This window comes from Sarcophilus harrisii, chromosome 4 (genome assembly GCF_902635505.1).
Source record: "Sarcophilus harrisii chromosome 4, mSarHar1.11, whole genome shotgun sequence".
Lineage (NCBI taxonomy): Eukaryota > Metazoa > Chordata > Mammalia > Dasyuromorphia > Dasyuridae > Sarcophilus > Sarcophilus harrisii.
Window position 1 is genome coordinate 385,740,714 of NC_045429.1, and position 72,089 is coordinate 385,812,802.

The 72,089-nt window shown below is 38.3% G+C and overlaps 1 protein-coding gene across 3 annotated transcripts; it reads right to left on the reverse strand.

Moving 5' to 3' along the window:
- Positions 1–9,675: 9,675 nt before the first annotated feature.
- On the reverse strand, positions 9,676–45,944 carry PSEN2 (presenilin 2). Of its 3 annotated transcripts, none has more exons than XM_003767759.4 (11): positions 45,836–45,944; positions 33,550–33,708; positions 26,383–26,612; positions 25,427–25,568; positions 21,682–21,749; positions 19,204–19,424; positions 18,420–18,518; positions 16,959–17,036; positions 13,715–13,834; positions 11,899–12,017; positions 9,676–10,537 (listed from the first exon to the last, which is right to left on the reverse strand). In XM_003767759.4, exons 2-11 carry the CDS (start codon positions 33,685–33,687, stop codon positions 10,382–10,384), a joined length of 1,371 nt encoding a protein of 456 aa, XP_003767807.1. In that variant the 5' UTR covers positions 33,688–33,708; positions 45,836–45,944; the 3' UTR covers positions 9,676–10,381. The 3 variants fall into 3 exon arrangements, with proteins under 3 accessions (XP_003767807.1, XP_031822877.1, XP_023357792.1); XM_031967017.1 differs by lacking the exon at positions 45,836–45,944 and adding an exon at positions 45,320–45,441; XM_023502024.2 differs by lacking the exon at positions 9,676–10,537 and having other exon boundaries at positions 11,903–12,017; positions 13,710–13,834.
- Between the last annotated feature and the right edge of the window lie 26,145 nt (positions 45,945–72,089).

Genomic DNA, 72,089 nt, shown 5'->3' on the forward strand with positions numbered 1-72,089 from the left:
GGAAATCCACTTCTGCAATGACTCTTACTGAAGAGAATTCACAAAATCCTGTTCTACTGCCTCATTAAAACAAGGGCAGTGACTTTGGGTTCTTGAAGGCTATGGCACTGGACATTAGTTCTGATCAGTTCTTCCATGCTGGAAGGACATCAAGTAAGATCCCAGCAACGAACAATACCTACTTTCTGAGCATCAGCATAGCTAAGTAGGGAGAGGCTCATGACCACAGGCTGGTCACTTGGCAGTGAATGTTTTTGGCCATGGCAGCCCACGGAGTGAACAAAAGCACAAAATGCCTACTGTTTCTGTAGTGATGGGGTCAGAAAAGCAGGAAGGAGAGTACAGGGTACATAATATTTAAGACCACCTATACACATCCACTTGACTGTTAATATACCTCTGTGAAGCATGGAGAGAGAAACATTTCCCAGTGTTTTCTCACAGTCTAAGCTTAATAATTGTTCAGTTTTTGTTTTTGTTGTTGATGTTGCTTTCATTCACATTATTCTTGTCATTGCGTGTGTTCACTTTAATGTTTTTGCTTATTCCTCTTTGCCTCACTTCAAATAAGCCTTGCTATACTTTCCTGTATTCTTCATATTTATCATTTCTTACAATGCAATAGTACTCCATAACATTCATGCACTACTTTTTTGTTTAGCCATTTCCCAATTGATTGCAAGATGATATATTTGTCCAATGAGTAACAAGTAACTATACAATTGGAGGAACTGAATATTCATGCCACTTTTTACTTTCTTATTATAGAATCTATGAAAAAAAGGAAGGAAATAAGCATTTATCAAGTGCTTACTATGTGCTAGGTAGTGAGCTAAATACTTTAAAAATATCTCATTTAATCTTCATAATAGCTCAGGGAGGTCTCATTCTGCAGTTGTGGAAAATGAGGCAGACAGATTTAAATGACTTGCTCAGGGTCACACATTTAATAAGCTAGGTCACATTTGAACTCAGGACTTCCAAACTCCAGTCCGAATCCTCTATCTACTGTGCTATCTACCTAAATGAAATGGCTTCTAAATTAAATGAGAAAATCCAGAGAATTTGCAAGTGGAAGGCTCACAAAGATTTTCATGGGCAGGCAAATAAAAAATGGATGTAATTCATTTTATTATGCACCCAAGACACAATAAGAAACATAATTCCTGAATATGTGATCATCTCATATTGCCGTGCTTTGAAGTATTTGCAACAAGACCACAAAGGGAATAATTAATTTGTCAACAATTTGTTGCTGAAGATAGGGCAGCTATGTTGTGCAAATGATTGAGTCCTTGGCAGGAATCAGGAATCATCTCCATGTGTTTAAATCTTACTAGCTATGCGACCCTGAGAAGCCACTTAATCCTGTTTACCTGTTTTCCTCATCTGTAAAATGGACTAGAAAAGGAAATGGCAAACCATTCCAGTATCTTTGCCAAGAAAACTCCAAATGGAGTCATGACGACTTGGACATGACTGAAAAATGACCGAACAACAAAATGCTGAAGATGAAGAGAAATTCTACTGAGACCTTGATAAGCTCTTCCAAATTAAGTAAATATATACTCTGATATTTGGTGATTTCAAAAGAATGGTGGTCATAGGGAAGGATGGTGAAAATGTGCTGGGAAATACGGTTCAGAAGCAAGAACTGAGAAAGGCCGAAGGCTTGTAGACTGGAAAGAAACTCCCCCTTACATCATGAAGACTGTTCAAGAATTAGGAGGAGCTGAATAGCAGGTAGGAAATAACCCTTTTAAACTGGGACTCATTCCAGTATCAACTCTTTGTCCCAATTTATGCTTATGTTATCACTTCCATTAGTATGTAAATTCCCTGAGTGCAAGGACTCAATGTTTCTTTTTTGTATCCTCAGTGCTTAGAACAATACTGAACATATCATAGGTTCTAAATAAATGCACGTTGATTGGTTGATTATAGAGACCTCTGACTCATCTAATAAATATCAAAATTAATACAAAGCTAGGTGTAATAAAATGATAAAAAGATTGTGTGAAATGAAAATAATTCCAGTGTGATATAAACAATAATATAATGGAAAATGGATGAAAGAACAGAATATTTAATACAGAAATTTAATGTAAATCAGTTGTCAAAATGAAGATCTCCTCCCATAAAAAAAAACTCATTTCAGTCATCAAACACTTGTTTTTATAGAAAGTCTCTGAGATTTCTACTAAATCTGAGATTCTGTTTATCTATGAGATCTTATGGTGGTGCTTTGCCCTTAGAAGACTTTTTTTCCCCTGAGGCAATTGGGGTTAAATGACTTACACAGGGTTATACAGCTAGAAAGTGTTAAGTGTCTGAGGTCGAATTTGAACTCAGGGGCTCCTGGCTTCAAGGCTGACACTCTATCTATCTAGCTGTCTTCCTCCCCACTCTTTCCTCCCCACCCTTAAATAACTTTTGAGGACATGAGGTCATAATTGTTCAGGGGAGAAATGAATCCATCTTCTACATTCATAAGTCTTCTCTCTTGCCCTTGTTAAATTGTTTAGACCAATTTTTTAGGGCTCTCTTCCATAGTCTTGACTATTTGTTTATTACTAATATGGGCCAATGATAATATTATTATTTCCTAACTCTTGCCCCTTTTCAACAACTGAGTAGAGGTATGGGTAAGCATGTGGGAGATTTTTGCTACCTTTGATAGAGTAGGATATTTGGAATAGTGGGAATTTTGCCTTTTTAATAATTGAAGACTATTAACAAATTTTATTCTTCAAGAATAAAGTCTTAAGAGTTAAAAGCAAACTTAGCAACTTACTAGTCCAATTTCCCAATGCAGGAGTTCCTTCTATAACATCAATACTATTTTTTTAATAACATTCCAAATAGATGGTCATCTAATTTTCTTTTCCATAGTTGTGAAATCCCTATCTCTTGGTTTAGAGAATACATTTTATTGTGGGGAAAGCACTAGTTGTTGAGGAGTCCTTCCAACCACTGAACTGAAATCTGTCACCTAATGCTTTCCACTCTTGGGTTCTATTTCTTCCTGTTGCATTTACAGAATATGTCTAATTCCTGTCATATATTGAATCTTATTCAAGCATTTGAAGACAGTTACTTTAGCCAACTCAATCTCTCTCTCTAGTGCTCAGCTTCCTCATTTGTGAAATGATTAAATTGGACTAGATGACTTCTGACATTTCTCCCAGCTCTAAATCTATGATCCTATAATCTTATGACCCGTTTGCCAAGTGGAGAGACATGGCAGACTAAGGTAGAGCTTATAATATAAAGTCCTTTGTAAAATTTTTAATGGAAAAGGATGATGGAGACTTATAAGAAATATTGCTGCCAAATGTAGTGAGCATCAGTGGAGGGGAAATAGTTGAAAGAAAGCTTAACTAGATATACAATTAAACAAATTCAACTTGAAGGTATTTATGGATTTAACTAGAAAGAGACAACAAACAGACAAAAGATTAAAAGGATCTTTTTCTTTCTTTTTTTTAAGTAACAAATTTCTTTTACCATTGGATATTAGACCTATCACAATGAGACTCTGACAACATCAGACACAGACTTGAATATACTTATGGAAGAAATAGAAATGGCACCAAAGAATACAAAGATGGAAAATGAAACTGGGGTAAACCAATTTTACAGAGAAGGGACCAGAGCTAAAGATACTAATATTAAGGGGCATTCTATACAGGGAGAAGAATGTTTGCCAAAAATATTCACCCACTATCAGAAATCTTCAAAGCCTTCTCAGGGAGAGCCATCATCTGTCAAGAGTTTGGCCCAACCATTTCCATAAGAAAAACCAAGTGGATTAAGAATGCCTGTTGTCCAGACCATCATATGCAATTGGATGTACAACCTATGTGGCTCATCTATCAATATGTATGTATGTGTCTTATCTTGGACAGATACCGACAAGGAATTAAGGCCAGAATTGAATAGGAAGAGATGAGTGGAGTCATTAGAAACCTAAAAAGTTCTTTGAACGGTACCATAGTACTATCTGAAACAAAGGTCCATATTTTGATAGTCTTCTGGTGGTACTGTATTATTGAAAGTGATGATATAATACAGACTTCAAGGAAATAAACTTGAATGTTACCAGAAGCAATGGAGAGGCATATACCAGGCCTCAGAAAGTTACATTCCATTGCAAACAAGGAGGATGTCAATCAAGAAATGTGTAGTCAAAAATAAAAATGAACTTGTCTAGGATATCCAGTGAATACTCTGTGTTTTCTTATTGGCATCCTTGGAGAAGATGAGGAAAGCTCCCATGACACTAGATGGATCTCTCTCTGATAAACTTCTAGAAGGACATGCATATGGAGGACATACCACCCTTTGCTCTTAATCCTAGATCACAGAATTAGTCAGGCCTATTTTAGGTATTCCCTCTAAACTGGAGTTGAGTTTGATGTAATTTGGTGCACATCCACAAAGGGAAAGAAATCTATCCCCGTGGCAGTCTGCTTAAGCCTATGAACCCTTCTTCAGAATGTTTTTTAAATGCTTAAAATAAATTATAGGACCGCAAAAGAAACCAAAGCTTAGGGAAAATAAAGATATATTTTTTCCCTGAATTTATGGACCCCTACATTTTATCGAAAAAACTCCTGTGGGGCTTCCAGATGAACCCCTGGCTTAATCTAGTTTCCTCAAAGCACAGCTCAGATCATGTTTTCTAAATAGTTCTTTCCTGATCTCCTTTTCCCTTGTATATATTTAACTTATGTACAGATTATATCATGCCAGATAAACTCTTTGTAGGCAGGGGCTACTTTTATTTTTGTCTTTATAATCTCATGATCTTTTTTTTCTTTTTTAAAGTTTTTTTATTTTAAAAACATATGCACGTATAATTTTTCAACATTGACCCTTGCATAGCCTTGTGTTTCAGATTTTCCCCTTCTTCCCCCACCCCCTCCCCAGATGGCAAGTAATCTAATATATGTTATATATGTTAAAATATATGTTAAATCCAATATGTGTAAACATATTGATACAATTCTTTTGCTACACAAGAAAAATCAGATCAAATGGAAAGAAAATGAGTAAGAAAACAAAATGCAAGCGAACAAAGAGAATGCTATGTTGTGATCCACACTCAGATCCCACAGTCCTCTCTCTGGGTGTAGATGGTTTTTTTCCTCACAAGATCATTGGAACTGATTTGGTTCATCTCATTGCTGGAAAGAGTCACACTTATCAGAATTGATCATCGTCTAGTTTTGTTGTCTTGTACAATGATCTCCTAGTTCTGTTCATTTCACTCAGCATCAGTTCATGTAAGTTCAGTCATCCTGCTGGTCATTTCTTACAGAACAATAATATTCCATAACATTCATAGACCATAACTTGTTCAGCCATTCTCCAACTGATGGGCAGCCACTCAATTTCCAGTTTCTTGCCACTATGAAAAGTTTAGCCTCATGATCTAACAGAGTGACTTGTACATAACAGATGCATGAGTTGATTTGGACAATCTCAGAAACCCAAATTTGTAGTATCTGGAGGGGGGAGAGGGCATCTCCTGACAACCAATTCTGGAAACTACAACTTTGCAGCCATCTTGCCACACTTGACAAAGGTGCCACACACTTCCATTGTAGTAAGAAAATGATGCTTTCATCTGGGAACAAGTGGTCTCCTCCCAAAAGAATCCATTGGTGGTCCTCCAACTGATTTTAGATTTAGCCAGTCATATATAAATCAAAGAACTGTAGATTTAAGAGTTAGAAATTGGCTTGAGACCATCTTATCTAACCCACTCATTTTATATTTAAAAAAAAAACTGAGGCTCAAGAAGGTGAAATAAGTTGGAGCAATCTCTCATAAGGTTTATAGTTTGTGATGTGGATTACTCATTCAAATTCTTTGACCTCTTATCTATTAGGGGAATAGCACTTGGTCTTTTGTACCTGTGTTATTTTCCTCCTATATATCTTGGATAGCAGACCTTTATTTGAGATTTTTGGTGCAAAGGCTTTTCTACAAGTTCCCTTTATCTTATCTGTGTGGGGTTTTGTTCACATAAAAGTTTTCAATGTCATATAAGTTTTGTCATCTCCTCTGTCTCTTGTCTGGTAAAGAATTCTCCCCTGTAGCCATATCTGTGAGTTATCTCCATTCATTTTTTTTCCATTAAAAAAAATGTGAAAAGCAATGCAATTTCATAGCTAATCTAGTTCATGGTTTCTTTAAAAATTTTTCACTTGGGACCCCTATTCCCCTAAGAAAATTTTAAATGACTTGGGTATATAGGTATATAAAATTAAACATTTACTGATAATAAATCATAATTTTGTGACCCCCACATTCAGTTATGAGACCCCATATGGGATCATAAACTACAATTTAAGAAGCTGGTATCTAGTCTAACCCTTCATTTTACAGAGGAGAAAATAAGACCCAGAAAGGGAAATGATTTTCAAATTGTTATCAGTGTATAAATCCTTCAAGGGACAAAACTATAGAGGTAACTGAGAGCTGAAGATTTTGGTGCATTTAAGTAGAAGACCATAATCTAAACCACTAAATCATTAAAAAAACAAAAAAACAAACCTAAACTGTTTTCCAGTTTTCCCATTGGGCAAAAGGAAGACAGCCTTACTAGTTAATGAATGTTATTGAACAATATATACTATTAATTTTTTTCTAATTCTTATCTAATCTATTCCACTGATTCTTTTTCTATTTTTTACATAATACCAAATCATTTCAACAATTGGTACTTTATGGTATGATTTAAGGACTGAAAAAACTATTCTCCCTTGATTTCTACTTTTTTCCCCTCATCATTTTTAGAAAGGCAGAACACCAAATTTAATATGCTCTTCCTTACAAGAATAATAATTACAGGCTCTAGATTTATCAACCCACATGGGCACTAGCAGCTAGAGTAACCAGAGCATGGTTGGCTACATGTCTCTCTTGGGGCTCCAGGGACTTTTAAGGGTTTGAGACAGGCTTATTTTTCTCTTTTGTTTCTTCCCAGTTTCCTTCTTCTCTTCTTCTCCTTCCCCCCCCCCCTCTCTCTCACTCTCGCTCTTCCTTTCTCCATCCCCTCTCTTTTTTTCTCTCTTTCCCCCTGTCTTTTTTGTCAAATCTTTAATTTGGTAAATGGGGAAGACAGGCACACCCCAGTTTAGTGCTTGGTAACAGCCTTTCTCTAGCACCTCTTGGATCATTTCTCTCATGCATTAGTAGCAGTGTTGTAGCTTCAAAATGTTGTTGGTAACTTTATGGTTCTTGTTGAGGTCCACAGCCAGTTATCAGATGGTCATGGCTAAAGCGCTATTGTACCCCTATGGCAGTCACAGAAGAAGAGAGGAGAGAGCACTGAATCGAGGGTTTTTCTATAACTATTCTTGATCCCTTATTCCAGTGATTCTTACTATCATTGATTATTAGCCTGATATAGTTTGCTTTACTGATATTTCTTCATATCATTATTAAGCAATAAGTTTCTGCAAAAGGATATTCATTGATGTCATGAGGATCTGGACAATGGGTCCATTGGGAAGGTCTATTCTGGGAGCGTGCCCATTAGGGTCTCTGGTGGGGGTAGGGGTGGAGGTTGGTGAGCCTGCTTCTTGAGTGTGGTATTGTACAATCAGAGGGAGCTTGCTCCCCAATTCAGAGGATAAAATTTTTCTGCAATTTCCTATCTGCTGAAGAGTTAACACTGACTGCTGAGATGGAACTGAGTATTCGTACAAAAGGCACTAACCAGCCAAACTGAGCTCTTTCCTGGACACAAGGGAGGTAAAAGGGGCAGTACACTTCTGGAAGGGAAGAGAGGCCTTGAGCCTGTATTTCCTCACCCAGACCAAAACATGACCTTGAACACCCAGTACTTTTGATTTTCCAATTATGTTGTTTCATTCTTTCTTGCTCTTAGGTAAATGAATATAGGAGATGAATGGGCTAACCCACAGCTTTATCAGCTTTGAAAAGTCAGAAGGGCAAGACAATATAACTTCCTGTTCTGAGAAAAATCCTATTATATGAACCTCCATTTTATCTTGTTATTCACTGCCAAATTTCAGAAACATATAGTTGGCACCTGCTGAATCTATTTCCTTAAAACTCTTGCAAACTGGCTTGTCCTCTCATAACAGATAGGTCGGATAAAAACGTGACTGCTTTTTTAACCAACATCAGACTTAACAAAAAGATTGATTTTTAGCATTGCTTTACTGAAATTCCAGCAGCTCACCAAAACTTTTCTTGAATTTTGGACTAACAGCTTAGAGAAAAACAATCTCCTTTCAAATACAAAATTGTCTTTATTTCTTTAATAATAAATTAACTAATCAAAATATCTGTCATTTTGGTTTACAAAAAATGCTTATATTCTTTACCTCAATACCTCTATACGTATTTGGTATTATTTCAAGAAGGAAACATAAAGACAGTGACATTTAGAAATTCTCTTCCCAAGGACAGAGTCAGGTTCTCAAAAAAGGAAAAATGCACCTACCTTATAAGAACCACAAGGACCCACAGAACTGTGGTGATGCAGCCCTCAAGGGAAGGATGCTTTCCTAGAGTCCCCATGACATAGCAATCACCACTCTATTGTTTTTGAGAAAGAGGGGAATCAACTTCAGTTTTTAAAAAGCAATCATGATGGATTTTTTTTGTCATTAGCCTTGCTGTGGTTTTTAACCCCATTATGTGCATTAAAATGTGCAGTAAATGCACATTAAAAAAAAAAAAAAGAATCATAGCTATGGCCTCTATGTTTTCAGCACTTAGATGATGATACTCAACAATGAAGCACAGCTTCAGGACTAGAAGGGACTTCAGATGCCATCAAGTCTATCCTTCATTGATTTTGCAGATGAGGGAATTCAGGTGCAGAAAGGGGAAGTAGTTTGGCCAAAACCAGGCAGGTAACAAGGGGCTCTGGCCCTCTTCAGTGACTCCTCAGGTCTTTTTCCTATACTTTCTTCCTCAGGAATTTTTTTACTTGTACCATTCAAAATGTGACTTATACTTGGACAACTCCCAAAGCTCCATTTCTGACCCTGAACCTCAGCACCTCATACAGAGTCTGTCTGGCAAGGAAGGGAACAAGATGAAGATGAGTTCTGAAATCATGACAAAAGGGAACAGAAAGATTGAAAATGGGCACAGACAAGGATAACACATAGTAGCAGTCTTCAGATACTTGGAGGGTTGTCTCATAGAATTAAGAGTAGAATGGTTCTGTGTGGTTCCAGGAAACACAATTAGAACCAAAGGATAAAAGGAATGAGGGGGAAAAAGACAATTTCAGATTAGCAGAAGAAATTTAGAAAAATTAGAACCATGTAATAATGGGACAGGACAGCTTAAAAAGTAGAAAGCTCTATCCAACAGAAAGCATTCATGTAGAAGAAGTCTACCATTCTGAAAACTTTCATTTATGCTTATACCCAGCAACTCTCCAGGTGACAGACAAATTGACTACAAGTGTCAGTAGAGACAGTTTTCCTATCAGGAGTTCCTCATAGCAGTGAAAGTACAGGGCTGAACCAAAAAACAAACAAAAAATCTTCTCATTAAGAACCCATGGCTAGTTCTTGAGCTGGAATCCAAAGAACCTGGGTTCTGGAGTCAGCTCTTTCTCCATGTCGCCATACTAGAGAAGGATCATAGTTTATTTACAATGAGCATTCCACTGAGTCAATCTAAGAAAGTTTATTAGTATTAAGTCACAATGGCCAACAAGCCACTTCCCAGCATTTAGTCATCTGAAATGTTACAAGAATTGGACTTCCTTTTCAACAGGTAATAAAAATAACATCATTGATAAAACATTGTGAACATTCCTTCCTGAAAAAGGGGCCTTCCTTGATCTGAGTGTATAAGGCCAGTCCCTTGATCTAGTTTCCTGAGAACATTCATGGACTTCCAATATGTCACCCTTCCATGAAATTCCACTGAGTATAAGCAGGTGTCAATCTCCATCCCCTTCTGACTACAGCCACATTCGGTGGCCTCTTTTTTCAGTTAACTTAAGTGAACTCCTGAGTTTCCAGCAGAGGGAGAGTAGGACCATAAAGGCTGAATGCCTGAACTATGTGTGAACCAGAAAGGACTTAGAGATCGTTTAGTCCAACTGCCTCAATTTACAGATGAGGAAACTGAGACTCAAAGTCACCTGGCTAGATAGTAGTGGTGCGCCAGGACTTGAACCCAGATCCTGGACCTTGTTCTACTCTATTGAATTGATGTTCAATCTCACAAAGTAACTATATAATACTTTTTCTGTGTGTCAACTTATTTAAAAAAAAAGTTTTAAAAAATATATGGCACTAATGCGTAAAACTATATGACTTCATAGACTTGGAATTTCCTAGTTTCCAGACAGTAGCAGCTAAGCTTTGTTCTAAATATACAACTGGTGGGATGCCAGGGTATCCATGAAAGGCCTCACAAGGTTGTCAGTGGAGAAGTAGAAGATGAGACCGAAGGTGATGGAGATGGGCAGGGCAGGCAAGGCCTTCTTGAACACGGCCAGCAGCAAGAGTGTCAAACATAGACCCTGTGGGAAGGACAGAAAGTGAGGCTGGAGAAGACCAAGGTAAACTGTAGTGTGTGCCTTTGTGTGTAAGCAAAAGATCTGCTCTGGCCAGAAGACTACCCATCATGAAACTAAACTCCAAAGCATCTAGCACCCAGAGCTGTGTGCTTTCTGTGCTGTGTGCTTTCTGAGATACATTCCCATCCCCAGGTTCACTCAATCCTCTCTGTCAATTTTATGGAACAAGTGCTGCAAAACGTTATTTTATCCTCATTTCTTACAGAAGGAGAGCAAATCACAAAGAGGATCAAGAAGAGAATGTGAGTTTCCTGACTCTCTAGTCCAGTGGCTTTTCTAGTATTTGAGAGTATTTTAAGAGTTGCAAAGTGCTTTACAAATAGGACCGCCTTGTATTCTCATGAAAACTCTGGGTGAGGGGAAGGTAGGTGCTGTTATTATCCTCTTTTTACAGATGAGGAAACTGAGGCAGAAAGAGGTTAAATAACTTGCTCAGAATCACACAATCAGTAGGTGAGTGAGGCCGGATTTCCTGAGTCCAGGCCCAGCGTTCTTATCTACTATACCAGAGGACTTCCCCTCTCACTCTCCAAGGCAATGAAATAACATTAGCAGACACAGGAGGACACTGTCTCGCTAATGTAGCACACAGACCTCAAGTGAGTGGGAACTGCAAAAGGCCAATGGGGCCAGCTTGAGCTGTGACTGGATAACTATGATCCTCCAAAACTCCTCCTCCCAGCACAGCACTAGCTGCAGGTCCTTGTAAGCAAACTCTCTGGGCTAGAACCAATCTTCTTGGTTCTTATTGACAGATCCAAGAACTATGTGAGACCAAGAATTGAGAGGCTGTGCCTGGTGGTTCAGGGACTGTTTTTGTAGCTGGTTTGGTGCCATTTGACAAGCAGATGATTCATATCTGCTTCTGAATGGGGAGGGGAGCCATTCAACCCAAGCCAGACATCTGCTAGTGTAAGGCACTAGTAAGTTACATGCTAAGTGTAAGGCACCAGACTTGGAAGCCCGGAGACTTCTTGATCTCTCTCCTTTCAAGCCTTCAGGCCAGAGCTAGGCACATTACAGCAGGTGTTCCTTTGGCACAAAGGTCAGACTAGGGCACCACAGAGATTCCTTTCAACCCTCACATTCTGTGACCCCGTTAAGACCTGCTTTTAAGGCTTATGGCTGTATGGCCTCAAGTGACTCACATGACCACTGGGCCTCAGTTCCTTCATCTATAAAAATGAGGATAACATGACTAATGATTTCATGGACTGGATCAGACAGACGATAAATGATGGCTAGCTGGGGTTATGCAAATTTAAGTTATTCCCCTTACTGCCAGCATCTGTCTTACTACTTACGATGAGAATGGCGACAAAGCAGGCTAGTGTGGTGTTCCAGTCCCCACTGGCTGTGGCTGCCGCCTTGCCCACAAGAACACTGTAGAAAATGAAGTCTCCCAGGCCCAGCTTCACTCCCCCTGTTTGAGGAAAGACAAAAACCAAGCCTTGTAAGTCTTGTGGCAAGTACTGGTGAAGGTCGATGACAAAGGATGAGGGATGACACTGACTCAGTGAATGGAAAGCTGACTTATCTCCACCCTCACTGTACAGCCAGTTCTCTCCAATGTTCAGGATCACAGAAAACAGCTGATATCTGGGGTTAAAGAGCCCTAAGACCTCATTCTGGCCCACCAAGTGTGTCACTGCCTCCTTCCCCACCACACACTGAATCATGTGGAAACCCCAGCAGGAGCTCTGAAGTGGACGATGGCCTTAGATTTCCATAACCTATTCAAAATCTTCTGAAATACTGATGGAACTCTTCAAAAATGCTAGGCAGTGATAGAACGCAGACAAACAAAAGGCTGGAGAGTCCCACTGCCTGGAAAAGGCACAGCCCAACCTCATGCTTGTCCTTCAGGAGATTAGCTGCATCAGGCCTGGAAAGAGGCATTGTTCTGGGCCCAGAATAACGAGTGGGATTGGGACTGGATTGGTGACTTTACTGGCATGGGGACCTTCCCAACAGAGAACTACCTCTCCTTAGGCAGGCTGGCACTTTCTGTGCCAGTAAATCTAAAAGGGTAAACCAGGTTACGTTAAAAGTAAAGTTACATAGAAAGTAAATCTAAGCCTACTATATCAGAATGCTTGTTTGAGGAAGGGGGAGGCAAGGGAGGGATGGAGAAAAATTTAGAACATAAAATCTTATAAAAATAAATGATATAAACTTTATTTACATGTATTTGGAAAACAAAAGTACCACTGATAATAAAAAAGTAAGTCTGAATTTAAATCTATTTTAAGGAATTGTAATTCTATAACTTTAAAGAACATAGAAAATTTCAACTGTGGGACCAAATACTATGCTGGATTTGTAGTCAAAGAACTTGGGTTCAAATCCCAACTTGATGCTTCCTAACTTTGTGACAGTGGAGAGGTCATTAAAATTCTCTGGGCCTCAATTTCCTGATATATAAATTAGATGCCTGACAAGATCCCTTCTGTTCTAAATCTGTGATCCCAAGCCCTGCTTTAAAAAATCAACCAGGATGACATGGGTTGATAATTTTTGTCTGCAAGATTGTCCTTGTGACATCTAAAGTGTGCCAGCTATGGAGAGATGGTAACAGAGCTGCTCCAGCTTTTCTCATGAAAAAAGAATCAGCTATAACCAGTTTAAATGCCTTGGGGCATGCAAGATACTCCACATTTTGATACACATTGGGGTAATTTTTAGGAAGTTATCATGTCCTAGAATGACCTCTCCACATCTGTCTCCCAATCACGTTGGTCTCTTAACAAGTCAAAGAATAATCTCCTTTGTCTTTTCCTATCCCAGATCCCACAGGCTGATCACTTTAACAGTGGTGACCAGGCCACACTTATCCATGAAACTCACATGCTACTGAACATTTTTTATGTGCCAGGGATTGTGCTAAGCAATAGGAAAACAAAAACAGAGTGAACCACCAGAAGCCATAGGACTGTAGCTTGGATTCCTGGGAGTCTGTGGGATAGACTCCTTTTCTGATTTTTTCTTTTTTCCTTTTGGAAGGAGATCTTTGTATGAGTGTATAGGAATACTCTCTCAAGGAAATTGGGAATCCTCTTCCCAGTTGTCCTTCTTCCCACCCTAGTGCCCACTTGGCTAGAGAAAACTAATCCACCTTACTTTCCTCCTCTTCTTCCAGCTCCTCCACTGCATAGGAAGGCACATGGAGTGGGGTGCACCTCGGAGAGTCGTAGGTTTCAGAGTAAGAGTGGTCCCCAGAAGTGTCACTTGAGTCTTCATCTTGTTCCCAGACAGAGCAGAGCATCAGTGATGCAAAAAGAAAAAAAAAGGCTTAAGAAGCACCGTCAGAAGGAATTTTCATTGGGGAAGAAGAGGTTGATATGGGAAGAAGATAACTATTCTTCAGGGAAGAGTCCATGGTGGATCAGAACTTGGACTTAAATGAGTGCCTCTCCTTAAAATTAGTCCTTCTCTGATGCCATGTCCTTTCCTATCTTTCTCCTGTCCTCCCCACCACCATGGTCAATTACTTATCTTTGGCTCAAAGAAAATCTTGGCAATAACAAAAATAACTGAAAAGGAAATAGAGGAGGGGTCTGGGACAGCTGAAGTGTGCCCGCTATGGAGAGATGGCAACAGAGCTGCTCCAGCTTTTCTCATGAAAAAAGAATCAGCTATACCCAGTTTAAATACCTTGGGGCATGCAGGATACTCCACATTTTGATACACATTGGGGTAATTTCTAGGAAGTTATCATGTCCTAGAATGACCTCTCCACATCTGAAAATCTCTAGCCCAAACTAATGTTTACGCTTCATTAAGGTAAAAGAGCCAGATGTAGAACTAAGATTTCTGGGACTACATCAAGAACTGGACCTCGGCCTAAACCTATCATTTCATTGGTATTGGAAATTCCCTGGTAAAGATACTCCTTCTACCACTAAAGGCTGGCACCTTTTCTGCAACTTGTTGCCTTAACAGATGTCCAGATGCTGAGAGTGACTTGCCCAGTGGCACTAGTGTCAGAGATGGAGTTGACTCCAGGTCTTCCTGGCTCTGACAACACCTCTATCTGCTAACCCGTACTGCTTACAATGGCCCTGTGCACGGTCATAAGGCTTCCTGCTCCCTCGGTGTCTCCACAGCTATCCTGCTACAAGGATGACTGAGCCTGAGGTTGGCACAGTGGCTGCTGAGTCATAGTGTGGATGCCCACAGCCACATGGCTCACTTCGTTCTACCATTTCCACCCTTGGCTTTCCCACTCCCCTGTCCTTCTCTCTTAGAATGTAATCTCCCTTAAATCATTAGCATTTTTATGTTACCAAAAAATCACAACAGCAAAAGAAAGAAAAAGTAATCCCATTTAAATTAACTGTAGACAATATAAAATATTTGGGAGTCTACCTGGCAAGACAAAGCCAGGAACTCTAGGAACACCATTCCAAAATATTTTTCACCCAAATAAAGATAACTCTACACAACTGGAGGAATATCAAATGCTCATGAGTAGACCGAACTAATGTAATAAAAATGATAATTCTACCTAAATTAATCTATTCACTGTCATACCAATTAAATTGCCAAGAAATTACCTTACAGAGCTAGAAAAAATAACAAAAAAGTTGATCTGAAGAACAAAAAGTCAATATTTCAAGGAAATTAATGGAAAAAAATGCAAAGGAAGTTGGCCTAGCTGTACCAGACCCAATACTATATTATAAAGCAGTAGTCATCAAAACCATTTGGTACCAGCTAAGAAATAGAGTAGTGAATTAATGGAATAGGGTAGATACAGTAGTCAGACCCAATAGGTAGTGACTAGAGTAATTTAATGTTTGATAAACCCAAAGACTCCACCTTCTGGGATAAGAACTCACTATATGACAAAAATTGCTGGGAAAACTGGAAAACAGTATGGCAGAAACTAGGCACTGATACCAAGATAAGATTGAAATGGGTTCATGATACAGACATAAAGGATATATCATAAGCAACTTAGGAGGACAAAGGATAGTCTACCTCTCAGATCTATGGAAGAAATTTATGGCCAAATAAGAACTAGAGAAATACAAAAACTAGAAAAATACAAAACAGATAATTTTGATTACATTAAATTAAAAAGGGTTTGCAGAAATAAAATCAGTGCAGCCAAGATTAGAAAGAAAACTGGGAAAATTTTTATATCCAGTGTTTCTGATAAAGGTCTCATTTCTAAAATATATAGAGAATTGACTGAAATTGATAAGAACACAAACCATTTCCCAAATGATAAATTGTCAAAGGCTATGAATAGACAATTTTCAGATAAAGAAATTAAAGCTATTTCTAGTCATATGAAAAAATGCTCTAAATCACTGTTGATCGGAGAAATGCAAATTAAGACAACTCTAAGATACCACTACACACTCAGATTGGCTAAAATGACAGGAAAAGACAATGACGAATATTGGAGGGGATGTGGGAAAACTGGGACACTTATGCATTGTTGGTGGACTTTGAAACAGCAGTATCTCCACTAGGTCTGTATTCCAAAAACATCATTAAAAGAGAGAAAAGGACCTACATGCACAAAAATGTTTTGTAGAAGCCCTTTTTGTAGCGGGGCAAAGAACTGGAAACTATGTGGATGCTCATCAGTTGGGGAAAGGCTAAATAAGCTATAATAGATGAATATAATGCAATATTCTTATTCTGTAAGAAATAATGAGCAGAATGATTTCAGAAAAGCCTGGAAAGACTTACATGAAATGATGCTGAGTTATGCAAGCAGAACCAAGACAACACTGTACACAATAACAAGAAGATTATGTGATAATCAACTGTGATAAGACTGCTCCTTTCAACAATGAGGTGATTCAAGGCAATTCCAACAGACTTGTCATCAAAAGTGCCATCTGCATCCAGAAGGAATTATAGGGACTGAATGTGGATCAAAGCATAGTATTTTCACCTCTTTGTTGTTGTTTGCTTGCTTTTTTTTTTCTCATGTTTTTTTCCTCTTGATCTGCATGTGCAGCATGACAAATATGAAAATATATAAATATGTTTGGATGAATTGCATATGTTTAACCTATATGGAATTATTTGCTGTCTTGGGGAGAGAGAAAATTTGGAACACAAAATTTTGTAACAGTGAATGTTGAAAATTATCTTTGCATGTATTTGAAAAAATAAAATACTATTAAAATGTGAAAAAAAAAAAGAATGTAATCTCCTTGAGAGAAGGAACTAGTTCTGCTTTCTTGTACACTTGACATAATGCAGGAGACATAGTAAGCATTCAATAAATAGTCTAGTGATCTTTCTGTCTGTCTCCCATGCTCAGAAGGAGGCCCAGATTCCTATAGTGACTGTGGGACACTACATTTTAGGCCTGTGGGTCTGCTTCAGAGATACTGACCTTGCTCTTGGTCCTTGGGGAGGGCTCCCTTTGTTGGTGTATCCACTTTTGCCATGCCAACAGTCCATACCATGGCAGCTGAAAAAAAAACAACCAAAAACAGGACAAGACCATGGTCACTGTGACTGCACAGTTAGCAAATTATACTTTCTTATTCGTACTGTGCCTCAAAAGAATGATTCTGAATTACACTATATTGTATTTAATAATATACAAGGCAAATGATATAGTAGAAAGAGCCTTGAGTGTGGAGAACAAAGAACAGAGTTTGAGGTCTGGGTTTTGCTACTTAGAGGCTCAAATTTCTTCATTTCTTTGTGGATCAATTTCTTCACATGGGAAATGGAAACGATAATGATACACAATTATATTATTTGACTGAAATAATGATAATATACTACAAACCTTAACAATAACATTGCATTTTCTCTGAGCCCCTTATGATTTCTTCCCTATCCATGGGCTTATCAGTTTTATTGCCACTGTTGTTTTTTAAATAATCGTTGTCAACACCTATGTTTCTGTTTCATTAGGCTCAATCTTTACCACATTTCTTCTTTCTTTCTTTTCTTTTTCTTTTTTTTGGGGGGTGTTCTTCAGGGCTATTAGTCTTTTCTAACACATCCTCAGATTACCCCCAAAGACTGGGCAGGGCTCCTCCTCTATTACTAGGGAGTACTTAAGCAACTGCCTTGACTCTTCAAAATTCACAAGGTATTTTAGAGCTACAAGCAACCTCAGACAGACCATCACTCTCTTCCAATCCCTCATGTGACAGAATAAGAAATTGAGGCCCAGAGAAAGGAACTTAATGTGGAAAGAGCTCTAGGACCTGGCTTCACTGCTGCCTCCGAAGCTCGCTGCCTCTGTCCTGGCACAAATCTCTGAGCCAAGTGCACTTCAGTTTCCTCAGCTATACAAAGAGGCAAAGATACCTTCTGCTCTAGATCTAAAGCACCTTACTCCTGTAATCTACTGTGTGGGGATGTATCAAGCACATGGAAGTGTCTGGGGGACATGTTTCAGTTTCATCCCTAGCAATAAGAGATAGCCCACTTCCTGGTGAGGTAGGTGATTTCCCATTCCTGGAAGCACAGGCCAAAGGACCTTCCATCACAGATGCTACAGGAGGATGCACTGGGAGCTTAGGCTAGAGATTGAGGACTTTGTAACTCTAAGACTACAATTCTAGTGGATAACATGCTATTTAACAATCTTCAATAATTAAAAAAAAAAAAAGGTCAACTTCCCATTGGATATCAGAGGGAAAAGAAACCAACTCCCCTCTCTTCCCTGCCCCTGTCCCCGACCTTGGAAAAAGGTTCTTTATCATAACTGTGAAAGGAAAGAGTCAGGAAATGGTTATTGGCACTGGGAAAACCAACAGGGAAAGGGTGTGAAAAGATAAGCACCCTCACATGGTTTAAGCTGCTCAGTAGGGGTTGAAGTGGGAGGACTTACATGAATATATGAGTGCAGGAAATATAGGTTCATTTCTTTCCTGAGCAGTTTCTACAAGCATCCTCAAGGGCCCTTTAGGACACAGCACAGCCACAAGATCTGTGAAAACCAAGAAGTCCTTATCAGGGAAAAGCGACCCTCATTCTTAAGCACATTCCAGAAACTTGTTTGATTCAAATTCTTGGAAATGGATAGCTGGGCTTCCCTCACCCCTGACCAAAGAGAAGAATGGATCCCCTCATTTGTCCTTGGTTTTCATCCCTTACTTAAAGCTTACCCATTGTTGAACAAATTTCTGCCCTAAACTATGGTGTGTGCCCAAGAATTAGCAAAAAGTTGGAATCTAAAGTAGGTCTGAAAGAATCAATTTTTTTAAAAAGACAAATTAAAAATTAAATAAATTAAAAAACTACTTTTTTTGCAAGGTCACTTTCTAGTCAAAAATCCCCCATTTTTGTTTCATAAGATTCACTCCAACATGCACATATTAAATGCCTGTAATGTGCCAGGCACTGGGCATACAGTACCTGTTGATAAAAATGAAATAGTTCCTGCCCTGAAGGAGCTTACATTCTCTAGAAGGAAGACATTTAAAAGACTAACTGGAATTATTCAATTAAAAAGCATTTATTAAATACCTCATGTACCAGAGCCTGCCTTAACTTTAAAAGATACAAATGACAGTCCCTGCCCTCAAGGATCTTACATTCTAGTGGGTAAAATGATAGGATTTGACCCTTATTGTTTGGTGCAAGATAAGCACCCCTGCCCATGGCTGTCCTACCATACACAGAGATGGCTCCCAGGATGACCCAGGCTGACCATTCTGGGAGGTACTTGATGAAGACCAAGGCCATGAGAGCACTGATCATAATGAGGTAGGCCTGCTGCAGCACCAGGGGACCTTTCCAGTGGATACAGATCATTCCCACTGCCCCAAAGTTCCAGATGACCAAGAAAAGGGTTGGGTAGTCCATAGCCACATTGTAAGTCTTGAGCACTTCCCTGAAAAGCAAAACCAGCAGAGAGGAAGTCATTGGAAATGGGAGGGAAATCCTATTTGCATAGTAACTTTCAACTAATTGGACCCTGATCTAATTTAAAATCTTCTGCCTTCAAAATGGCACAGTAGATAAAGTGCTCAACTTGGAGTCAGGCAATCTTGGGTTTAAATTCTGCTTTAGGTGCTTCTTTACTATATGACTCTGGGAAGACACCCTCTCTAAGACTTAGTTTCTATGGCTATAAAATAAGAGTAAATAAGAACCTGCTCTACAGAGTTTTCATAACAATCAAAAGAGAGAATGTACATAAAATGCTTCAAGAACCTTGAAATTCTATGAAAACTACTAACAGGAGTAACCTTTTCCTCCTCCATGGAATGTTACAGAAACTTTACTGGTCCATGATCAGCCCTTTCCCCCCACTATAAACTGCTGGAGATGTTTCATTGGCCTCATAAACACACCCACAGCCTCCCTTTCCTTCTCCCTCTCCCTCTCCCTCTCTGAATATGTCACTTTCATTTCTGATAGCTGGATGTACTTTCTTCTAACTCCTATCAATATCCAGGCAGAAAGAGCAGCATTTTAGAGTTATAAAAAGCCGGGCCTATACTCCAGCTTTTCCATGTAGTTTCTGAATGACTGAAGAAAACTCTCTAATTTCCCTAGGCCTCAGCTTTCCATTCTGCAGTCAGGAAATTGTACTGTGATCTGTAAGGTTCCTTCTAGTGCTAAGATCTCTATTGTCTTAAATGTTCAAATAAGTTTTCACCTCCACTCCAAAATATATTGTCATGAAGAGAGATCTTGTTACATTCATTTCAAGTCCACTATTTGGTTTATTTTAGAATTTCATTTGAAATTTCCTTTAGACTAGGGGATTGTAAAGTTTTTGTACTATGGAGCTCTTTGATGAAGTCTGGTGAAACCTATGAACCCCTTCTCAGAATTATGATTTTAAAAATATAAGTAAAATAGAATTCCAAAGGACACCGATTATTTAGGTTATAAAATATTTAAAAAAAAAAACCAAAAAAACCAGCTCACGGATCCCTAGTTGACCTCCTGGCTTTAGATATCTGACTTTTACTCATCAATCCAGCAAGAAACATAACAGAATATTAGCTGCCCATATCCCCAAAAGCACTAGGAAACATTTGTTCTATGTCTTTCTTACATCACTTAGGAATCTCGAATAAGAAGACATCTCAAAACAGAGTATAATGTCCCAAATCAATCATTTTCTAAATTTGGAATTAACCAAGTTTTAGATTAAAGAATAAAAGTTAGAAAAGAAGAGTTTTCCATCCAACATTGGAGATGAGGAGTTTGGCCTAAATCCCTCTGCACTTATTACCTATGTGACTATGGGCAACTCACCATTTCTCTGTGCTGCCTGAATTTCCTTATCTCTAAAATAAGAAGGTTCCATTTGATGGTTTCTCTTTGAGGTCTCTACTAGCTCTCAATACATAATTTCTTAATCAAGTTTAGAGCAAAATGTAAACTTGTTTTTAAATTTTGGTCCTGGATCTGGGTTTTCACTGTTTGAGAGAAGAAGGTCCTATACCAAGACAAGTTGACACCCATTTTGTATATAGTCTTAGAGAGATTGCCTACAGCACTAAGAGCTTGACTAGCTCTGGTCATGCAACCAGGAGGTGTCAGAGAAAGGACCTGAACCCAGTCTTTTTGATTCCAAAGCCAGAACTTTGTTCACTATGCCATGCTGCCTCTCTCGCTATGGTATTTTTACAGGAGACTGAAAACACAACACACAGCCAACCAAGGTAGATCAATCTCCACAAGAAAATGGGAATAGAAGTTCCTTGGGCCTAGCTCAGTACCTGGCACATAGCATTGCTTAATAAATGTCTACTGATTGGCTAGGTGTTCTAGCACCAGAGAGAAGGCAATCCTAGTTCTGCTTGTTCCTATATTCTTCCTTTGCTAAATATCATTTTTGTCCCTTATTGAAGTGTATTTCAAAAAGCAACAGAGGCCTTAGGATCAGAGGAAGTGGATCCATGTCTTGGCTCTGACCATACCCCTCTCGAACCCTGGCCTCTTTCTGCTTCCAGCTGTATGACTGTGTGTGCCTCAGATTTCTAGTCTGTAAAGTGCAGGGCTGTGGAGAGGAAAGGCGGATGCACACCTCCATCTCTGTCCTGGGTCCCCTTTCATGCCCTTCACGTCAGGGGAGCAGTATGGATGAAAGCGTAACTGAAACAATTCCAAACCTTAGGGCAGACACTTACCCAAGATAAATGTAGGTGAAGAGGAAGAGCAGCATCAGAGAAGACAGGATCAACCAGCCATGGATAAACTGGACAACAGAAACACATACCACTGTTTACACAAGAAATGTTCTCGGCCTGCATGCTGTTTCAGAGAAAGCTAAGCTTAGCAACAGTAGCGAGGGGCAACGATGCGCGTGGCTCACCTCGGCACTGCTGCAGTGTCCCATCCAACCCGGACGAATCGGAGCAGGAAAGATGAAGGGCCCCACGACCTCCCACAGGCACCCAGTGTCTCTGTTTCAAAGTGTTTTCCCATTAGCCAATAGCTCAATAACAGCAACTACAGGTTCTACTCTATGGCTTCACAGTTCCCAACGGGATTGGGCATCTCCTGACCCACTGCACTCTCTCTAATGCCTTGTGGTTTTGCCATCCACTGCTTGGCTGCTGGGCTCTAAGGACAACGGGACCTTTCCATCTGCCCTTGTCAGAATGTGAGCTCCTGAGAGCAGGGAACGGTTGACTTTCCTCTTTGAACTCCCAGGGCTCAGCAGTCCTTTGCATGCAGTAAGCATTGAATGAGTGTGGCTGGACCAATAGTGAGCACTAGTGCGGTACAGCAGAAAAGAATGCAGAATTTGGAGTTAGAGGACCTGGGTCTGAAGCCTGCTTCTGTCACTTATAACCTGGGTGATTGTGAGCAAGTCTGCAGCTCTTCAAGTCTCAGTTTCCCCGTCTGTAAGGAATAAGGATAATAATTCTTGTACTAATTATGTGGCTTTGGGAATTACATGAGATAATGTGCATAAAATACTTTGAAGATAATGAAAAAATGTTACAGACTTTAAGAAATTCAAGATTTCCTTAGCACAGATACTAATCTCTTAATCACAAACAAGGATTTAGACCCTTGAATAACAGGAACTGCTTTGCCCTTTCATGTCCTATCTATGTTATTAGCATAAATTAGGGTCACTGAGGAGCTAGCAAGTTTTAAAGGATCATCAAATAAGGAACACTCCCCAATCTCAGAACAGAAGCCAAGTGGGAAGACAGGCAGTTTCTTTAAGGGAAGAGGGAAGGGATTTCTCTCTAAGACTAGTCCTTTCACCTACAGAGGCAGCAGTGATGATCATGGCAGCAACTCCCACAGTAAAGTACATCCCTAGGAAATAGTGACCCATTCTTCCCTCCTAAGAAGCATCCACTTCAGACATAATGTGTAATTCCTCCAAAAGAAAACAGCAATCAGGAAAGAATCCTTTGGACTTAATATACTAGCAATAAATTTGAATTCTGACAATAAGTAATAAATATGAATTAATTTTACCTTTACAGAATTGGCAATACTTATTTTAGTTGATGATTTAGGAACACAGCTCTCTGGCAACCCTAGCAAGCTAATTCTTGGGTATCTGTCACTAGACTGGGAGTCAGGGACCAAGGTTGCTCAGCCATTAAATCATCGTGTGACCTGAGCCCCAGTTTTCTCATCCATATGATAAAAACCTTAAACAGGATGATTTCTAAGGCCCCTTTTAGCTTTAAAAATTCTAGGATTCCTGTATATTCCATAACAAGGAAAAGGACTGTAGGGCCATTGTCCCAAAGGCACCAACTCTCTGGAAAGAGCCAGCAGAGGTAAGGAGATACCTTGGTGCAGCCACATTGCCTGGAACCGCCCAGACAACAGGACAGTCTCCAGATGAAATGGCTCTTGGAGACAGGGGCTGAAAGCCTCTCAGACCACAGAGTGGAATCTGCACAGAGCCAGTTCCAGAGGGAAACGGGAAAAGAAAACAAAACAAAAACCAGTTGTGGCAGTCACAGCCTTCAAATAAAGCCTTATTTTTTCATAAGGAGAATCAATGTGGAAATTAATTTCTAACATAGGGAAGTGATGCTCTGAACAATCTAAATAAAAAAGGAACTCTGATAGCACATTTTAAGAAATAAATCATAGCACAATACAACTGCACAGCATGTCCAGAATGGATATGAGGAGGAAAGGGGGAAAGATGCAAACACCTTAACTTGTCTGGCATTAAATACGAACTAGTGGGTAAGCAGCTAGACTGGCCTTTTTCAGGGTACACTCATCTATGCAGACAATGCCTATACGAGGAAGACTGACAGAGCAGACAGAGGGCCTGCTTCAAATTAGGAAACTTTGCATCAAATCCCTGTATATCTATTTATCTATCTACACACAAAAAGTTGTCAGTCATCATTGCTAAAAGGACTTTCTTTACAGAGTTCCTTATACCAAAGGAATTATCAATCTAGACCCCGCCAAAAGACACACACAAACATACAATAACATGTATCGCTGACATTTTTCTAGTGCTTTAAAGTTTATAAAATGCTTTATCTCCATTACTTCATTTAAGCCTCACAATTCTGTGAAGTAGATATCACAATCCTATAAAGAAGGAAGTGGAGGATGCAGTAATAAGTGGCTTATCTAAAGTATATATGTAATAATGTCAGAGTCTGGATTTATACCCAGCTCTCTCCCAATTTCAAGTTTGACACTCTTTTCATTCTATCACTTCCTCTTCTAACAAAACAGATTGCTAGCTACAGAGACAGACAGACATACACATGCATATATGTATACATAGAAGATGTTATTTCAAAACATACATATGCAAATCGTGATGATTATAATAAGATTAGTAACTGACACATGGTCCTACTATGTCAGGTACTGTGCCAAGTGCTTTACATATGCAAATATGTGATAATTATAATAAGATTAGTAACTGACACATGCTGCTACTATGTCAGGTACTGTGCCAAGTACTGTGCCATGTCCTGACTCCTAGCCCAGTGCTTTATCTACTGCACCATCTACACAAATATATATACGTTATGTATAAAACACTATATATACATGTATATATTTTTATATTAGAGGGAGTAATAGAGTGGAAGAGCACTAAACTCAGAATTGGGACAGCCTCAGGTTCAAACTTTCTCTCTCACCTTTACGGGCAGCCTGTCCTTACCTTGAGCAAGTTACTTAACCTGGGATAGTATCCAAAGACAAATGAAACTATGGTATAGCAGAAAAAGGACAGGCTCTGAAAATGGAGGCGCTTTGTAAACCTTAAAAGCACTGGAAAACGTCACAGATATACATACACATTGGGTACAGAAATCTTTTTTTGGACTAGACCTATATTTTATTGTAACAAACTTGCAGAAAGAAAATTTCTTTTAATCAAAGCAAAATGGCAACTGTCCTGTAAGTCATGGTCTTAGAAAGTTGCCTAGAGCACTAAGTGACTTGCCAGGGTCACTGACACATGAGACATGAAGGCTGCCTCTAGGTATGTCAGTCTATGCAAGTATCCATGATATATCCCAATAGTGAGGGAGACAGCAGGCATGGTGAGAATCCTCACACCAAACTTTCCAAAGAACATAGACAAGAACTGCACAGGATGGGCAGATATGGATGGAATTCCCAAATGATGAGTTCTCAGATTGATGAGGACATCTGAGTGTACATACACACAATTATAAAAAGCTATATTATATGTCACAAGTATACATATATACACCAGGCAAATACACATGTTCACACATACATGCAAAATACGTGTATACCAATCACACAGCCTGAAAGGACAGAGATAGTCAGACAGTGATACTGACTCCCAGAGCTTCACATGCTTCAGTGCTGATTCAGAACAAGCCCAAAGCAAGGTCCTTACGGAGCTCCCGACCTGCAAGAGGTTGCTCCACCAGCACTCACCTTGTAGCAACGATGCTTGTACAGCACAACCAGGAATATCGTCATGACCACAATGACACTGATCATGATGAGGGTGTTTAGCACCGAGTTGAGCAAGCGCTGACCAATAGAAGGGGTATCTTCTGTAAAGGGTGTGTAGATGCTGAAGGAAAAGAGAAAGGATAACTAGTCTCCTAACTTAGTCTCCCTCTCAGACCTATCTACACCTAACCTTTTCTCCTCTTTATTTGAACTCTCTCACCCATTTTCTCCCTTTACTTCTCCAGGTCCTTGGCTGGCCCACCATTTTGGGTCAGGCTTTGTCATTCTGCCAATAGGCCCAGATTTTCCAAGAATTCACCCAACTCCTCAGGTTAGGCAACTTCAAATTTCAGTCTGTTGACTAGTGTTAGTCTAGCAGGAAGTAGGGAAAGATGGGAGGCCTTCTCAAAAGTCTTTTTCTTAGCTAAGATTAAAATTCAGACATTAGTTTCTTGAAAATAATTGTGTTTTAGAGGTAAAGTCCTGGGCTCTCATCTCTGCCCTACAGTGACTTTTCTCTTGACACAGAGAAAATTATTTAACCCCCAAGCCCCAGTTTCCATACATGTAAAACAGGAATTGGGTTAGCTCAGAGGTCATCAAACTGTTGGGAACAGATTAAAATGTAATTAGGAATATTTAATAAAATAAATACAAAAACAATAGAGCCTTATTTATATATGGTCAATATGCCACCTGCAGGTATAATTTAGTGACCCAGATTCTATTTTGAGTAGGACACCATTAGGCTAGAGGCTCTCTGAGGCCTTTTCCAGTTCTAATTGTTTTCTCTCTTTCCACATTGAGGACTACAAATCTATCAGGTCCCTTTGTTCTCTCTCTGGCCCCACTCCCAACCCACCACATGCACATATGTACACCTGCACATACACACGCACATATCCTGCAAGCCTGAGTACACAGGACTGACTCACAGCTGTCCATTCTTCTCTGTATAGAAGCGGACTGACTTAATGGTTGCCACGACGACCACCATGCAGAGAGTAACCGGCACAAAGAGCATGATCACGTGCTTTGCCCCATATTTGAGCGTTAGCTCTTCTTCCTCTTCATCCTCCTCCAAGCTGCTGCTTCTCGATGAGCCCCTGCTGTCGGGGGTACACTGGTCGGCATTGCCATGGTTACACAAGCTACCTTGGCGTTTCTGCAGGAGAGTGACAGACATCATCAAAGGCAGCCTCTCCTTCTACAGGCACTCAAGAACGGGGCCCAAGGAGGATGAGGACAATCCCTCCTTCTTTTTGTTAACAACAACAACACACATGTTCTCATTCCATTCTCATCCCTGATGGGGAGATGCTGAGAATACAAGATCCCTGAGCACACTGTCAATTCACAAGCACAACTGACATTGTCTTATGGGATAGAGATGAAAGAGAAAAGCAAAGAACATAATCCCTTCTGTCAAGGAGCACATATTCTAATTATGGAGACAATATGTCAATAACAATGACATACAAGATTGTAGCCAATGTACTATGTGGTTTATTGATTATTTTTAAAAAGGCACTAATTTGGCAGAGTAAAAAAATCACCTCAATGGTTCTCTTCCAAGAAGGAATCTCGTAAGTTTAAAACCATACAAGATTCCTTCAAATTTTTAACAAAGCTAACTTTGTTTGATGACTCTTTGATCATTAATGTTAAGGGGGCATAAAATCTGGAGACCTCTGCTGGCCACACAGCAGATCTCTGTCATGGAGACTATCTGGCACGGTCCAGATGGATTAAGGAGTCCTTAGAGAGAGTAAAACTTCCAAGATGCAATCTATTCTGACTTCTCAGAGACATTTTTTAAAAAACTTGGTTCTATATAATTTAACATATTTAACATGTATTGGTCTATCTGCCATCTGGGGGAGGGGGTGGGGGGAAAGAGGGGAAAAGTTGGAACAGAAGGTTTTGCAAGGGTCAATATTGAAAAATTACCCATGCATATATCTTGTAAATAAAAAGATATTAAAAAAAAAAGAAATTAAAAAAATAAATAAATAACTTGGTTCTTGGTCATATTCCACCAAAGTTCTAGTTAAGTGAGACATTAATGTGAGTGTCAAGAGTTTTTAACCTTTAACCTATTCAAATATCATAGATTTATGGAACTGGAAGAAAGGTCACCCTGTCTTGTGGTTCTTAACTTGGGGTATATGAGCACACAGACCAAAAGGACAGGTGCTTCAAAGCAAGTTAAGTCAATTTGCTCAGTAGGCAGATTTCCCAAGGGAAAAATTTCTATTTTTTTCTCCTTTTTCTTAATTTAGTGTTTTATTTTTCTCTAGTTATATGTAAAAACAATTTTTAACATTCATCTCTAAAACTGAGTTCCAGATTCTTTCCCTTCCTTCCTACACCTCCTCATTAAGAAGACAAGCAATTCAATACAAGTAATACATGTGTAATCATGCAAAACATTTCTATATTAGTCATGTTATGAAAAAAAAAACAGAGGCTCCCCCCAAAAAAAACCTCAAAAAAATAAAGTAAAAACAATATGCTTCGATCTGTATTCAGACACCCTCAGTTCTTTCACTGGATATGGATAGTATTTTTCATCATAAGTCCTTCAGAGTTGTCTTGGATCACTTATTGCTGAGAATAGTTATGCCACTCACAGCTAATCATTTTACACTATTGCTGTTACTTTGTCCAAAGTACATTTCCCTTTGCATCAGCTCAGGGAAGTCTTCCAGGTTTTTTTTGAGAGCATCCTGCTTATCATTTCTTATAGTAAAATTTCATATTCCACCACAATTACATACTACAATTTAGTTAGTCATTTCCCAATTGGTGGGCATCCCCTCAATTTCCAATTCTTTGTCCCCATAAAAGACATGGTTATTTTTTGTATATATAGGTCCTTTTTCTTTCTGTCTTTCTTTTTAATCTCTTTTGGGATACAGAGCTAGTTGTGGGAAACTGAACTTTGAGTGGGATGGTGAAATCCCTCTTGCTCTATTTCTCCTGGCTCTAGGACCCTTCCTTCCCTACTCTTATAGCAACAGAATTTTCCTTTGTGAGATCAGGCAAAACTTATCAGTGGCGTGCAGCTCACAAGGGAAGGAACTCAATATCAAGGGAAGGCTTCCTCAATAGACACATTTAGCATCCTTACTCATGGAACTGAAGATGATATGGTTCCCTCTGGAAGATGGACAACATCAAACCAACATCAGTGGAAGATTTCATATTGTTATATAGGTGACAACCCGAACTCCAATGCTTTAAGGGAAGAAAGGAAGCACTTACTATGTGTGAAGTGTTATTGTCTCTTTTGATCCTTGCAACAACCTTGGGAGATAGGAGTATAAATATCTTTTACAGATGAAGAAAGTGAGACAGACAGAGGTAAAGTGATCTGCCCAAGATCCAAAGCCCCTAAATGTCAGAGGTTGGATGTGAACTCAGATCTTCCTGACTCTAGATTTAGGGCTCTATCTACCTTGCTACCTAACTGCCTCTCCTTCCCTTATAGCAGGGGCCATATAAGCCAAGGATTCTTGACCTTTCTGTGGATCATGGACTCCTTGGGCAGTATGGTAAAGCCTACACATCCTTTTCAGAATAATGTTTTTAAATGTATAAAATAAATAGGATTACAAAGGGAAATAATAAAACTGAAGTAAAAATGTAATTTTTCCTCCCTACAAGTTCACGGACCCCCTAAAATCTATCCACGAATAGAATATCCTGGGAGTTTGAGGATCTCTTAGTGGAATACAAATATTCTTTTTTTTTTAATAACTTTTTATTGACCGAACACATGCCAGGGTAATTTTTTACAACATTATCCCTTGCACTCACTTCTGTTCTGATTTTTCCCCTCCCTCCCTCCACCCTCTCCCCCAGATGGCAAGCAGTCCTATACATGTTAAATAGATTACAGTAGATCTTGGATACAATATATGTGTGCAGAACCAAACAGTTTTCTTGTTGCTCAGGGAGAATTGGAGGAATACAAATATTCTTTAAAATACCCCCAACAAGCCAGTCCTTGGAGGCCATTTGAAAACCTCTAGTGAAGAGGAATTCATAGGCACTTCTTTGGACTGAGTGGAAATACACCTCTCTCCATTTTTACTCATGTGCTATCCCAGGAAGCAGAGGGCCTTGTGGGCTGCAGGGAGAGGGTCTGAAGCCTAAGAGTGTGGCTCTCACTTGTTCAGAGAGTGACACCCTTTATGTGACTCCTTTCTGCCTCAGTCTCCTGATCTTCATTAAAATTGGAATGCACTGTATTTTGTTGGGGGAAGGCTGAAATAAGTGATGATTATTGCAAATTTCCTTCCCTCTTTTTAAAAGCAAGAAATAATAAACTATACATTTTATAATAATAGTAGTTCAAGTTTTACAGAATGGTTTAGGGTTGGCTAATTACCTTCCATACACTTGATTCTCACAACTCTGGAAAGAAAGTACTATAGTTGGTATTGTTCAGTTGTTTTCCTGCATGTCCAAAACTTGATGACCCCATTTGGAGTTTTCTTGACAAAGATACTGGAGTGGTTTGCCATTTCATTCTTCACTTATTTTTACTAATGAGGAAACTGAGGCAAACAGAATTAAGTGACTTGCCTGGACTTACACAGCTAATAAGTATCTGAGGCTGTATTTGAACTCAGGTCTTTCTAACTTCAGCTCTGGCACTCTTTCCACTTTGCCACTAAGCTGCCCCTGAAGTGCTATTATGATCTTCATTTTACACACAAGGAGGCTGAAAGAAGTTAAATGATTTGTCCAGAATCACATGCTATAAACTGAGTATCCATGGAGATGTTTGCATACTATCTCTCCCATTAGAATATGAACTCCTTTAAGACTGGGACAATGTAAGTAATTACCTCTTGGCACAGTACTGACTAAAGAATTCTTTTAAAACAAATAATTGTTCTACGATTGCTCCAAGAGTTGCATAACAAAACATTTCATTATTGCAGAGTCTGAAGGTGGTCTTGGTCAGAAGGTGGAATTGGAACTCAGGTTGGTTCTGACTCCAAGTCCATTGCTCGCTCCAATCAATCAATCAATCAACAATTCTTATTAAATGCCTACCCAGGGCCAGGTCCTGTGCTGTGTCCTGGACAGCCAAAAGCAGGAATGAAATCATGGTGCAGTGAAAGAAAGCCTGTCTCAAAAGCAGAGAAACTGGGTTCAAATCCCACATCTGATGCTTATTACTACCTGGTACCTCACTGACCCTTTTTAGGCCTCCCTTTCCTTATCTATAAAGTGAGAGATCTGGATCCAATGACTAATTCTTGTGGTTCTAGGCCTATGATCCTATGATTCTATTCTCAAAAAGCTTGCATTTTATGGGAAATAAACAGCACAGATACAAACAGGTAAAAACAAAATAGATACCAAGTAAAAGCTGTCTCAGTATATATAATAATAATGGGAAAAGACATGTGAAGTTGTGTGTGTGTGTGTATGTGTGTGTGTGTGTATGCATATGCATGCCTAATTAGTAGTTGCAAGACCTGAGCAAGTCTTTTTTCTGCTCTGTGCCTTCATTTCCTTATCTGGACTTGATGGCCTCTCAAATATCTTCCAGTTCTAAATCTCTGCTCAAATAACCTTTCCTCTCAAACCCACTCTCCTCTACTAAACTTTCCTATTTCTGTCCAGGATACCACCATTTCTCCGGGTTGTCTCCAATTATTCATTCTCTCTCATCTTACATATTCAATCAGTTGCACAATCTGGCAGTTTCTGTCACTACAATACATGCTAGAATTCTCTCTACTCACACAGCCACCATCTTTTACTGAGGTCCATTTCAAAAGCCCCCTGACTTGTCTCTTTTCCTCAATGTTTTTCCCTTCCCAATACATACTTTGCACAATTGCCAAACTGATATTTATAATGAACAGGTCTAACCATGTCTTTCCCTCATGAATAAAATCCCATGGTTCCTTATCACTCCTCAGATCAAACACAAATACTGATAAATCATTTAGTCTCTGGCTGCCTGGGTTTCCTCAATTGTAATGTGGGGAATGAGAATAGCACCCAGGGTTGTTATAGGAACTAAATGAGATAATACTTGTGAAGCACAATATAGTGTCTGGCACAAAGTAGGGTGTTTACTTAAATAAGATATAATTATGTAAATGAAAGATAATCACAGAGGGAAAAAGAGATCCCTAGGCATAGGAGAAGTCTGTGTTCCCTTCCCCCTCATCTCCTTTAAAATCTTTCACAACTTGGCCTCAAGCTACCTTTCCGGCCTTTTATCCATCACTTCCCCTCCTGACTTTATGATCCAATTAACAGTTCATCCTGCTTTTCCCCACATATCATATTCCATCTCCTGCCTCCCCGTATATCTGCATTAGCTGGCCAGCCTACACACCTGGAACATGGTTCTTCCTCACCTCTGCCTCACAGAATCCCCTTTTACCTTCAAGACTTTCTGCCTGAAGCCTTTTATGATCCTCCTAAGTGTTAGTGTTCTCCCTTCTGAACAATCTCATATTCATTGCGTGCGTTTTTTTTCTGTATAGGATCACAGATGTACCCACTGCTTACTCCTTTGTATAAAACATAAGCTCCTTTGAAATAGAGATTGTTCCATTTTTTGACTTTGTTGAAAAATGCACTGTTTTTGGCGTACAGTAGGCTCTTAGTAATGCTTGTTGATTGAATAAATTGTGCCATTTCCACCATAACTTTGCTTTTAGCAGTTGTGAAAGGGATTCATGGATAAGCTCAGGTCAAAAAAGATGGGACATTGTTAATAGGCAGCTAGGAAAGAGTCAAGTGAGGACCCTGATGGATCTTGGCCAAAATGGATCTGCAAGAATTTCCATTTTTCAGCTACAATCATACAAGTATGTTAGCAATCTACTTAATTATATTAATAATCTGAAACCAGAACCAGTAAAAAAAGAGGGAGAAAATCCTTTGTGATTCAAGTATCCTTCTTTTCCAGACCACATTCCAATCTAAATATTTAGAGGAAGAAGAGAAGGAAAGAGGCAGAGTTGATGAACAGGAACAGAAACAATCTAAAATCCACAGGCATTTAAAAAAATAAAGGTTAAAGAAATTGTGAAAATTTAATCTGCCAAGAGAAAGCTGAAGGGTAACTTGAGTTGTCATACAAAGTTCAATGAAGTTTTCTATGTTCGCTGAAAACAAATGGAAAAATAAAATGGAGGAGTATGGGAGGCCTGGCAATTATTTTTAATTTAATTCAATTTAACAAGCATTTGTTAGATGCCTACAACAATAAGGTGAATTGTAGGGTTAAAAATGCCAGGGAAACAACCAGTATACTGTAAATACTTTAGTAGTTCGTTGGGCAGGTGAGGGGAGTAGAATAATAACAACAACAATAAAAATCACCACAACAGCAACAATTATAATAATAAACATTTAAATAGCATTAACCTTGTTCCAGGCTCTGTGCCAAGAGCTTTACAATTATTATTTCATTTGATCCTCACCTCGGATACAAAAGCTATTCTTAATCCCATTTTAACAGATGACAAAACTGAGGCAGGCAGAGGTTTAGTGACTTACCCAGGCTTACATAGCTAGGAGATGTCTAAGGCTGGATTTTAACTTGGCTCTTTCTAACTCCAAGTCAAATATATTATCCATTGCCTCACTATAAAACATGATGTAAATATTTATTAATAGTCTCATTTGTTCTAATTTGTAGATCAGCCAACAAAAGGTTTAATCCCAGGCTGATTTCCTCTTGGCATCAATTAATTTCTGGGCTTTTCCCTTCTAATACCCATCAGCACCATCAGTGCTTTCTCTGGGAATCAAAACCATTTTAACATTACTCTGAACAAAGTGTCATCCTGAACAATTGCATAACTGGGAAGGTAATTGTATAGATCTAAAAATCATATCACACATTTCAAAGCCAAAGGTAAAGTGTATTTGAGACACTTTGGTTTGTCTGCATTTTTTTGGCTGCCTCTTCACCAGTATTGATCATCTGGAGATGATAGCAAATTTTTGGTCTGAGTATTTAAAGGCCAATCATCTCAGGAAAATTATTTAAAACCTACAAATAGCCAGTCCATCTGCATGGCTGCTCCCCTTTATCACGGGCATGGACCTACCTCTTGGATCTCCTTGTCCCGTTCTTCTGTACAGATCCCTTCATGATAAGACCGTGCTGGGGGGCTCTCTGTTGACATCAGGGATGTCCTCTCATTGCAGACTTCCTCTTCACTGTCTGAATTCATGAATGTGATCATGGTTCACCCCCTGAGAAGAGTCTGAAAGGGAAGGCACAAAGAAAATCCTTAGAGGCCAATGGGAATTGGAAGAAGATGCAAGATTACTTACAGACAGGACAAGAAGGAGCCGGAAAAATGATAACAATCTCAGATATAATAGAACAAACACATTTTAAATATCTGTAATAAAAATGTCAAATCCAAAAACTCATATAAAGGAGTACTGAAAGAGATTACCTATTGTTCTGAATGTGTTTTTATAATTGCCTATCTTAGTGTACCTCAGGCGCAAGCACAGACCTCCAGAGAAGGGATGTTCAGCTCTGTCTAGGATGATTAAATAAATTATTTCTGAGAGGCAAGGGAAAAGACACTCTAATATCTACCTTAATGAAAAGAGGAGTTGTTAGATAAACTCTTAGGCTTATCCTCAGCTGCTGACATCTAAATGAGGACAAGGAATCTTTTCTCAGATCCACAACAGAGTGATTCTCAAAGAAAGGCATCTCTTTCTGCAAACCCAGCCTACAGTCCTCAATCTAAGTGACTGGCTTGAAAACCCATGTCCTCAAAACTTCAAACTCAGCATCCTTTCCACACTGCCTCACTTTCATTTTCAAGTAGGGTTCCAAGGAAACATATTTATTAAGGACCAATTAATGTGCCAGACACTGTTCTAAGAGCCTTATAAATATTATCTCATTGGATCAGGAAGCCAAAGTTGGCTGATGGATCATAGAATAGTGGTTTCTTATACTATGAAGTTTTACATTATAAAAAAGGTTATTCTTTGGTTTCAGGAATAAGTTAATCATTAAGTTATTATCTTTCCTACTAGGGTCTAATCAAAAGCATAATTCTTTCAATTTCTTCTAAACCCCAGATCCTTAAGAAAGGTTGGTGACAACTGGCTTCATTATGAAACAAAAGTCTGTTGTTTTTACTGACAACTCTTCCAGTGATGCTCTATGGCTGTGAAATCCATGGAAATTCAGTGTCTTGAAAATTAAATTTGGAAGTCACCCTTAAACAGTGACTATTTTGAAGTGATTAGAGAAAGCACATGGAGGTAGGTGAACCACCAAAATTATGAAAGAGTCTGAAGATTAAAAAATAATACTAATAAATTGGGAACTGCTGATGTAGGTAAAAATGTGCAACCTTTCATGTGAATGTTGTTTCTTGGAAGAGCTTGACAATACCCCTCCTCTTCCATCACATTTTGAAACAGCATGTGTGAAAGGAAAGGTGGAAAAACATTAAAAAAGACTCTTGATTAAAGATAAAAATGGGAAGGGAAATGAGAGAATGAGATTCCAAAACAGGATAAACAAGGAAAGAGGCACAGGTAGAAATGAATCTCTTTTGTTCTGAATTTCTGTAGTTGGACCCTACCATTTTCAGCAAGAAGCCTTTCCTGATCCTCCCAACTACTCCTGACCTCCCTTTCAAAATGTCTGATTTATGTTTGTTTTTATTCACTTGAAATTCAAGCTATTTAAGTGTTTACATATACATCTCTTCTATTTCATTCTTTGTACTCATGTCCTCCGCATCTGGTGCATTGGTGATGTTTAATAAATACTTGTTGACTGACTGATAGTTCGCAAAACAAATTCTGGCTTGATGCCTTTGAACTTCTTTGTCTCATTATGGGGTATGTGCTCACCATGTAAGTTCTTAAAATGAGATGTTTTCTTCCCTCCCCCCCTCCCCCGTGTCTAGGAACCAAAATCAACTGTGTGCAATACACTGTGCTTTGTACACATCTGTCATCATTACTGAGTAACCTATAGGAAACTAGGAGTGGGAGAAAGGACACTTAATTTGAAAGCCTGCTCTAGACAAGTCAAATGTACCTCTCAGTCTTCAGGGGAGAAGAATTGATGACACTTAAAAGTTCTTCCTGGGTCTAAATCCTATAAGTCAAAGTATGGGGAAACCTCAAAATATGTTAGTAGTATTCTCTTTCCTGTTCTACCCTACTTTCACTCAACATAAAATATAAAATGTGTATCCCAATCTTTCCCCTGAAATGTATATATATGTATATGTATGTATATAATACATGTATTCAAACTGCAAAATGTATACATATACATGTATAGACAAATAAATTACATATTATATATGTACAACCTGGGATTCTGCTATGTTTTACATCACAGTATAAGCAAAAAAGGATTTGGAATCAGAGATACCCTTGGTTCAAATGTGACTCTGCTACTTATTATACTATATGTCCCTGGGTGAATCATTTAAATCTCTCTAGGCCATAGGAACTACACAGGATAGTGTCTCTAAGGTCCCTTCCAGATTTAAATTCTATGATCCTATCATACTATGGAATTTTTCTGGTGTCCTCTCACTTGTGACTATTACATATTACATAATAACTTGCAAAGAATTAGAGCTGTGGGTAAGCAAAAAATACTCCCGTGTTGGACAATAGGGGGGACACCTCGTGGCTGTTCTGTGCCCATATCAAACTCACTATGTCTGATGTATTTACCAGTACTCATCTTTCTCCCTCCTCCAGTCTTCTCTACTTCTGGTGAGGGTCCCAGTATGCTTCTAAAAAATCCCCATATCCAATCAGTTGCCATGTTTGGAGGAGTCTAACTCCACAATATCTATCTGTTCCCTTTTTTCCTTTCACACAGCCATCTAAATTCAAGCCCACCTTTACAACTCTCTAGACCACTCTTGGAGCCTAACTGAATCCTCTCCTCTCCTATTCTTTCTCTTGTCAAATCCATCTTCTACTTAGCTGCTAAAATGATCTTCCACAAGTACAGGTCTGACCACATCACATCAGTGTTCAAAAACATTTCATGCTACCTGACTGCCACTAGAGTAAGTGACAATTCAGCCCAGTAGTTAAGGACCTTTATAAATTGGCTCTGCCTGCCATCAAAAGATTCTGCCATCAAGGGAGCCTCAACCCCTGGTGCCCTCTGGAGAGAAAAATGTTAAAGGCTGAGTGGAAGACTCCAAGCCTGGGGAAAGGAGGCAGAGCTGGTCTCTCACTAGTTGAGTTAGCCAGGGAGAATAGTCAGCACTTTGTAGATTTCTCAGAAAAGGAAGCAAGGTAGCCCCGAGTCACTGTGGGATAGCAGCAAAAAATCTCAGTAGGTCCAAGCACTGAGTCTACCTAGCCACAGCTAAGTATTCTGAAGAATGAAAGGGAGGAAAATCCCAGCATTAAGGGCTGGAAATCTTGTCAAGGGCAGGGACAAGGCTTTGTATCCCTAGCTCCTGTCACAATGCCTGGCACACCGTAGGCAGTGAGTATCTTCCTTTCCAAGGTACAGCTAAGCTTTCCACAGGCTCAGAAGTTCTTAGAGAAAAAGTTCTTCAGAAGGTGTACAGTTTATAAACAAGTCTGCCAAGCAACACCACACAATGTTTGCCCACTTCAAGTTTGCTGATGCGCAGAAGTGATTGGGGTGGGGGTGGGGAAATTTGTGGTTCCCAAACAAGTGGGGACAAGATGTGCAACTGACACACCTGGTGAAGGTAAAGTGATATCTAAATGAGGAAATGAAGGTTTTAGCCAACTCCTCTCTCCCAAGGTCCTTCTGCAAAGCCCATTTATTTGACTAATAGACGAAGCAGGTTCTAGTTACCTGACACTTTCAAAGCTAAGGTAGGGCCAGGTGATGGAGGACTGAGTGGAGGAGGGGAAAAACAAACAAATCAAGTCTGACTAGGGCACCCAGAGTTATATGGGGAAAATCTCCTTCCCACAGTAATCCAAATTACCCAGCAAAACAAGAACATTTTTGCTGAAACTTACTCGGGCCCTGGGAACCTTTTTAAACAAATATCTATAGAAAATACCCCAGTATTGGATCTCATTATTCAGGTGTATGTGGCTGAAAAAACTGAATGAGTAGATCTGGCAGAATGTCCCTTCTGACTTGAAGATTTTTAGCAAACCTGCTTAGGCCTGCAGTTCCTTGCAGTTAGAATGAAACCAAGTGACCCACTTTCTTCTGCATTTGTTTTATTTAGACCCAAAATGAACTTCATGGAGTAACATAAAGAGGATCTGCCCTTAAATCTTAAGGCCAAAAGACAGTGGGACATGTCAAAAATACTATGGAGAAAAGCAGTGCCTTATGGGAGATGTAAATTATTGCTTTAAAAGCAAATGTAGAGCACTGGATATTAAGTACTTATATAGTCTGCAGCATGAGGAATAAGTTTGAGGCACTCTGTTTATTTAAGAAAGAAAACAAAAACAGCCCAGCTTAAGTTGGGTGGGGTGGTGTGGAGGAGGTACAAAAGGTACATAAACTTTGTATGCTCTCAAAACAGCAGCCATGGGAACCTCATTACATAAGAAATAATCACTGCCTTGCCTTTAGGAGCATTTACTTTGACCAAAGGCTGAGCACTGTCCTTAGAAACCATTGAGCATCACCTCCTTCCATAACCCTCATCAACCCAGCACCAAAGCTTGTTCTTGGCCATGTCTCCAAACACTTTGGCCACCATCTATCAAGTCACACTTGGCTGAGTATACAAAGAACCAACTTGGACAACTGAAAAGTGGCTCTGGCCAAGGGGTGGTGGTTGAACCTGGATGTCAGGGTTAGGTCCAGAGCACAACAGCTCTGTCAGCCCTTGTAATGCAACACTCCTACGGCAGCCATCTGCCCTGGTCCATCCCCCTGAGAGCGAGCTAGGCTGGGAGGCTTTGGTTGTTAGGTAGGAGCAGGCTGAGTTAACCCACAGGGGAATCACAAGGGCTCCACTGGCTTACTACAGCAGCCAAATGTCCTATAGATCCCAAACAGTCTTCATTATGATTTCTTTTCTGGGACCTCCAATTTTCTTGTCTTGTCTAAAAAAGTCTTTTGTCTATAATTTAAAAATAAAAGGTAAACACATTCCCCCCCACTCCAGTATTTTACTGCAATTTCCTAGTGCTATGAGTGGGAGAAAGTGAGGGGAGGGATATTTCCCCCAAAAAATGGTTATGAACATTCCTTAAATGTCTACTATGGTTTAACTACCATTAAATGTCTAAATAGGCCAGACACAAAAAAGAAAATAACTTTGTCTCTACCCTTAAATAGACTACTAGATTCTAAAGTCCATAAGGATAGATTCCAGAGCATTGGCTCTGAAGTCAGAAGACCTGTATTCAAATGTCACCTCCAGCACTTCCTACTTTTGACCACAGGCAAGCTTGGCTTAACCCTAGGCCCTGTTTTAGCTGCACTTTGTAACAGCCCCAGTGGCTGGGGCAGTGCTCTGCACAAAGTAATCCTTTAATAAAGGTCTGTTGTTTTTTTCCATTCTGATGAAGGGTGGAGGGAAAGGGGCTCTTGGGCCCACATGCACACACATCTAAGGACATGAAACCTCCCAGAAGCCAACATTCCAAAGTCCATCTGCTCCTCTGTGCCTCCCCCCTCCCCCCATAGGCAGTAAGGAAAGATAATGGATTTCTTTCTTTCTTTCTTTTTTTTCCCCATGACTTGAGATATTTGTAATACAAGTGACAGAAACCAATGAGGAGTGGACACACATCAGCAAGTAGAAGAAACATGCTGGGGCCCTGGAGAATTACTGTAGCCTAGAAAATTAAGGGCTCTCTGATTTACAAAATTAAAATAGCTGGTGTTGATATAATGATTTAAAGTTTTCAAGATACATTACATCCTTTCAATAGCCCTGTGAGTTGGTACTGATTTTTATCCTTATTTTGCAGATGAGGCCCCCAAAGTCCACTGAAACCGTAAAGTGATTTGCTCAGGGTCACTTCTCTAGTAAAGTATCTAAGGCAGGGTCTGACCCAAGTTCTGGGCTTGATCCGACAGGAGATAAATTTTGTATAGTTAATGATATCAGCCACTACTTCATCCCTATTAAGACTCCTCTACCCTTCCAGAAAGAAGTCAACCTCCCAGTCAGAAAGTGGGCCATTACAAATAGAGCAGTTTTCCCAATATAAGTTACCATCCCTTCACCTGTACATGGCTTCATAAGGAATGAGTGGGGGTTTTTTCAATTTACATTCTCCTCTCCCACCTACCTCAAGTCCTATTCATGACCTACCTCTCCACCTCACAGCACTTCTATAGGGACACTAAAATGCAGAGCCCCTGGAGGTGGGCAACAGGCCTTTCTTAAAGGATCCTGGAATGAAAGAACATGATTATGGATCCAATGCTCCCGTATCCTAATGATAGCAACACTGGTGAGATGGATTGCATGGGAATATCCAGGTGGCTGCTCTCATTACAATCCCATCAAGCTCCTTACTGCTATATTATCTTTGATATTCAAAGAACTATTTCCCTGTTAGAAAGTCAGACTATTTCTAACCTCACTTGTCACCTGTGAAAGACCCATTGAGGAAGATGAGACTCCCAGAAACAGTCAAGTCCCTGATTTATTTATCCAAGGCCCACAGTCATGAAATCTCCTTAAGGATAGAGACTGGTCCTGTGATTTCACTTAGTATAAAAAATTGGCCAGTTAAGGAAAGTCCCTCTTCCAATGCAGGTCATTGCCTTGTCTGCAATCTGTAGTCTTAAAGAAAGTTTCCCAGAACACTGAGAGGCTGAGTGACCTGTGCAGGGTCACAAGCCCAATCTGGGTCACAGGTGCTGCACAGCTGGTTAGCTTTCTGATTATTAGGCTCTGATGCCTCTCACTCAGTGAGCTCCCATCTTTTTTGATGGTTCTGGGTTACAAAAAGCCCAGATGCTTTGATGGTGACCTGCATTTCTGGTACATGCTAGTGGAAGATACATTGGCTTACTTTGTATATGTATGATATAATACTTAAACTGGCCTACTCCAGTAGCTTCTGCATCTGGGGTGGGGGGACCTCTTTTCTAGAGATATTTGCAGGAGATCTTTTGTTCACAGCTCTAGAGCCTGGAAGGGGCTGGAAAGATCCTTAGAGGTCACTCTACACTCCTCATTTTGCAGATAAGGAAATTGAGGCCCATACAAGTCAAGGCTATACATCCAAGGTTAATAAAAGTGTCAGTCAACATCTGAATTCAGGGTCTCTGACTCCAGATCCAACTACTTTCCATCTTTCATCTATTTGTTGCCCTCTAGAACTTCTAGTTGCATTCTTTTTAAGGCAGATTTTTCCAGGGCCTGGAGTCTGTAAAATGAAGGGACTGTCTCAGAAAAAAAAAAAAAAAGGTATCAAAGGACCTGGAGCTGGCAGGGGCCTTAGAGAGAATTTGGTCCCAAATCCTTCATTTTACAAATGAGTTAGCTAAGTTCTACAGCAGACAAAGCACTGGACCTGGAGTAAGGAAGACCTAAGTCTGGTCTCAGATACTAGCTATGTCACCTTGGACAAGTCACTTAACTTTAGTGTGCCTCAGTTTCCTTATCTATAAAATGGTGATGATAATAATAGCTACTTCTCAGGGTTGTTGAGAAGATAAATCACATATCTGTAAAGGGCTTTGCAAGCTGTAAATGCTATATGGATGCTAATTATTAGTAATAAGTGCTAACTGTTATTATGAAGAAAAGGAGGCCTCTGGGAATGATGTGAATTATCTAAAGTAAAACAGCTAATGACAGAACTAGACTCTAAACCCAGGTATCCTGAATTCCAAGCCTATGTTATTTCCATTACTACACTATCATCACCTAAATAATATCTAAATTCCCTTCCAGCATTAACAATCTATAAATCCATTAAATGTTCCCAAAAAGGATATTGTGTCATCTGCCATAATAAGGGACCTGATTTAGAGGATCCCCAAGGTCCCTTTTAGCTTTGACATTCTATGATTCTCAGATTCTAAATTCTTTCTGCTCATTGATTTTAAATGGCTGTTTGTTCCTGATGTTACCATGGATTCTGTTTCACCAGCATGGATTCCAATGAACTGACCCTTAATATTTAATAGAAAATTCTTGAATCTTAGGCCAAAATTGGCAAATCTAGAGGTATTAGGGAAACTCACTCAAGCACTTGCAAAAATATGTCCTAGACAGCTATAAAAGGAGTTGTACTAGTGCTTACCTGGGCAGGTATCTGGACTACCCAGCTGCAGAGAATACTCTTCCCCCAGACCATGAAATCTTTTGAAGAGTAAGAAAATCTTGCAGAAGCAGCTGATGTTCCACATGCCCAGAATTAACTAATATTTATAATCTGGAAACCTTCATTCTATTTCTAACTCCAATTCTGCCCATCTCCATTTCTAACCCTATTTCTATCTCTATCAGTAATCCTAGTCAATCTCAATTCAACAAGCATTTGTTAAGGTCTTACCACGTAACAGGCAGAATGTACCTTAGTACAAAGGATATCAAGACAATAAACAACAAGGGCTTCTGACCTCCAGATGTCTTGATACTGAAAGGTGCATAGAAAGACCAGGAACATCAATGGACATAAAAAAGGTACTTGGCCTTTCAAGATATTTTAACATTCCAATCCTTTTAGCATCTTAATAAACATTTTTCAATAGGAAGCCATTTTGGCTGTTAAACTGAATTAACATTAAGAATCATAGGTTAGTTACACAGCTGGAAGAGGCCTTAAAAATCATCTAGTTCAGAGATGTCAACTACCCAAAGCATGGGACCTTCAACACTCCTTGAAGAAACAAGTTACAAAATGTAACTAGGAAAATATTTATCAAAATAAACAAAAATACAGTAAGACACAATGTTATTTAAAAAAATAAGTCAACATGTGACTGCCAGGAATTCTTATGTATGGATTAGTGGTCCATTTTTATTTGAGTTTGAGGCCATTGAACATTGAAGAAGAATATTTATTAAACAGCAACTATGTGCCAGGTTCTGTGCTACACTGCGGAAAGATAAACAAAACATTTTCCATCCTGGGGAGTTACATTATACTGTAGGAAACAATATATGAAGTACAAAGTACAAAAAAGATAAATACAAAGAAACTGGGGGAAGAGAGGAAAAATCCACTTCCCTTATTTTGTAGATGAAGGGTCTGCGGACAGCTGGGAAGTAACTTGTTAAGAAAAAAGTTAATAGAAAAAAAATGGTTAATAGAAAAGTTGGGATTGGAATCAAAATTCCTAAATCCTAATACTGTGTGCTTTTCTACTTACTGGGCCACATTGGTACTCTAGTTTCTAAAAAACATTTTATTTTAGAAATACTTTGTGGCATAATCTGAGCTAGACTCTTTTGAGATCACAATGCAGAAGTGATGGCAGTAACATCTGGTGAAAGAAAGAATGAAGGAGAAAGATGACAAAACACCTGAGTTCCAGACTTGGCCATCTAGCTTTGTGATCTTGGGCAGATCTGCCCAACTAAGAGTTGTGAAACTAAGTGTTCCTCATTTGCAAAATGGTATAATGATGTCCTTGCTCTTAGATCTTGGGGTTGTTGCTTTAAATAAGATGTATATAAAAGCTCTAAGAAAAGAAATACATGATGCAATGAATTATTATTAAGAAGCAGTCAAGTTGGGATGAAGGAAATTAAGTACTGGGCAGGAATATGGAATAAAAGGTTATGCTCTCAGGAAAACATAAAAGGCAACCTCTGGATATTTTTCCAAAAACAAAGAAACAGAGGACTGACCTTTCCCAAGCAAAACATGAAATTGCCATCTCTAGGGAAATTAGTATTTCCAGTCCAAATAGCAAAAAACTTTCCTGGAGAATATAGCAACTCCCTATCAGCACCTCAAACAAAAGTCATATAACTCCTCCACTTAATTATAGATAATCAACTCCTTGAAGATCTCTCTGCAAGACAACCTGGTAGAACAAAAACACTCTGGGTTGGAAGAAAAGATGCTGAGGTTCTTTGGATTATCCATGCAATACAGAATTACCCGTGTGTTTCACCACTGGGTTCTTAGTCTGCCTTTAGAGGAGCAGAAATAATGTATTCACATGACTACAAATAACTCTATCCTCACTAACTCATGACAGGCGTTTCAGAAAGGGAACTTGAATCTCGTGTCAATGACATAATTTGTGTAGTGATTTTAAATCCTCCTTGAAATATCAAGCAGATGGAGACAGCCTGGGCACTCAAGGTCCTAGAAAAAGGATAGGCTATATATGCATGAAGGATTTTTCCAGGAGGGACAATGAATCGTACTACCTGGGCTTAGCTCTGAATCAAGTCTGCTCTCCTAGCTGGCTAGGTACAAAGAATCAGGCTGCTCAGTGTCATCTAGAAAGTTGGAATTACTGAATGGCAGAAAAAAAATCTATTAGTTTACATATAAAAACAGCAAATGTTAGCATGGTATTGAGGAGAGGGGTCCCAGAAGATCAACATTGTCTAATAGGCTGAACCAGATTAAAATGTAATTATAACAAAATAAACAAAAAGATAAAACAGATAACATTTACATTTTAAAATCTACTAAATATGTGACTTCAGAGGGATTTATTGCTGTTTAGTTATTCCCTTTCTACTTGAGTTTGACACCACTGGTAGACTGGAAAGGGTCCCAGGAGTCAAGAAAGCAATTGTTCGAATCTTGCTGTGCCTATTGGCAAGACTCTGGACAAGTATTGTAATCTCTCATTGCGCGAGCCCCGCGCCCCCCCCCGCCCCTTCTCCTTAGCAATTCTCTAAGGCAGTCAGTGGGGGGTGGGGAGGAAGAAGGGAGGGAAGCTGCTATCTGTGTGAGAGGAAGAAATTTCTCCACCAGGAGTTTTTCGAATCTCATGTCAAAACACTGTGTGTGGAGACAGTGGATTAGTAGGAGAGATTTATGGATGGTGGAGACTATGACATGGTCTATTTCCATTTCCTCATCTTATATATGAAGAACATTTTAATTAAGTGTCATGTTCTGTGTGGGATTTTACAGCATCAAAAATCTAGAGGCCATCTAATCTCCATGTTTTACAGATGAAGAAACTGAGGCTAAGGGAAGTCAAGTGACTTACCCAAAATTAGTTTTTAAAATATACAAAATTATGCAAATCATATAAAAATATACAAAGTTACAATATTTGACTATGCAAAGATACAATTTGAACGCTGATCTTTTAACTCCAGAGCCGTCTATCCACAGGTCCTCTGCCGCCAAATCTAACACCCTTTCCACTCTCTATATCTTCCTCAGAACAAATCTGGGGTGCAACACGGTCCGTAACTAAAATGCCCATGTTTACACAGCAAGACAATACACCCTATCATGGTGAAAATCAAATCTACTTCCCTTTTCTCCACCATATTTCTGGTATAACTCTAGAGATACAAAATGACACTCTCAGTTTGCAAACATAATCATTAGACGTGTTGCTAAAACTAATGTACCCGCGGGATGACCCCAGGGTAGGCGAAATAAGTATTTTAAAATAATATATATATATTTAAAAGTGTATTTTTAAAAGTTTTTTTTTTAAGAGTTACAGAAAACAATGCAAAGTGAGAAAAGCAGAACTAGTTAGTGTTCTAAGCCACGCTCTGCTGGCTCACATATATATATATATATAACTATTTATTGATAGGCACTCGTTAAGTCGGCATATCAGTGATGCTGAAGATTATTTTTCATTACAAACTGTCTTTAATAAGCGCTTCCGCGCTCCCTTTGCACACGAGTTCCCCAGGCGGCGGCAGGCCCCGCTGGGCTCGCGTTGCAGGCCACTAAGTGAAGCGGCAATACACAAGGCGTGATTGAACAAACCCAACGGGTTTCCTTGACGCCGAGGAAGAGGGGCCGCTTCGCCGAGTCTGAGGACGATCATCTGCCCGACGCTGAGGAGGCACCCAGGCAGGGGGGCAAGAGGGGGCAGCGCGGCTGCCCTCGGACCTGGGACCACGGGGGGCGGGGGGAGGGGCCCGGGCAGCCCTCCCCGCGGCGCACGGGCCCGGCCTTCACGCGCCCGCGAGCAGAGACGCCCAGGCCCCGCGCGGGGATGCAGGGCCGGACACCCTCCGCCCGGGGAGCGGCAGGTAGGAGGAAACGAGAAGTGACAGCAGCGGGAAGCGCGCGCAGCCGGCGTGTCTCGCCCCCCTCCCCGCCCCCAACCCCGGTCCCGGGCCGGGCGCGCGCGTGCGCGCCCGCGTCCGACCCCGGCTGCCCGCTCCTCCCGAGGGCGGAGAGCGCGGCTGGGGGAGGGGCGAGGGCTTTCCCGGGCCGGGGGGCCGGAGTGGGAGGGGGCTGCCGCCGTCAGTCCCCCGCGCCCCCAGCCTCACTCACCTGCTCCCCGAGAAGCGCCCCGGCGTGGTTTACCTAACTCTCCGGGTAACGTAGTCAGCCCCAGCCCAGGGCTGAGGCACCACCTCCGGCCCGGCCCGCCCCTCCCGGCACTAGGAGTCCGGCTGCGCAGCCCCCATTGGTTGAGCCTAAGGACACCGCCCAGAGACGGGGGCGGGGCCATCCCGGTTCACGGGCCAATTGCAGCCAGAGGCAGGGCGAAAGCGGGGCCAATGGACGGTAGACCTCGAGGATGTCCTCTTCCTCGGCGCGGTGGTTACGGCGGGACACGGAGCGGCCACAAGTGTCTGCGTCCTCTCAGCGGGCGCCGTTGCGAGTCCCCTCCTCGGCCTGAGTCCCAGCACAAGCGGGCCCTTAGCAGCGGACTTAGCATACAGCCGGCGCCTACTAAAGGCACAGGACAGCCGGCTGGCGCGGTGGGCGCAGAGCCCCAGCTTAAGGCTCATCTTCATGAGTTCAAATCCGACCTCGGACTCGTCCTAGCCGTGCGACCCGCGACGAGTCACTTAATCCTGATTGCCTCAGTTTCCCCATCAGAAAAAGGAGCTGGAGAAGGAAATGGCCAACCATTGCGGCATCTTTGCTAAGAAAACCCCAAAGGGGCCATGAAAAATTAGACAGCTCAATAGACAAGAAATAAAGTTGGTTAATCAATGGTCGATGAATCCAAACCCCAGCTGTTATAGATGAGCTCCGGTGAGGTTAAGGTAACACAGGATGTAAGATCTGAGGCAGGATTTGAACTCAAGACCCGCACCTCACTGCCCCCAGATGGCCATTAAAAGTAGTAGGCAAAAAGGAATGAAGCAGTTTGGGTATAACATAGATGAGACCTATTGAATCAATAAAATGGTAAAGATGCTTAATTTAGCTTTAAGGAGGGCAGTTATTCAAGGAATTCCATTTTTAGTAGTCTTAGTGTGTGACATCCTTGTGATGAAATCTTAAGATTTTGAAATGGGAAATTTTATCTTTTGAAATAAGTGGAAGAGAAAAACTAGACGAGTATTAGTGACCTGACACCTTTCATGGGACTGAAAAGCCCAGATCTGCCATAGCATGACAGCTTGATACCTTGAATGGTTTCAATGTTACCTACAAAGCCTAGACTTGCAAAGGTTAGAAATGAGCGAGCTCACCACCAGCAAGATTCTAGAACACATCTCTCCAGGCTTCTAGCATAGAGGGGAACCCACTCAATTCTGGTCTGGACATTGGCATGGAAACGGTGAAAGGGACAGGAGAGAATACTCACCTGGGGATGAGGTCATCAGAGACATGGGATTATAGATAAAATTTTGTCCACGTATAATTTCATATATAATAATATACTTTGTATATGTGTATATTTATATATACAATAAATATTTAGTATCTCCACACACACAGTTATATATAAATACCTCTCTACACATATAATAATTAACATTCATGCAGCTCTGTTATGTAAACTTCATATAGACAGAGTATTCCAAAAGTCCTAGCACAAAACAAAACAGCGTTAGCAAATATGGAACGTCCCATAATATGCCATTCCAGTCTTATATATGTATTCTTATCCCTATTATACAAATGGGGAAGCTGGGGTTAAGATAAACTAACTGATTTACTCATTATCATACAGTTGTGTGCCGGTGGTGAGATTTGAACTCAGATCTTTCCTGACTTCTAATTATACAATCTTTAATATTCCATTAAAGCTCTTCAAAATCTGATTCTTTCCTCTCATTATCTGACATTTGACGGCCTCCGCATCCTAGCCATGCTGGCTTGTTTGCTGTCACAGGTAATTCTTCCTCTCACTTTTGCAACGACTATCCCTTCTGCTTGTAATTATCTCCTCATCTCTGCCACTTGGTGTCTCTAGCTACCTTCACGATTTAGTTCAAATCTCACCTTTGGCAAGAAACCTGTTTTGTTAGTTCCTTCCTTCAGTGGTTACTTCCATCTATTCTTAATTATCTTGTAGTATATAATCATTTACATATTATTCCCCCCATTAGAATGTAAGCTAGTTGAGGGCAAGGACAGTCTTCCCCTACTTTCCATTCTTTGTATTCCCAGGGCTAAGCATAGTATCGGGCACAGAGCAAACACTTAATAAATGCTTGTTCTCTGACAATAACTGATTATATACCATATTACTCACTTTCTCTTCCCTTCATGGGACTGTTAGACTTTTTAGTTTAGCTGCCAAGTCAGAACATCTGTATAACTCAGTAGAAAGAACTAAGAACTTAAGAAAAATGGGTTTATCTCCCAAATCTGCTGCTAATTAGCTTTCCAACTTTAGGCAGATAAATTAATTTCTCTAAGTGTCAACTTCTCTATCTGTATAAACAAGGAGACTAGATTGGATAATCTCCTTTCTAGCCTTAACATCCTATGATTCAATAATAATAACTTACTTATTATTATATTAATATTATTAATTATTTATTCATTAATTAATATTAATTAATAAATTAATAAAATTTAATAAAATATTAATTAATTATTAACATTATTATATTAATAATAATCAGCTTAAGGTTTACAGAGTGCTTTCTTTACAACATTCCTGCAAGATAGGCAGTACAAATAATATAATCCCCATTTTATACTGAGGGAAATCAGGTTCATTGGGTGAAATAATTTGCCAAAGTCACAGCTAATAAGTGGCAAAGCCAGGACTTTGGTATTCTAGCTCCAAAATCAGTGCTCTTGACACTTTACCGGACTATATACATTAGGGAAATCATTCCCTTATCTTCTGCTTGTTCTTTGTAGATTGCTAGTCAATGCCTGCTTCATGGAAGAATTCATCTGGGATGTATGAACTAGATATAAGGTAAATCAAGTCAACAAACATTTATTAATGCTTACTATGTACCAGGAACTTTGCTATAATGAATGAAGATATAAAGGCAAGTAAAATAAAAGACTACTAGTAAGAATAACAATAAGTAAGGCTAGGTTGTAATAAACTAATGAGAATGGCTATGGAAACTTTCTCTGACCCACAGACAGTTTAAATACAACCGAGCAGAATTTGTATACTCAAACTAGTATCGTCTTTCATAGTTGTATCATCAGGAGTGATCTCCATATTGTAGCAATACTATATTGTGCAGAATGTTTTTAGAGCTCTGCTTTTAAAATATGCAAAACAGTTTTGAGTCTCGTGAAAATTGCATTACAACTTGAGAAAGATACCTCTTTTATTTTGCCCCCAATTAATATGACTCAGCTTAGATCCACCTTCTTCATGAACCTTGGTGCTGAATAATTTGGGGCTTTTTTTCCCTCGAATTCACATCTACTCTCAGAAAATATAAATATGTCACCTCTGAAGAGAGGTGAAAGACAGTGACATAGACTTTGAAGCCAATTCACTTTAGCCTAATTCTGGCATTAAATTTTACTGATATCTGAAAAATTACACTATTTACCTCCAGACAAAGAAGTGATATATAGTAGTATTCATACTCCATATTCACATACATATACCCATATAATTTAATCAGATGGTGACTTTCTCTAGTGTGGTTTGGGAAAGGAAGGGAAGAGAGGGAGACAATTCAGAACTTAAAATGTAATAAAAAATTGATTTCAAAAAAGAAAAAATTACTATCTTTAAAAAAGAATGCAGTCAATTTGTTAAGTGCTTACTATGTGTCAGGTACTATGCTAGGAATACAAAAAAAGGCAAAATACATTCCTTGTTTTTAAGGAGCTCACATCCTAATATAAGAGGCAACATACAAACATCTATGTATAAATAAGCCGCATTCGGAATAAAGTGGAATAACTAAACATCATCTTCTTCATTTTCTAATATATTTCCCCTCCCTTACCAAGGTAGCCTTCCTTTATTACAAGGAATAAAAAAGAAAGAGTGAAGGAAAGAGGTTCATTGAAACTAATCAACTCAACAAGTCCCTTTATATATACAAGGTTTCCAACATGTGCAGAAAAAGGAGGGCCAAGCATTTTCTTACATCTTCTATAGGGCTAATATTGGTCATTATTATTACATAGCATTTGGCTTTGGGGTTTTGTTATTTCTCTTTCCATTAACATTGTTGTAGACTCTCTATATATAATTTTCCTGATTGTTCTTGCATCAGTCTGTAGAAGTCTTCTCATCTCTCTCCATATTCTTTATAGTCATCTTTTCTTATGGCAGAGTGATATTTCATTATACATATAGTCATTACCTAATTGGTGGGCATCTACTTTATTATTCTGACACTTTTTTATTAGATTGTAGGTTTATAGTTGTCTATATGGTTCTTGAAGAGATTTTTTATCTATTTTATACCTTTTATATATTATGTGATATTTTATAGGGGCTTAATTATTATTAATTATTAAACTAAATTCTCAAGGTGTGTCAAGTGAGCATATTGTATACGGGGAAGAACTCAGTTTAACATAGTTTGAAAATACTGAGTATCCTATCACTGATTTTTAGATGGCAACATTTTATATGACATATTCCAAAACCTGAAATATCCCTTATATATAAAGATGAGAAATGAAAGTGGTCTCTAGATTAATGGAGAGACATAGTCAGCATCAATCACTCAGCAGCAGTATATTTAAGAAGATGACATATTTATGAAGAAGTAGCTCAAGAAATGTTTTTTTTGGGAGAGCTAAACTCATGATTTCATTTGGTGTTGAGAACTCCCAGCAAAAAAATCCCTCTATCAGTGCAGTTCAGTGCCTGCTCTGCAGAATAAAGACTTTAGCACATAAGGGAAATGTTTTAGGGGGAAAAAAATGACCTGAGCCGGTCATGCAGTAAGAAAGAGAGAATAGAATAGACTACCTGAATTCTCTACTGGCATTCATGGAATATATAATTCTGTAATTCTGTAAGTAATACCGAGAGGAAGACTTCCAGAGGGTCAGATGGATAGTCTCTGGATAATGGAATTGATAAGAATTGACCAGGATGAGAAAATATGGATGGCTACAATCTGCACTATTGGAGGCAGTATCCATAGTAGGGTTCAGTCAGTTAATAGGTATTTATTAATCATTAATATGTATAAACTCTAGAGATACAAAGAAAAGAATAAACATGGCTCTTAAGGAACCCATATTTAAATAGGGAAAATCACCCACATATAACTATGTAGTTTCAAGATATGTAGGGTATACTAAAAGTGTTTATTCAGTTTTAACTTTTAAAGCTTAATAGTTGAAGCTATTGTAGGGTAAAACTGAACGAAGACTTTTGGGATATGCTGATACAATATAAATGCTGCGTCACATTCATTGAAGTTTTTAAATAAATTAGAAATGAGATGAATTAGGAATATTTGACTCACTGATCATATAACTGACTTTATTGTTAAACTTTTAAAAAGAATTATCTTTTTTTTTTTTTAAATAGCCTTTTATTTACAGGATATATGCATGGGTAACTTTACAGCATTAACAATTGCCAAACCTCTTGCTCCAATTTTTCACCTCTTACCCCCCCATCCCCTCCCCCAGATGGCAGGATGACCAGTAGATGTTAAGTACATTAAAATATAAATTAGATACACAATAAGTATACATGACCAAAACGTTATTTTGCTGTACAAAAAGAATCAGACTCTGAAATATTGTACATTTAGCTTGTGAAGGAAATCAAAAATGCAGGTGGGCATAAATATAGGGATTGGGAATTCAATGTAATGGTTTTTAGTCATCTCCCAGAGTTCTTTCTCTGGGCATAGCTGGTTCAGTTCATTACTGCTCCATTGGAAATGATTTGGTTGGTCTCGTTGCTGAGGATGGCCAGGTCCATCAGAACTGGTCATCATATAGTATTGTTGTTGAAGTATATAATGATCTCCTGGCCCTGCTCATTTCACTCAGCATCAGTTCGTGTAAGTCTCTCCAGGCCTTTCTGAAATCATCCTGTTGGTCATTTCTTACAGAACAGTAATATTCATATACCACAATTTTTTCAGCCATTCTCTAACTGATGGACATCCATTCAGTTTCCAGTTTCTAGCCACTACAAAAAGGGCTGCCACAAACATTCGTGCACATACAGGTCCCTTTCCCTTCTTTATAATCTCTTTGGGATATAATCCCAGTAGTAACACTGCTGGATCAAAGGCTATGCACAGTTTGATAACTTTTTGAGCAAAGTTCCAAACTACTCTCCAAAATGGTTGGATTCGTTCACACTTCCACCAACAATGCATCAATGTCCCAGTTTTCCCACATCCCCTCCAACAATCATCATTATTTTTTCCTGTCATTTTAGCCAATCTGACAGGTGTGTAGTGGTATCTTAGAGTTGTCTTAATTTGCATTTCTCTGATTAATAATGACTTAGAGCATCTTTTCATATGACTAGAAATAGTTTCAATTTCTTCATCTGAGAATTGTCTGTTCATATCCTTTGACCATTTTTCAATTGGAGAATGGCTTGATTTTTTATAAATTAGAGTTAATTCTCTATATATTTTAGGAATGAGGCCTTTATCAGAACTTTTGACTGTAAAAATATTTTCCCAGTTTATTGCTTCCCTTCTAATCTTGTCTGCATTAGTTTTGTTTGTACAAAAACTTTTCAGTTTGGTATAATCGAAATTTTCTATTTTGTGATCAGTAATGATCTCTAGTTCTTCTTTGGTCATAAAGACCTTCCCTTCCACAGGTCTGAGAGGTAAACTATCCTGTGTTCCTCTAATTTATTAATAATTTCATTCTTTATGCCTAGGTCATGAACCCATTTTGACCTTATCTTGGTGTACGGTGTTAAGTGTGGATCAATGCCTAGTTTCTGCCATATTAGTTTCCAATTTTCCCAGCAATTTTTATCAAACAGTAAGTTCTTATCCCAAAAGCTGGGGTCGGTGGGTTTGTCAAAGACTAGGTTGCTATATTTGTTGACTGTTTTATCCCTTGAAACTAACCTATTCCACTGATCAACTAATCTATTCCTTAGCCAATACCAAATAGTTTTGGTAACTGCTGCTCTATAATATAATTTTAGATCTGGTACAGCTAAGCCACCTTCATTTGATTTTTTTTCATTAATTCCCTTGAAATTCTTGACCTTTTGTTTTTCCATATGAATTTTGTTGTTATTTTTCTAGGTCATTAAAATAGTTTTTTGGGAGTCTGATTGGTATAGCGCTAAATAAATAGATTAGTTTAGGTAATATTGTCATCTTTATTATATTTCGCTCCTATCCAAGAGCATTTAATATTTTTCCAATTGGTTAGATCAGACTTAATTTGTGTGAAAAGTGGTCTGTAATTTTGCTCATAAAGTTTCTGATTTTCCCTTGGCAGATAGATTCCTAAATATTTTATATTATCAGTAGTTACTTTAAATGTAAAAAGAATTATCTTAAAATTTTTCTCAAAAAAACATAAAATAGAAGTCCATGAAATTTGGCTCCTGGTTTACCAACAGAGATGATTCAGGGACATCTAGTGGATGCTGGTGCAAATTTCCTCTGTGGATCCTTCTATGTACACTATCATAGTACTCTACTTTCTTAGGTATGGACCTCAGGCTAAGTCAACTTGGTCTTTGTTTTGGTCCTCCTGATTGCCTCAGAGTGAATGTAAATAGCAATTATTTCTGTGCTGTCCAGAAACCCAGAAGGTCTTCTCTTTCCAAGTAGATTTTTTTTGATTAGATGAAAAAGGTCATTCTTTGCCTCATTTCTTTCTCACCTAATCTTAATCACTGAATGGGTATTGTCTCAGTCAAATTGAGACCCATTAAAAATCTTAGCTTAAAAAGGTCAATGTCTCCCATTGCATGCAAGGCCATCTCCAGTCATCTTTATCTCTCTCTCTCTCTCTCTCTCTCTCTCTCTCTCTCTATATATATATATATATATATATATATATATACACACACATATACATACACACACACGTATATATCTTGCCACTGGACCCAGATGGCTCTTTACGGGAAAGTGAAGCTGGTAATTTTGCACAGACCTCCCTTACTTAAACCCAATTCACTTGCATATCAGGGCACCAGCTCTCTGATGTCCTATTTGTCTTCAAGAAGGAAGGACAAACAACAACACAAGAGAGTGGGATCTAGAAAGAGTTTTATGTACCTTAGTTTACCAAGATAACAATACCTGCTGAAGGTCATCTTGAAAAATAATAAATACTTATATTTTTAATGTCCAAATATAATAGGAAGACGAATGTTAATATATAATTCAGAGAAATAATATTAATAAAATAATGAAATACAGGTAAATCCAATACATTCTTGAGTATAGTTCATAGGGGGTGTCAGTCAACAAAAAAGATAGATTTTTGCTTTTATTTTTAACATCCAGCCACAGTTGATATAATGACATAATGATATTTATTTTTAATATCCAGACACAGTTGATAAAAGAATGAGGGTGTGAATTCATGGAATCATAGATTTAAAACTAGATGGGACTTTAAAGATCTTCTAGTCCAATACTAAATAAGGAAACTGCGTCTTAGAGAGATTGAATGATTTTTCCAAAGCCACATGATTAGTAAGTGACAGAGTCAAGATTCAAATCTAGGTCTTCTGAATCAAAAGCCTAGCATGAAATCGGATATAGTAGACCTTTAATAAATGTTTGTTGATTAATTATGATTCTAATCCAGCATTTAGTTATTCATTTAATTGTTATTGCTATTCAATTGCTTTAATCATGTCCAACTCTTCATGACCCTATTTGGTGTTTTCTTGACAATTTTGTGACAATTCATATGATAAGAATTTTGTATATTCTTGACAAAATATATAGTCTGCCATTTTATTCTCCACCTCGTTTCACAGATGAGGAAACTGAGGCAAAAAGAGTTAAGTAATTTGCCCAGGATCACACAGCCAGTAAGTGTCTGAGGCTGGATTTAAATTTAGGAAGATGAGTATTTTTGACTCCAGGCCCCAAACTCTATCCACTACACCACAATAATAGTAACGTTTATATAATCCTTTAAAGTTTACAAAATACTTGACTCACATTCTCATATGTGAGCCTCACAAGAAATCCAGCCTTAGACACTTCCAGTTCCCAGCTATGAGATCCTGGGCAAGTCACTTAACTCTTTTTGCCTCAATTTCCTTATCTGTAAAATGAGCTGGAAAAGGAAATGGCAAACCATTATTCCTTTTTATTATTATTATTCCATTATTATTAAAGAAGAAGAGGCTGAGGCACAGTGCGCTAAGTGATTTTACCATAGTCTCCTGGCTAATATCAGAGATCCCAATTTTCCTGAGTCTAACTCCCCTGCTCCTGTTGTCTAATTCCTCACAAAGTCATAATTGGAAGAAACCTAAGCAATCATTTAATCTAATCTTTTCATTCTACAGATGGTCCTACTGAAGCTCAAAGAGGTTCTATGAGACAGTCTATGTCTTAACTAAGCTCCCTAGTTTCCTCATTTATAAAATAAGAAGATTGTACTAGATGATGAAACTTTCCAATTCATGACACTATAAAATTTGGGGGAGATGGTGATTTTGAACATATATATCAAAATAGAACTAGTAGACACACCAAAGAAGGAACACAAGTTAACAGCACCATAAATCTTTCATAGCGATTTTCAAATATTTAGTTTGGAACTATTGAAGAGTGGAGAAAATATTCCCCTTGGATATTGCTTTCTTTTTCATTCATTTCATTTGTTCATTTATTTATTCTGTTCATCTTATTCACTGATTTATATTTATTCCCCCCGGTTTCTTCTTAGCTCAGTATCAGAAGCAAAAGAATGTGCCTTTCCCCATGAGGACAGGACCTCACTTTAGTCTTACCATAGATGAGAAAATAACCTCTAATTTTCTGTTAGAGGTAGAAACTTCTGTTCCCATGGAGGAGTGGAAGGCTTGAGGGAGAAGTGACTTAGGCAGGAGGATACACTGTCCTCTGGTGTGACTTCCACCTGCCTTTCTAGTCTTATTTCATATTAATCCCCTTCTTGAATTAGTGGGGAGAGTTTCCTCATCTGAGAGTTCCCTGAATCAGTGAAATCACAGGTCCCATCCTTTTCTACATTTTTCCTAGCCTTTTCCGTCTAACTGTTCCCTGGATACAACACTCTATCACCCAACTCCAGCTTTTCCCCCCCAGCCCTCCCAGATCTGAAATGCATTCCCTCCTCAACCCAATCCTCATTCTACCCCTCATATCATTTAGAATCCTCAGTTTCCTTCAGTTAGGTAGTACAGTGGTTAAAGCATGGGGCTTGTAATCAAGAAGACTCATCTTTATGAGTTCAAATCCAGTCTTAGACACTTACTAGCTGTGTGAACCTGGGCAAGTTCCTTAACCCTAATTTGCTTCAGTTTCCTTATATATAAAATGAGCTGAAGAAGGAAATGGTAAACCACTCCAGTATCTTTCACAAGAAAACTCCAAATGGGGGGAGGATTCTGGGAAGATACAGCAGTAAGTCAGAAAATTTCAAGCTCTCCAGCTTTCTCCCATAAACAGAACAAAATTGTGCCTCAGGTGCACATAGACTGGTGAAAAGCAAAGAAGACTTGGGGGCAGATCAGGGGTCCTCTTGTGATAACCTGAGAACACTGGAAGAAAGACCCCAGCCAGGGATTAGCCAGTGTGAAATGCAAACACCTCCAGGCTGGCTCTACAGAAACACCAAATGGGAAACTCTAGGATTAATTGGGTTGGCTGGAGCCTTAGCCATAACCACAGAAACTTTCAGCTCCCAGACAGGGTGAGGAGTTGGGAGTCTGAGTCTGGGCAGATTGAGGTAACTCCAGGTCCAACTGTGCTTCAGAGATGACCCTGGGCAAAAAAGGAACCACCACACCTAGTGAGTGTTGAAGCCGCAGGGCAGAGACTCTGTTGGCTGTGGGTACTTACAGAAGGGTGAAGCTTTTGGTTTGGGGTGCCAGGTCAGAGAGGAGAATCAAAGTGAAGCTAGATGCACCTCCTCCTAAAGTCAGGATTAAAGGTGCTTACATTAATGATTCTTATTTTTAAATAAAAAGGATATGAATAACCCAACTATAGAAAGAAACTTACTATAGGAATAAGAAACACCAGGGTTCATCTTTAGATGATGACAGTGAAGTAAAAAAAAGCCTCTTCTATCCCAAAGAATAACGTTAAATGGTTCCCTGCCCAGAAAGAATTTATAGAAGAATTTAAATAAGACTTTAAAAATCAAGTGAGAATTCCATAGACTCGTGATGGGAAGAGCCATCTGCATCCAGAGAGAGAAATATGGAGACTGAATATGGATCAAAGTAAAGTATTTTCATTGTTTTTGTTGTTTGTTTGCTTACTTGTTTTTTTCCCCTTCTAATAAGATTGTTCTTGTGCATGACAAATGTGGAAATATGTTTAGAAGAATTTTATATGTTTAACCTATATTGAATTACTTGTTATCTAGGGGAGGAGGGAAGGGAGAAAAAATTGAAACACAAGGTTTTGTAAAGGTAAATGTTGAAAAGTATCTTTGTAGCACCAGCCCTGAAGTCAAGAGGACCTGAGTTCAAATTTGACCTCAAATACTTAACACTTCTTGACTGTGTAACCTTGGACAAGTCACTTAACCCCAATTGTCTCAAGAAAAAAAATTAAAATTAAAAAAAAAGTATCTTTGCATTTATTTTAAAAAATGAAAAGTTTTTATTTAAAAAAATCAATTATGAGAGACTGAGGAAAAATTTTAAAAATGAGAAAAACTATCTAAGAAAAATGAGATTATGAAAAAAGTTAACCACCTAGAAATGGAAATACAAAATCATAAAGATGAAAATAGTTCTTTGAAAATTAGAATTGGGCAAGGGGAAAACAGTGAAGCTATAAGACATTAAGAATTAACAAAACAAAATATAAAGAATGAAAAAATAGAACAGAATATGAAACATCTTATAAGAAAAGCAACAGATTTGGAGAATGGATCAAGAAGAAAAAAATATAAGAATAATTGGACCACCTGAAAGCTGTGACTAAAACACACACACACACACACACACACACACACACACACACAAACCTTGACATAATAATACAAGAAATAATCAAAGAAAATTGTCTAGGAATGGTAGAACACAAGGGAAAGTAGAAATAAAAAAAAAATTCAACAATCATCACTTCAGAGAGATCCTTTATGAAAAACACACAGGAATATTATTGTCAAATTTTGAAACCCCCAGGTCAAAGAGAAAATTTTGCAAGAAATAAAGGTGAAAAACTCAAATATGCTAGAGCTACAATTAGAATTGTACAGGGTTTATTGGCAGGTAAAATAAGACAGCTGGTATTGGAATAATATATACCTCAATCAAAAGAACAAGGTCTATGGCCAAAAATATTATATCTAGCCAAATTATCCATGATACTGAACAAACAAAATGGACATTCAACAAACTTGCAGATTTTTAGGACTTTGTCTCAACCAAACTTGAACTTAATAGAAAATTTAATATGTAAGAATCAATATCAAAGATTAATTTCAAGGAATTCAACATAGACAAATTGTTTACTTTTTTAATATGGAAAAGTATACCATATGTTTAAGAGTGACATCAATAACTGGGTAGCACAAAAGAAAGACTGGAACAAAATTGACTATTATTTGATTCTAAAAAAGCAAAACAGTTTAGGAAAAGATAAAAATTGTAATTATGTTATACAAATGAGGTTGAGAGGAAGAATAGACCCAGAGACATTAGAGGAAGGAAAGGGCTCTTAGTTCTGAAAACCTACTCACATTGAAAAATGGGTTAAATAGAACATTATATACATACTAAGAAGAATATAGAACCCTTCAAATCGATGAAGAAATAAGGGAAGAGAGTAAATACGATAAGATGGGATATAGAAGGGTATGTAGAGTTATAGCAGTGGGACAATTTGTATAGATTAATGGACAAGGGATAAAGGATTAAATGAGTTATAGAAGGGTGTGTAGAATTATAGTAGTAGGACAAAGTGTATAGATTAATGGAAATGGGATAAAGAGGGAAGGAAAGGAGGGGAGAAAATAAGAGAAGGGTTTATGGGTGGGGGAAGTTAAATAATAGCAAGGCAACTTAAGGAGCAAAATTAAAATAGAAGAGTTTGTAGGGATAGGAAATCACATACACACACACGCGCACACACACACACACACACACACACACTATAACAAGGATCAGGAGTATAATTTAATAGAAAAAATAGCAGAGCTAGACAAAGTCAAACTTAAAGATTCAATCAAGAGGAAAATCTACATTATATATCAGGTATATTAATATTTTAGAAGCATGTTTACATATAGTTAAATACATGGGTTTATATATGTATATATCTGAGTATATGTAGATATGTATGCATATGTATGTGATATATATAGAAATATATATATGTGTGGATATGTGGGTGGGTATGAATCTATATTTTATTTATTTATTTATAAAGGTATCCATGCTTAACTGTAGTCTGCTTTGGGGGGAATGGAGGAAATAAAGGGGGGGGGAGAAAGCAAAAGAAAAAAGTACACAGAAGAGAACAAAAGAATAACCTACAAGGAAGCAAAAAAAAAAAAGAGATGGACACATGAATACAATCTCTTTTATTATATATATTATTTATATATTATATATACATTACTATTATATATAATAAATGGAAATTTATTGTTATATATTTTGAATCCTCCTTGATGTTCTGCTGGGCACATGACAATGTTTTGTTTTTCTGTCTTTCTTTTTTCTATTCTGTTTTTTCTTATTTTATATTTACTTCAATTAAAAAAAAGTTTTAAAAAATTTAAAAAACAAAAGGAAAGAAAACTCCAAATAGGGTTATAGAGAGTCAGACATGAATTAAATGAATACTGTTGTCCCATACAAATACAACTGAAGGTTTAGAACTATGTCATCAAATATTCATATTTGCTAGAATCATCACAGTACCCATGATGTCGATATTGCTTCAAGGAGACTGGAAGTATGGCTCAGGATCTGTAACCTCTTAGGAGAGGCACACAAATAGTGATTTCCTGCTTCTGCCTTACTCTAGTATATATATATATATATATATATATATATATATATATATATATATATATATATTATATATATATATAGTATAATATATATGTATATATATATATATATATATATATATATAGTATAGAAGTATATATATTCTAGTATAGAATATACCCGCTATCATCTAACATGGATGATCCAGTGACCTGCACTTAATAACGCTTCATAGAATAGGATCACAGAATTCACATTTTGTCTTTATCAATTCCACTGACTTAACACCTTATAAGAATGCTTGTTTCAGAGTTCTGACCCATAACACACTTTCACGCTTTTTGTTGTTTGTTTGCAGTTTATTTTCTCTCATTTTTTTTCTGTTTGATTTGATTTTTCTTGTGCAGCAAGATAATTGTATAAATATGTAGGCATATATTGGACTTAACATATATTTCTATTATATTTAACATATATTCGATTACTTGCCATCTAGGGGAGGGAGTGGAAAAAGGGAAGGGGAAATTAGAACACGAGGTTTTGCAAGGGTTAATGTTGAAAACTTATGCTTGCATATGTTTTGAAAATAAAAAATTTTAATAAAAAAAAAGAAAAAGAAAAAGGAATTGAAACTGAGTGGATGGCCATCAGTTGGGGAATGGCTAAATAACATAATATACATGATAATTATGGAAATATGTATAGAAGAATTACATGTTTAACATATTAGATTACTTGCCATCTAGAGGAGAGGGTAAGGGAAAGGGAAGGAAAAAAAAAATTGGAGCACAAGATTTTGCAAAGGTGAATGTTGAAAATTATCTATGTATATGTTTTGAAAATAAATAGCTTTAATAAAAACTAAAATAAAATAAAATTAATGAAAAGAAGAAAAAATAGTTATGGTATATGAATGTTATGGAATGTTATTGTTCTGTAGGAAATAACCAGCAGGATGTTTTCAGAAAGGCCTGGAAAGATTTACATGAATTTATGCTAAATGAAGTGAGTAGAACCAAGAGAACATTATACATAGCAACAACAAGATTATGTGATGATAGCTGTGATAGATTTGGCTCTTCCCAACTATGAGGGGATTCACAGCAGTTCCAATGGTCTTGTGATGGAGAGAGCCATCTGCATCCAAAGAGAGGACTGTGGAGACTGAGATTACAACATAATACTTTCACTTTTTTATTGTTGTTTGCTTGATTTTTTAAATTTGATTTTTCTTGTGCAGCATGATAAATGTGGAAATATGTATAGAAGAACTGTACATGTTTAATCTATATTGGATCACTTGTCGTCTAGGGAGGAAGGGAGAATTTGGAATACAAGGTTTTGCAAGGGTGAATATTGAAAACAACTTTTGCATGTATTTTGAAAATAAAAAGCTATTATTAATAAATGCAACCCCTCCCCCAGTACAGGCTCTCTAAGGGCAAAAATTTTTTTCTCTTGTCTACATATACATATAATCAGCATCTATCACAATACCTGTCATATTTTGTTGTTGTTCTAGTCCTGTGATTTCACTGATATAGAGAACTCCATTGAGTAAACTCTCCCTACTGATTCATCTTTGAATGTTCTAAGAGTTGCAAAGGAACTATTTGCCCAAGGTCTCACAGATAGGATGTTAGTAGTTTTCCTGACATCTATCAATCTTCTATCTACTACAGTAAGAAGTTCTCATCTATAATATAATAGATGTTTAATACATGTTTGCTGAATTAGAATCGAAGAACAAGGTGGGAGTTTAGAGATTATCTAGTCCAACCAGATCTCCTCTTGCTCATTCCTTCTCCCTCTTTTTCCCTCTCTCCCCCCTCTCTCTGTCTCTCTCTTTCTCTGTCTCCTCTGTCTTTCTGTCTGTCTCTGTTTGTCTCTCTGTCTCTGTCTCTATCTCTCTTTATCTCTCTCTCCGTCTCTTCCTCTCTTTTTCTCTGTATCCTCTGTCTCTCTGTCTCTTTCTCTATCTCCTCTGTCTGTCTGTTTGTCTCTCTTTCTCTATCTATCTATCTATCTATCTATATTTCTGTCTCTGTCTCTCTCCCTTTCTGTCTCTCTGTCTCTGACTGTGTGGCTGTCTGTCTCTTTGTCTGTCAGGATGTTATAATAATTCAATTCAATGGCCTTTAGATCTATGTGATCTTCTCTCCTATTTTATGAAATTTATATGTCAGGAAAAATTACTAGTACAATCATAATGGCTCAGAGCCCCCAGGTAGGAAAAATCCCAACAATCAACAGAGATTAGAATCTCTGACCCAATTTAAATCTGTTAATCTGTAGCTGTTTTGTTCAGTGTCCCTTCAGTAACCCCATTTGGGGTTTCCTTGGCAAAGATACTAGTTTGTCATTTCTCCAGCTCATATTACAGATGAGGAACTGAAGCAAACAGGGTGAAATAGCTTGGCTGGTTCACTCAGCTAGTATCTGAAGACAAATTTTAACTCAGAAAGATGCATAAGCTACTGTATCACTTAGCTACCCTAACTCCTGGCTTTCTTATGCTTGAGACAAAAATCAAGGTATCTGAAATATTTAAGTGAAAGAAACAAGCAGTTTATTAGTCTGTTATGGACAGACATGAGAAGTAAAAGTTGGTTTCTTTCTAGTCTTTCAAAAGATAGGCGACCCTCTTCTAGCTCCACTTTTTCTGCCACAGTTCAACCTTATTTTACTTTCTCCTTTCAGTATCTCCTTCTGATTTCTCTTTTCACATATTGCTCTTAAGTCATTGATTCTTTCTGATTCTCCTTACATCTTGAGTGGGACTTGCTTTATCTTAGACCTGTCTCACAGATGGTGCATCCCTGGTTATGACTCCTTATTGAAAAATCACAATAGGCTTAGCTGTACCAGATCTAAAATTATATTATAGAGCAGCAGTTACCAAAACTATTTGGTATTGGCTAAGGAATAGATTAGTTGATCAGTGGAATAGATTAGGTTCAAGATATAAAACAGTCAACAAATATAGCAACCTAGTCTTTGACAAACCCAAAGATCCCAGCTTTTGGGATAAGAACTTACTGTTTGATAAAAATTGCTGGGAAAATTGGAAACTAATATGGCAGAAACTAGGCATTGATCCATACTTAACGCCGTACACCAAGATAAGGTCAAAATGGGTTCATGACCTAGGCATAAAGAATGAAATTATTAATAAATTAGAGGAACATAGGATAGTTTACCTCTCAGACCTGTGGAAGGGGAAGGTCTTTATGACCAAAGCAGAACTAGAGATCATTACTGATCACAAAATAGAAAATTTCGATTATACCAAACTGAAAAGTTTTTGTACAAACAAAACTAATGCAGACAAGAGTAGAAGGGAAGCAATAAACTGGGAAAATATTTTTACAGTCAAAGGTTCTGATAAAGGCCTCATTTCCAAAATATATAGAGAATTAACTCTAATTTATAAAAAATCAAGCCATTCTCCAATTGAAAAATGGTCAAAGGATATGAACAGACAATTCTCAGATGAAGAAATTGAAACTATTTCTAGTCATATGAAAAGATGCTCCAAGTCATTATTAATCAGAGAAATGCAAATTAAGACAACTCTAAGATACCACTACACACCTGTCAGATTGGCTAAGATGACAGGAAAAAATAATGATGATTGTTGGAGGGGATGCGGGAAAACTGGGACATTGATGCATTGTTGGTGGAGTTGTGAACGAATCCAACCATTTTGGAGAGTAGTTTGGAACTATGCTCAAAAAGTTATCAAACTGTGCATACCCTTTGATCCAGCAGTGTTACTACTGGGATTATATCCCAAAGAGATTATAAAGAAGGGAAAGGGACCTGTATGTGCACGAATGTTTGTGGCAGCCCTTTTTGTAGTGGCTAGAAACTGGAAACTGAATGGATGTCCATCAGTTGGAGAATGGCTGAATAAATTGTGGTATATGAAAATTATGGAATATTACTGTTCTGTAAGAAATGACCAACAGGATGATTTCAGAAAGGCCTGGAGAGACTTACACGAACTGATGCTGAGTGAAATGAGCAGGACCAGGAGATCATTATATACTTCAACAACAATACTAGATGATGACCAGTTCTGATGGATCAGGCCATCCTCAGCAACGAGATCAACCAAATCATTTCTAATGGAGCAGTAATGAACTGAACTAGCTATACCCAGAAAAAGAACTCTGGGAGATGACTAAAAACCATTACATTGAATTCCCAATCCCTATATTTATGCACACCTGCATTTTTGACTTCCTTCACAAGCTAATTGTACAATAATTCAGAGTCTGATTCTTTTTGTACAGCAAAATAATGTTTTGGTCATGTATACTTATTGTGTATCTAAGTTATATTTTAATATATTTAACATCTACTGGTCATCCTGCCATTTAGGAGAGGGGGTGGGGGGGGGTAAGAGGTGAAAAATTGGAACAAGAGGTTTGGCAATTGTTAATGCTGTAAAGTTACCCATGTATATATCCTGTAAATAAAAGGCTATTAAAAAAAAAATCACAATAGTCTCAAACCCTCTCAGGAAAGGCTTGTCCCTCTGAACTGCAAATCTAGAATGGCAGTCAAGTGCTTAAAATTTCTATTCCATCCTGTTCTCCTTTAGTGGTAGAAGCAAATAGTCAATGGAGAACTATGAGACAAGATAAAAAATGAGATCATGATCTTCAAAGACCTAACTTTCATTCTCTAAGGAGTGCGTATTTTTGAGAGAATGGCAGAAACTATGCATTAGACTACTGTACTAGGCTATAACTGATTTCACAGAAAATACTGGGAAGCAATTAGTGCTAGGTTTTTTTGCTCTAGGATTCTGGAAGTTTATGGAATTACTATGGGTATGAATCAAGAGAAAACACCTGAACTAGTTTAAAAAAAATTCTGCTTCAAGATAACATTCATTGCATATAAGAGAAAAGGATTACTTTTTTTCTTTAATTTAAAATTTTTTGTTTTCCCCAGTTACATGTAGGAACAGTTTTTAGATATATATGTATATTCATTTTTTGCATATTTCCATATGAATCATATTGGGAGAGAAAAATCAGATTAAAAAGGAAAAACCACAAGAGAAAAAAAAAACAGAATAAAAAGAAAATGAACATAGTATGTCTTGATTTATATTCAGTCTTCATAGTTTTCTCTCTGGAGGCAGATGGATTTTTCCATCCAAAGTTTATTGGAATTGCCTTGTATCACTGAACTGCTGAATAAAAGCATTGATCATCACTCTCTTGATGTTACTGTGCAAAATGTTTTCTTGGTTCTGCTTGTTTCACTCAGGATCAGTTCATGTAAGTCTTTCCAGTCCTTTCTAAAATCAGTCTATCATTTTTTTTTTGTTAAACAATAATATTCCATTAGTTTCATGAACCATTACTTATTTAGCCATTCCCCAAATAATGGGCATCTACTCATTTTTCACTTCTTTGTCACCATAAAAAGAGCTGCTATAAAAAATTTTGTACATGTGGATCCTTGTCCCTCTTTTTTGATTTCTTTGGGATACAGACCCAACAGAGGCACTGCTGGATCAAAAGCTATGCACAGTTTTATAGCCTTTTGGGCAGAGTAGAGGAGACATTACTAATTTGTGTTGCATACTTGGAAGAAATTAACTAACAGCAAGCCACTGACTTTTATGCATATAGTCTTTTTGTTTCTGGAAGGAGATAGGAAAAATATGAGCAACATACTAGTGCTGACAGATCATTTCATCCAAAAAGCACAGAAAAAACCAGAGATGTCCTATAACAGCTAATAATGTGGTAAAAGAAATATTTCTCTGTTTATATCTCTCCTCTCAGGTTCTGCATTAATCAAAGTAGAGATTTTGAGAGCAAGCAGCTTAGCGCTTTTATAGGAATCGAGAAGTTTGGAACTAGACCTTACCATCTTTAGGCTGACTTTTATCATTCTAATCACTCCAAGCTGTTCATCCCAGGGACCCTAAAGTCTGAACAGAGATACAATAGAATCAGCTTGTGACATTTCTAGTACGTTTTAATAGCCAGAATGATAGATTCCACAAGCTTTATGCCTTTGGGTTTGTCTGTTGACTTGTGCTTTGGAGACCAGAAGGACGGAAAGAAAGAGACTTGCCATCAATATGTCTCTGAAATGAGACTGATTGGAGGAAGAAGCCATTCTGCTTTCATGTGGCTTTAGTTCAGAAGAGCATCAATAGGAATAAGAGAATATATGCGAGGAGTAGCTAGGTGTTACAGTGGATAGAGCACCGGCCCTGAATTCAGAAGGACTTGAATTCAAATCTGATCTCAGACACTTAACTCGTCCTAACTGTGTGACTCTAGGCAAGTCACTTAACACCAGTTACCTCAGGGGGAAAAAAGAAATATGTGAAATCTGCCTGGAGGAGATAGTTTTTAAAAGAGATCTTGGTAGACAGATGACATAAAATAGGATACTGTTGGAGGAGACTTGGTACATGGGAAAGAACATTAATCCTATGGTTAGACAATTATATATATATGTATGTATATATATATATATATATATATGTATATATATATATATATACACACTATAGTCTCTATATTTGAGACTTATAATTTGTTTTCCTTGTTTTCCTTTTTGAATAGAGAAGGGGGAGACAAGAAAAGAAATAATTGTTAGTTGAAAAAAATAATTTAGAAAACACTTCTCTCTCCAGCATAAGATCATAATGCATCATAAACAGATCTGGAAAGACTCTCAGAGATCATCTTATTTCCTCTATATACTTCATTTTATAAATAAGGAAATTGATGCTGAGAGGTTTGTTGATTTTTTCAAGGTCACACAAAGAGTGCCTGAGATGGGATTAGAACTCGGGTCTTCTTGACCTCTAATCTGTTCATTACTCCAAGAATTTTGAACTCAAAGAGGATTCCCAATAAACCTGGGTTTTATATTTATACAGATAATTTCCTGATTTTTCATTTCCCCAATAAAAATGAAACCTATTATAGCTTTCTGTTTAATACCTAAGGCAGAAGACCCTACTCATAGTGCTGTACTAGCATGGACAGATTGAATTTTACTTGAGAAAGAAATCCTGTTTAGCAGGTGTTTTCACAGGGTATGTTCATTTAGTAGCTAATTTATTGAAGGAAGAGTTCCAGTTGGGCAGATTCTAAACCATTTTACATATGGGAAACCCCCTGATATCTAATTCCCTGGTAAAATTTTCCTGTTACCCCAGTTTAATCTGAAAAAAGGACAGACTCCTCTCTTTGCTCCCACTCCTAGTCTTCAAGTATATTGGGATAGTACCTTTGTTTTTACAGTAAGGCTACCCTTATCCATGATGATTAAACTCCATTCCATTCCATTCCACGAAATTTGTTTATTAACCAACTACTACATGCCAGAGATGCGGTATTGGATCAAAAGTATTGTCTAAAAATATAATTAACTGTAGCATGGATAGATTGACCTATGGGGGTCATTCCTTGTAATCTTTATAGATATTTCCTGTCTGGTTCAGTCTTCTACATGGAAACTGGGCAGGGGGAAAGGGAATCCTACTTTTAGTCATGTATGACTGAGGGACTTAGATTGATGATGAGCTAGAAGACTTAATGGCTTGAGGGCTTTCAAAGGAAGATGATTAAGAGTTCCCTAGCTGTCTGCTGAAATAGAACACAGTTAGGTGAAATGGATGAATCAGCAAAGGAGACTGAAGAAGAATGAAATAACTTAGAAGAAAACCAGGAGAGATTATTGTCACAAAAACCCAGACTGGAGACAAATAACTATGATAAGAAAATGGTCAACAGTCAAATATATTAGAGAGGTCAAGAAGAATGAGGACTGAGGAAAGGTCATCAGATTTGGGTTCCTTGGCAAATTTGGAAAAACAAATTTATTATTGTTGGGCAATAAGCTTGGAAGCCAGATCACAGAGGACTGAGTAGTAAGTTAAAGAGTAGAGGAAATGGAGTCAATGACTATAGTTTTTTTTATCTAGGAGTTTGATTGGGAAATACATGTGGAATGAGAGCTTGAGGACATGTAAAGGTCTTTTAAGGATGGGAAATAGTAGGGTATTTCTAAAGTCAGTAGAGAAGCAACTAATAATTAGGGTGAGGCTGAAGAATAATGAGAAAGCATAGTGGGGGCACATATTTTCTGAATAAATAAGCACTATCTATTCCAATTGCCCACAGGACAGTTTGGGAGATGAGCTGAAAAGACTCATGACTTCAATACAGAAGACATCTGTAGTCTCAATTGCCAGAGTATACTTTTAGATTTGTTCTGGGATTAAATTCAGTGAAGGGCCAAATCTGTGGTCTAGCTAATTAAGTTCCTGCTTCTTGCTAGTACCATCTCCATGCATCTCACAGCTTGCCTTGCCTCAAGCACCATTCATCACTCCTGGTCATGTGGTCACTATTAGACAATTATTTCCATAATCAGGATGTCTCATCTCCTTGTTTTGCTCCAGTCAGAATTTTCCAAACAGTCTAACAGAAAAGCAAAAATAAAAACAAAAAAACCTTTGCTATTCTTCTGGGAAAATCCTGAATACTACAAAGTCTTCCATTAATCCTCTTTCTTTCCAAAAGTCAACTTGGCTCAGTTAGCTACTGTGTCACATGGGAAATTTTTTCCTTATTCTTTTTGTGAACTGTGCCAAAGCAGGTTGGGAATGTCTCTTTACTTTATTAAAATACACATAATTAAAAAAACAAAAGACAATACAGCCTTTCTAAATAATGCAGCAAATATAGTTTTGGAAGAGTGTATACACAACAATGACTTTAACATTCCTAAAAACTCAACAATTTGAATATAAAATGTCAGCAGCATATATGTAGGCTGGAGGTATACCAAATTTATTCCTTCTTGACGTGTGTACTTTCTTTTGCTTGGAATACTGAAGAAAGGCAATTCTCTAGTGGGAAGACTTCATAAAGGTGATGAACCAACATGTAGCCCTGGATAAAGCATGAAGTGATTTATGAATCTCCACAGGTCAAACTTGCGTGTGTTGAAGAAGTCGGTATTACCAACCAGCTGTCTGAGATCAGGGAGATTAACTCTGGAACTCTCTGGGAGTCAGATATCACAAAGAATCATAGATTTAGAACTAGAAGAGATCGTAGAGACCATCTAATCCAACCCCTTCATCTTACAGATAAAGAAATTAATGCTCAGAGAGTATGTGACACATAGCTAGTAAATATCTGAGGCAGAATTTGAATGATCTTTTTCAATTTCTTTTCGCTGCCTCATCATCTAAAATATGGCCCCAAATCCTGGGTGTTCCTGTATTTCTCAAGATTCTATCCTAGGCCCTCTTCTCTTGTCTCTCTATACTATGTCTTGGTCATCTGAGTAACTGCCACAGGTTTGTTTAACCATTATCTTTATGAAGATGACTCCTTGGATCTATGTGTCTAGCCCCAGTCTTTACCCTGAGTTTCAGTAGTACATCAACCAGTTGCCTATTGGATATTTCAAACTCGATATCCTGTGAGAAATCTCAAACTCAACATGTCCAAAACTGAGTTCGTTATCTCCCCCCCCCCTTCCCATTCCTCCCTCTCCCAAATTTCCTCATTTCTGTTGAAACCAGTATAATTTTTCCATTCTCCTGGTTCATAACTTTGGTATTATTGACTCATCACTCCCGTTCAATTCAGTTCAATCACTAGGCATCTTAGCTCAGGCCCTAATCACCTTTTGCCTGGATCATTGCAACAGTTTTCTAACTGGTCTTCCTATCCCCAAGACCCCCTCCACTCCAGTCCATTCTATAGACCAAGTCTTTTCCCCCAAGAGCAGATTTAATTACCTGTCTCTCCTATTCAATTACTGTAGTGGCTTCCTGTTGTCTCTAGGATAAATTATAAACTCCCTTGTTTAACTTTTAATGCCCTTCACAACCTGGCCCCAACCTACCTTTTATCTTATTAGATTGCACATTGGGCAATCCAGCCAAACTAGCCTCCTCTCTGTTCTTCACCCAGAATACTTCTCCTCTTGTTGTGCCACAGTTCTCTTTTATTGTCCTGCCTCAGACTCAGTTTACCTAATTATCCTGACTCAGTTTCCCTAATTATTCTGCCTCAGTTTATAATTGTTCTGTTCAACCACCCCTCCCTCCTAATCATAATGATCCAGATAAGGAGAAAGACCTTCAATCTTAGGCATCATCAGAATGTTGGGTGCCTTTCCCCATTCTGTAGTCCCAATTATCAGATATCCCCCCATGGCTCCCCTCACCCTGTCAGAACCAGATTGTTAGTCCCGTGTTCCCGCTCTCAGCACCCTGACTCTGCCTCTGCCTCTGTCTACTCTCTGTGTCTGAGCCACGTGTATATATATGTCATTGAGAACTCACATTGTTTGCTGGATTCTTGGAGATGATAGTCTCATTCAGCCCTGGGACCCAACCATGGATTCATTTGGTCCCAATAAATCTCCCCCTTTCAAATAAATAGTTAAATACTCTCTCATCTCTATTTTGCCTCAGTTTCTCCGGCATTACACTCTTGCCTCCATGTTTTTACCTTGGCCATTTCATATGCCTGGAATTCTATTCTTTTTCCCTCAGTCTTACAAAACCCCATCTATCTTTAAGATATAGCTTAGTTACCATTTTCTACATGAAACCTTTCTGAATCTTTCCTCTTCCCCCCTCCCTGCCAACTGCTAATATACTCCCTTCTATTTTATAAATTATATATTATATAGTTTATATATATTATATATTATGTATATTATTATATACATAATATATAATATATATTATAGTTTATTATATATGTGTGCATGTATCTATGTATTTATCAGTCTATATAGATAAATACATATATATATATATGTATTGTAATCTCCCTCATTAGAATACGATCTTTTTGTAAATAAGGATTATCTTTATTGTATGCATTTACATCTCAAGTTATCAGCATCATGCCTAGTACACTGTAGGTGTTTAATAAATGCTCATTGATTGAATGATCTTGATTCCAAATCTAGAATTCTATTCACTATGCCATACTTCTTAGGAAGGAAAGAGGTGAATCAGACTCCATTTCCCCTTCATGAAAGGTATCTTCCTCCAGACAGAAGCTAAATACCCAGAACCACTTTTGGGAAAGCAATTTTAATAGTTGCCTGGGGCCGTATGTTTATAACTAAAAACAAATGAGATATATAGTGATTCAGGTGACAGAGGGGGATTGTTGCCTGACCACATCTGCTGGAGAGAAACTATATTTGTGTCTCATCAAATAATTTGTAATTAAGTACACCAGCCTCTTCCACCCAACCCACAAGTTAGATTGATCTGATTCTCCTTGATGTTATCTTTCAGGCATTTCTCACAGATGCTAATAAACATTCCCTTTGACTCCCTTATTGAGCTATCATTACGTGGGCTCTCTAGACCAACAAGTGACTTCATTCATAAGTATGAATTGTTTGACTTCTCTGGCACTTAGCCAAAGGGTGGAGTGAATGGGGTTGTAAACAAAAGTCTATCCTATACCATCCCTTTTTACTGAAGGCCCAGTTCTCTTCCACCAAGCCCTTGAGCAAGGAAAAATGTCTCAGTGGAAACTAATTTGAGTCAGAGAAGACTGCCTCAAAAAATTTATGTAAATCCTTCCTTTAAATGTTTGAATAACCTGGAAAAAGCAAAGGAAAAGACAGAAAGTTTCTTGACAGGTACAGGAAGGCAGCTGCTACTGGAGGCTATTGCGAATCCGATATGGGAGAACAGCAATAGCTTGTTCTCTTATTATATATGCTCCTGAAGTCAGAACTATTGTGTACTTACTGTCCAGTACTCAAAAAAATAAATAAATAAATAAATAAAAGGGGGTGGAGGAGGAATGAAGCATTTCCTGAGGATAGAACTGTACTTTCCACCTCCCCTCCACTTTTTTTTTTTTTCATAATGACACCTCTAGGCCAAAATCTGAAACCCTTATAATAGCCATGTCATAACCTCTTAACTGGAACATCCTTTGAGGCAGGAGTTCCTTTTTATAGGATTCTTCCCCAAATAGAGAAAAGAGAAAAAGTTGGAAATGAAAAACTGGAAGCAGTAGGTGGGGACCTTTCACTTAAACACACTTTGTATGGAGGAGAGCGTGCTAGATCCGGATTCAGAAATACCCAATTTGGTTCATCTCATGTCTCAGATAGTAACTATCTACGTGCCCCTAGTTGTTGTTAATAATAATAATTAACATTTATTTAGAGCTTTAAGTTGGACAGAATACTGTTACTTATGTTATCTCT

Excerpts from the sequence above, each read along its gene's own strand:
- PSEN2 (XM_003767759.4), bottom strand. The coding sequence starts at position 33,687 with ATGATCACATTCATGAATTCAGACAGTGAAGAGGAAGTCTGCAATGAG. Across the intron at positions 26,613-33,549 it reads GGGACAAGGAGATCCAAGAG|AAACGCCAAGGTAGCTTGTG; the intron begins GTAGGTCCATGC and ends ACTCTCCTGCAG. Across the intron at positions 19,425-21,681 it reads TTCACCTACATTTATCTTGG|GGAAGTGCTCAAGACTTACA; the intron begins GTAAGTGTCTGC and ends TTTGCTTTTCAG.